Raw genomic sequence first — 68,563 nt, forward strand, 5'->3', positions numbered from 1 at the left:
TTTATGGTGAACACTAACTGTAATGTCTAACTCTGATGTTTGCCTGTTTAGTACATTATGTTTAGTACAGTACATGTTGTTGTTCTCCTTCCATTAAAGATTGATCAAGCATGAGGAAGCCAAAGTCATACACAAAATCCACTGTGATGTGGACACGGTCCTGTAAACACAGGGATTTTAGATGTTGCCTTCAAGTGTCACTTTTTGAATAAGACATATTCTACACATTACGAACAATAGTGGCAGATGTATAGATGTAAAAAAATAAATAAAAAGTTTTATAAAAGCAAAAAATAGATCTACATCAATCAGCTATTTTTTTTAAATAGAAGCTGCTATTGCATATCAAGTCACCTAAAATGGGTCTTCGCTCTACACTTCACTAATTAATAATTTCACATGAGGGCACTGTTGTCATACTTGTGAGCACTAAAATTAAAATTCAGTTGTACAACTGACTAGGTTTCCCCTTCCCAGAGAAAACAAAGTACATCGCTTTAAAAAATAATGTATTCAACTTTTAATATAACTAAAATAACAGATATGATTTCATCTAAGGAAAACACACTAACTTTTATTGTTTAGCAGAACTTTATTGTTGCCTGTGGGGGTTGTTGGTGTCCTCCAGGTGTGGATGGACCCTTTGGCTTCACCATGGATGCCTCATGAGCCCCAACTTCACAAACAAAACCATGGCAAGGCTCATGGAGAATAATTGCAAAGAGGAGAGGACAGGAAAACAATGACTTGAAGCCAAGCAACATTATCTATTCAGCAACCAATTGCTATAGAATAGATAGCTCTCAAACTAAGAATACTCTATGGCCTAATGGTGAGCTACTGTAGAAAAAGCATTACTATGCTTTAAAAAGTGCAGTTATTTTTAGCAATAGTCCTTGGGTCTGAGAGAGGTTAAAGTTCTCCAGAAGACCTTGAGGGAGCAGTGTAACTCATAGGGAGATTCTCAATTGGGAAAAAGTCTTCCTCCTTTCCTCCGTGACCCGGAAACCGATAAGTGGCTAAGGACAGTTGAAATTCGTTAGTAAGCGAACAGAGGAGTTTGCTCCCATCGTCAATTACTTTGTTTGGCAAAGGATACTGAAGTGCATCGTCTGCAAAGTGTTTTGAAATCTGCCACTCCCCCTTTGAATCAGCTGTATACTCAGAAGAGAAAAGCATGCACAGATTTTAAAATGATACATTACTAATCTTTTTACCTAAATGTATTTTTACCACTTTACACATGTATTTTAAGATTCCTTCTCTGTTAACGTCATCTGTATGATGACGAGCTAGAGGAGAAAGAGTCACTTCGTACCAGCACTTTTTTTCCCACACGGTTCCTCTCCTCAACTTCTATCCTCAATTACTTTTGACATTTTTCAGAGGTCAAATCAAAATCAAATCAAATTTTATTTGTCACATTCGCCGAATACAAGTGTAAACTTCACCATGAAATGCTTACTTACATGCCCTTAACCAACAGTGCAGTTCAAGAAGAGTTAAGAAAATATTTACAAAGTAGACTAAAATAAAAAGTAATAATAAAAAGTAACACAATAAGAATAGCAATAACGAGGCTATATACAGGGGGCACCGGTACCTAGTCATTGTGCGGGGGTACAGGTTAGTTGAGGTAATTTGTACATGTAGGTGGGGGTGAAGTGACTATGCATAGATAATAAACAGCGAGTAGCAGCAGTGTCCAAAAGGGAGGGGGGGGTCAATGTAAATTGTCCGGTGGCGATTTTATTAATTGTTCAGCAGTCTTATGGCTTGGGGGTAGAAGCTTTTGAGGAGTCTTCTGGTCCTAGACTTGGCGCTCCAGTACCGCTTGCCACGCAGTAGCAGAGGAAACAGGTGATTGGAGTCTGACAATTTTATGGGCTTTCCTCTGACACCGCCTAGTATACAGGTCCTGGATGGCAGGGAGCTTGGCCCCAGTGATGACTGGGCCGTTCTCACAATCCTCTGTAGAGCCTTACAGTCAGATGCCGAGCAGTTGCCATACCAGGCGGTGATGCAACCGGTCAGGATGCTCTCGATGGTGCAGATGCAGAACCCTTTGAGGATCTGGGGACCCATGACAAATCTTTGTGATCTCCTGAGAGGGATACAGTTTTGTCGTGCCCTCTTCACGACTGTCTTGGTGTGTTTGGACCATGATAGTTTGTTGGTGATGTAGACACCAAGGAACATGAAACTCTTGACCCGCTCCACTACAGCCCCGTCGATGTTAATGGGGGCCTTTTCCTGTAGTCCATGATCAGCTCCTTTGTCTTGCTCACATTGAGGGAGAGGTTGTTGTCATGCACCACACTGCCAGTTCTCTGACCTCCTCCCTATAGGCCGTCTCATCGTTGTCGGTGATCAGGCCTACCACTGCTGTGTCCTCAGCAAACTTAATGATGGCATTGGAGTCGTGTTTGGCCACGCAGTCGTGGATGAACAGGGAATACAGGAGGGGACTCCTGTAAGTCCACACTCCTGAGGGGCCCCAGTGTTAAGGATCGGCGTGGCAGACGTGTTGTTGCCTACTCTTACCACCTGGGGGCGGCCAGTCAGGAAGTCCAGGATCCAGTTGCAGAGGGAGGCGTTTCGTCCCAGAGTCCTAAGCTTAGTGATGAGCTTCGTGGGCACTATGGTGTTGAACGCTGAGCTGTAGTTAATGAACAGCCTTCTCACATAGATGTTCCTTTAGTCCAGGTGGGAAAGGGCAGTGTGGAGTACGATTGAGATTGCATCATTTGTGGATCTGTTGGGGCGGTATGCGAATTGGAGTGGGTCTAGGGTGTCAGGGAGGATGCTGTTGATGTGAGTCATGACCAGCCACTCAAAGCACTTCATGGCTACCGACGTGAGTGCCACGGGGCGGAAATCATTTAGGCAGGTTACCTTCGCTTCCTTGGGCACAGGGACTATGGTGGTCTGCTTGAAACATGTAGGTATTACAGACTCGGTCAGGGAGAGGTTGAAAATGTCAGTGAAGACACGTGACAGTTGGTCCACGCATGCTTTGAGTACAGTTGTGGCCAAAAGTTTTGAGAATGACAAATATTAATTTCCACAAAGTTTGCTGCTTCAGTGTCTTTAGATATTTTTGTCAGATGTTACTATGGAATACTGAAGTATAATTACAAGCATTTCATAAGTGTCAAAGGCTTTTATTGACAATTACATGAAGTTGATGCAAAGAGTCAATATTTGCAGTGTTGACCCTTCTTTTTCAAGACCTCTGCAATTCGCCCTGGCATGCTGTCAATTAACATCTGGGTCACATCCTGACTGATGGCAGCCCATTCTTGCATAATCAATGCTTGGAGTTTGTCAGAATTTGTGGGTTTTTGTTTGTCCACCCGCCTCTTGAGGATTGACCACAAGTTCTCAATGGGATTAAGGTCTGGCGAGATTCCTGGCCATGGACCCAAAATATCAATGTTTTGTTCCCCGAGCCACTTAGTTATCACTTTTGCCTTATGGCAAGGTGCTCCATCATGCTGGAAAAGGCATTGTTCGTCACTAAACTTTTTCTGGATGAAAACCTGCTGATGAAAAGCAGAAAGTTTCCCTGGAACCTTGTCAATATTATAATTGCAAAACAACATGAAGTTAAGGCCACCAAAAGTAGAGAAGACATGATGAGGAATACAATTCCAGATAGAAGTGGGTCTTCTTAGGAATTGTTTTATCCAATTGATCTTAAAATTATTATTTAAAGTAGTAAAGTCCAGAAAATTCAGTCCACCATTCTCATAAGTGTTCATTACAACAGTTTTCCTAATGTAATGGGTACGGTTTCTCCAAAGAAAGTTGAAAAGCATCTGGTCTATCTCCTTGCTTATTTTACGGTCAAGATATAAAGATAGAGCACCATATGTTAGTCTAGAGATACCTTCAGCCTTGGTTATTAGGACTCTACCTTTTAAAGATAAGTCCCTCTGTAGCCATTGATTTAGTTTCTTCTGGGTTTTTTTAATAAGAGGGTTAAAATTTAGTAAGCCTCTAGACTTCTGATCCTTTGTAATGGTTATGCCTAAATATGTAAGTTCTTCTTTTACTGGAATACCATAATATGAAGGTGTCACACAATCTGACAGGCATGAGTTCACATTTATTAATGTTAAGATAGACCAGACGCTTTGGAAAAGGATTGTATCACATTGATCGATATGGGAATTTGGTTAGCGTCTTTCAGAAAAAGTGTAGTATCGTCAGCCAGCTGGCTTATAATAATTTCTTTACCAGCTATGGAAATACCTTGTACAGGACTATTATTTAAAGAATTTGCAAGAAGTTGGGTGATTAATAAAAACAGGTACGGAGAGATAGGACAACCTTGCCTAATTCCTCTCTTTAACTCAAATCTAGGTGAGGTGCCATATTTCAATTTGATAGAGCTGTTACCATTTGCATAGAGAGTCTTAATAGCCTTACAGAAAAAATCCCCAAAGCCAAGTCTCTCAAGGGAGTGGAAGAGAAACTGATGCTCTACTGTGTCAAATGCTTTATAAAAATCTAAAAATAATATGAAGCTATCCTCAGTTATTAGGTCTGAGTAGTCAAGTACGTCTAATACTAGTCTGACATTGTTAGAAATATGTCTGTTCCTCATGAAGCCAGACTGTGTTTCATCAATGATTGCATCCAGGACTTCTTAAATTATTTTTGCAAGTAGTAAGGCTAATATCTTATAGTCATTATTAAGAAGACAAAATGGACGCCAGTTATCGATGAGCAGCACTTATTTTTTAGGTTTAGGTATCAGTGTTATTAACCCCTGACTCATTGTAGGAGGGAGAACTTTGTTTTTAATACTCTCTAAAAAGACTTCAAATAGGAAGGGAGCTACTTGTTCAGAAAATAATTTGTAAAATTCTGATGTAATTCCATCAACACCTGGTGATTTATTGTTCTTTAGATGTTTGATAGACTCTATAATCTCTTCAACTTTGATGGGTTCATCACACTGTTTAGATTTTATATACCTGATAGAGTGAACATTATTCAGTGAGTTAAAAAACATATCTGTGGATTCCTGACAGTATGTAGAGCAATACAATTTTCTGTAAAAATTGCTACAGTATTTAGCGATTAATTTTTGGTCATCTGTAATAACAGCATCAATGTTTAGCTTATGGATAGTGTTATTTTTAGAGTGAAATTTCTCAAGTCTAAAGAAATAGGATGAATTCATGTCACGGCGACCTTGCGAGCTAAACTCATGCATAGAAAACGTCATCGGCTCTAACGGTCGTCTCGCACCGAAATGCGCATGTGCAGGCCGTCAAAATCAAATGCACTCCTTAGTTTTTTGACGAAAATGAAAACGTGTCAGTTTGTCACTTTCACGAGGTTGGAGTAATAACATGTTCAACTACTTAAGTCATGGCCTCGAATCTACGTTGTGCCTTTATATTTCATTTATCTCATTAACTTTTTAAACCACAAACCACGGCCTGGTCGGTTGTCTGTTTCGCAAGCGATCCCGGAAGTCTCGCGATGTTGCGCCTCTGGGTTTAGTAACTCTGTTCTGTGGTGAATCTCCGTTTTGCGTCCTTTCTGAAGACACTAAAGACAGAATTTCCAACAGCAGATAGACACCACACAGATTGAACTATTTTAGAGAGAACTTGGACTAGAAAAGATGTGTGCCTTTGATACCAAAACGTGAGTTAAACGTATTTTAAAAACATTGCCATTATACAATAGTTACAATGCAATAAATCAGTAAAACTTATTTTCAGAGCGTTGCAAGTTGCAACCTTTTTATTCATTCTCCAGAGCATGTAGCATCTGTAGAAAATCAATTAATAAAAAGTGGCACATATATATTTCCTGACAGTGAATTGATATTGTTATTTTAATAAAAACCTTGATGATACTGTGCAGAGTGGAATGGACATAGGACGCAATGTATTGCTGCAATCTAAATGTAAGACTGCATCATTTTCAGGTGAACTATGTATACAATACAATAAAAGATTTCAATACAAATAGACATTTCCCATATCCAATAATCTCGTACAGGATTTAATTTAAACGGGCTCAGTGGTGTGGCGCCTCTCCTTATCACAAAGCTTCCTTAGATTTCTCTTCAGTCTTGGTGATTTCAGAGATTCTTATGCATCCATCCCTGTAGTTGTCCTAAGGAGTGTCCAGAGATGCCATCCAGGCAGGTGTTTCTATGGCCCTCCCTCCATTGGTTTTCAGTCAGTCACTCTTTGAGCCTATTATGCAGTACAAAGTCATGGAGACAACCATCGCCAATATCTAGGAAAACAGGAACAGTAAATAAATGCTGTGGTTATGCTAAACTTTTAAACAAAGCCCACTGTATGAAACTGAACACAACATCACATTATTTTTGTTGAATTTGCATCAAAATGTACATTTGTGCTATTTCAAAACAAAAGAGAATGTGACTTGAAATAGACAGAGCGAGGGAAGGAGTCAACAGTACCTCAAGGGCAGCGATCCCCAATGCCACTGCCACAATGACAATAGTGTTTTTATCAATCAGTTGCATAAGCTTTGGGAAGCAGCCGATGATTGTCTGTGGGGACACACAAATGTAATACAGTTATTTAGACAGGTGAGGCCACTGGGTGTCCAACTGTAAAGTGTGTTACATTCTCAAACGGGCCTTCCATTGATGAGTTTGAGTATGGATGGAGTGTGATTAACTTGTTGAGGTGATGAGTTCAGAGCTCATACCAGATTTGGACCCGCACTGACTACAGTGTTAACTCAAAATGATACAACGACTAGGTTCCAGTTTAACAAGGTTTACTTCACCGTATATCGTCACCATTACACTCAGGCCAGTTCCATCAACAGTTATACTACTGTGCAGGCGTACTAATAACAGTGATATCACCGTAATAACAGAAATATAGGGATACTTAAAACATGAACTTAACATACAGCACTTGTATCATCACAAGAGCTGAAATCAGCACTGTGGCAGCACTGTTGAGGATAGAGATGGGTGTATTTTTCAAATGGAGAGTCAGTGAAGTCTGTATAGTTGTAGAATCCACAGCACTTTAGCTAGAGTGGACACAGAGACAGATCTCATTAGAACAGTTCTGTTGAAAAACTAAATAAGATGTCTAATACACAAGCAAACATAAATGACGTAATGTTATTTGAGACATTATTTGCAGGCCTAACATCTTATTTCCAAGGTATGAAAACAGGCCGGCAGGATATTGTAAAGTACCGTATCCATAGTAGCATTCCAGAGAGCGGTGACGTCTGAATTTTCTCCATAGTCCTTCCTAATGTTCTGAACCACTTTGGTTCCCAGTTTCTCAATCAACTGACCTGCCTGAAAGACATAACACAAATCACACACTCTTAGAAAAAAGGGTTCCAAAAGGGTTCTTCGGCTGTCCCCATAGGATAACTATTTTTGTTCCAGGTAGAACCCAAAAGGGTTCTATGTTGAACCCTCTGTGGAAAAGGTTTTCATGAAACCCAAAAGAGTTCTAACTTGAACCAAAAGGGGTTCTTCAAAGGGTTCTCCTACAGGGACAGCCAAAGAACCCTTTTAGATTCTAGATAGCACCTTCTTTTCTAAGAGTGTAGTCTTTTCATCAAATTCTCCACAGACAGTCTGTAACCCCCTTTAGCAATATGAGGAGAGCGAATTAACCTAATGTACGCTTACCAAGGGTTTAAACACCAGGATAACCACTGCTCCAGCCACCTCTGCAATGAACACCACCAACACAATCACAAAGAACTAGAAAAAGAGGAAAAGGAGACAATAAGAAAGAGAGATTGAGTGGTTGAACTGAGAAAACGGATTACAGTGCATTTACACACATTTCATTTATACTGAACAAAAATATAAAACACAACATGTAAAGTTTTGGTCCTGAAATAAAAAAGATCCCAGAAATGTTCCATATGTACAAAAGCTTATTTCTCTCAAATTTTGTGCAGAAATTTGTTTACATCCCTGTTAGTAAGCATTTCTCCTTTGCCAAGATAATCCATCCACCTGACAGGTGTGGCATATCAAGAAGCTGATTAAACAGCATGATCATTACACAGGTGCACCTTGTGCTGTGGACAATAAAAAGCCACTCTAAAATGTGCAGTTGTCACACAACACAATGCCACAGATGTCTCAAGTTGAGGGAACATGCAATTGGCATGTTGACTGCAGGAATGTCCACCAGAGCTGTTGCCAGAGAATGTAATGTTCATTTCTCTACCATAAGGCGCCTCCAACGTTGTTTTACAGGATTTGGGAGCAGGTCCAAACGGCCTCACAACCGCAGACCACGTGTAACCACACCAGCCCAGGATCTTCACATCTGGCTTCTTCACCTGCGGGATTGTCTAAGACCAGCCACCCAGACAGCTGATGAAACTGTGGGTTTGCACAACCAAAGAATTTCTGCACAAACTGTCAGAAACTGTCTCAGGGAAGCTCGTCTGCATGCTCGTCGTCCTCACCAGGGTCTTGACCCGACTGCAGTTTGGCATCATAACCAACTTCAGTGGGCAAATGCTCCTCTTTAATGCCCACTGGCATGCTGGAGAAGTATGCTCTTCATGGTTGAATCCCGGTTTCAACTGTACCGGGCAGATGGCGTCATGTGGGCAAGCGATTTGCTGATGTCAACGTTGTGAACAGAGTGCCCCACGGTTGCAGTGGGGTTATGGTATGGGCCGGCATAGCTACGGACAACAAACACAATTGCGTTTTATCGATGGAAATTTGAATGCACAGAGATACCGTAACGAGATCCTGAGGCCCATTGTTGTGCCATTCATCTGCCGCCATCACCTAATGTTTTAGCATAATAATGCACAGCCCCATGTCGCAAGGATCTGTACAAAAATCCTGGAAGCTGAAAATGTCCCAGTTCTTCCATGGTCTGCATACTCACCAGACATGTCAACCATTAAGCACGTTTGGGATGCTCTGGATAGGCATGTACGACAGCTTGATCCAGTTCTCGCCACTATCCAGCAACTTTGCACAGCCATTTAAGAGGAGTGGGACATCATTCCACAGCCTGATCAACTCTATGCGAAGGAAGGGCCTCCCGAGTGGCGCAGCAGTCTAAGGCACTGCATCGCAGTGCTAGAGGCTTCACTACAGATCCGGGTTCGTGTCCCGGGCTGTGTCGCAGCCAGCCGCGACTGGGAGACCAATGAAACGGTGCACAATTGACCCAGCGTCGCCCGGGTTAGGGGAGGGTTTGGCTGGCTAGGATGTCCTTGTCCCATCGTGCTCTAGCAACTTCTTGTGGTGGCCGGGTGCATGCACGCTGACTTCAGTCGACAGCTGTAAAGTGTTTCCTCCGACACATTGGTGCGGCTGGCCTCCGGGTTAAGCGAGACGGGTCGTGTTTTGGAGGACACGTGGCTCTCGACCTTTGCCTCTCCCGAATCCGTACACTAATTGCATATCACAGGAATTGGATATCACAAAATTGGGGAGAAAAAAATTATATGCGAAGTAGTTGTCGCCCTGCATAAGGCAAATGGTGGACATACCAGATACTGACTGGTTTTCTGATCCACGCCTTTTTTTTTAGGTATCCAACAGATGCATATCTGTATTCCCAGTCATGTGAAATCCATATATTAGGGCCTAACGAATTGATTTCAATTGACTGATTTCCTTATATGAAATTGTTGCATTTACCAGGGTAGCTACCTACTCTACTGTAGAAAGTTCTGAAAGGAGAAATGAGTAGCTTGATAATCAAGCTTGTTGACTGAGTCATTGTCAATCACATTGGTGATAACATAGCACATATAACAAATAGCTCATGTTTTAGGTAACCTACCATGAGCAGCATACACCTGCTCTCCTTCATGGCGCCACAGCAGCCCAGGAAACCTACGATCAGCAGCACGGCCCCCACAGCAATCAACAGGTAGCCCACATTTAGGATCTGGTTCATCTCCGCCGGAGCGTCTTTTATACCCTTGAGGAACCCCAGGATCGAGCCGCTGTCCACCTTCACCCAGATCCCCACGCCCAGGATGGCAGCGCCTGCCAACTGGGGGAAGAGAGCATAGCATTGTTGGGTGGTTTCCATTAAGTCAATGAAGACCACATCAACTGCGTCCCTTTGTGTCTTACCTAACATGCACATATAGTGCCTTCTGAAAGTATTCATGCCCCTTGACTTATTCCACATTTGGTTTTGTTACAGCCTGAATTCTAAATGGATTAAATTGATTTTTCCCCTCACCCATCTACATACAGAAATCCCATTTACTGTACGTAAGTATTCACACACTTGAGTCAATGCTTTGGCTGGGCCACATTAGGACTTATATTATATAAGAATATTCTATTCTTCATATTCAACGCAGCGTTGCTTTGGGTGTATGCTTGGGGTCATGGTCCTGTTGGAACGTAAATCATCACCCCAGTCTAAGGTCGTTTGCACATCTGAAGCAGGTTCTCATTAAGGATTTGCCTGTATTAGGCTCCATTCATTGTTCCATCTATCCTTACCAGTCTCCCAGTCCCTGCCGCTGAAAAGCATCCTCATAGCATAATGCTGCCACCACCATGCTTCACGGTAGAGATGGTGTTAGATGGGTGATGAGCTGTGCCTGGCTTTCTCCAGACATAGCGCTTTGCATTCAGGCCAAATAAATACATTATTGTCTCATCAGACCACAGAATCTTTTAATGATCTCAGAGTTTTTCACTCCAGGTGTGCTGTCATGTGCCTTTTTCTCAGGAGTGGCTTCTGTTCGGCCACTCTCCCATAAAGCCCAGATTGGTGAAGTGCTGTAGAGACTTATCCCTCTGGCAGGTTGTCAGCCAAGGAACACTGTAGTTCTGTCAGAGTGGTCATTGGGTTCTTGGTCACCTCCCTGACCAAGGTCCTTGCCCGGTTGTTCATTTTGGTTGGACGGCCAGCTCTAGGCAGAGTCTGAGTAGTCCCATACTGTGCACTTGGAAACTTTCACCAGTCTTGAAATTGTTTTATACCCTTCCCCAGATAGATGCATCATCACAAGTCTATCTCGGAGAGTTCCTTGGACTTCATGGTAAGGTTTATGCTCTGACATATACTGTTAACTGTGGGACCTTACATAGACAACTGTGTTTCTTCCTACAGTCATTTTTCAAAGTTTTGAGAATGACACAAATATTAAGTTTCACAAAGTTTGCTGCTTCAGGGTCTTAAGATATTTTTTGTCAGATGTTACTATGGAATACTGAAGTATAATTACAAGCATTTCATAAGTGTCAAAGTATTTTATTGACAATTACATGAAGTTAATGCAAAGAGTCAATATTTGCAGTGTTGACCCTTCTTTTTCAAGACCTCTGCAATCCGCCCTGGCATGCTGTCAATTAACTTCTGGGCCACATCCTGACTGATGGCAGCCCATTCTTGCATAATCAATGCTTGGAGTTTGTCAGAATTTGTGGATTTTTGTTTGTCCACCCGCCTCTTGAGGATTGACCACAAGTTCTCAATGGGATTAAGGTCTGGGGAGTTTCCTGGCTCCATCATGCTGGAAAAGGCATTGTTCGTCACCAAACTGTTCCTGGATGGTTGGGAGAAGTTGCTCTCGGAGGATGTGTTGGTACAATTCTTTATTCATGGCTGTGTTCTTAGGCAAAATTGTGAGTGAGCCCACTCCCTTGGCTGAGAAGCAACCCCACACATGAATGTTCTCAGGATGCTTTACTGTTGGCATGACACAGGACTGATGGTAGCACTCACCTTGTCTTCTCCGGGCAAGCTTTTTTCCGGATGCCCCAAACAATCGGAAAGGGGATTCATCAGAGAAAATGACTTTACCCCAGTTTCCAGCAGTCCAATCCCTGTACCTTTTGCAGAATATCAGTCCGTCCCTGATGTTTTTCCTGGAGAGAAGTTGCTTCTTTGCTGCCCTTCTTGACACCAGGCCATCCTCCAAAAGTCTTTGCCTCACTGTGCGTTCAAATGCACTCACACCTGCCTGCTGCCATTCCTGAGCAAGCTCTATACTGGTGGTGCCCCGATCCCGCAGCTGAATCAACTTTAGGAGATGGTCCTGGCGCTTGCTGGACTTTCTTGGGCGCCCTGAAGCCTTCTTCACAACAATGGAACCACTCTCCTTGAAGTTCTTGATGATCCGATAAATGGTTGATTTAGGTGCAATCTTACTGACAGCAATATCCTTGCCTGTGAAGCCCTTTTTGTGCAAAGCAATGATGACGGCACGTGTTTCCTTGCAGGTAACCATGATTGACAGAGGAAGAACAATGATTCCAAGCACCACCCTCCTTTTGAAGCTTCCAGTCTGTTATTCGAACTCAATCAGCATGACAGAGTGATCTCCAGCCTTGTCCTCGTCAACACTCACACCTGTGTTAACGGGAGAATCGCTGACATGATTTCACATTGTGTTAGCTAATCCAAGTTCATAATTTTAAAAGGCTAATTGTTCATTAGAAAACCCTTTGGCAATTATGTTAGCACAGCTGAAAACTGTTGTTCTGATTAAAGGAGCAATACAACTGGCCTTCTTTAGACTATCCGGAGCATCAGCATATGTGGGTTCGAAAAAATGGCCAGAAACAAAGCACTTTCTTCTGTAAAGGGAGTAGTACACATCTTTGTACAAGTTTCTTGGCAATTTCTCGCACGGAATAGCCTTTATTTTTCAGAACAAGAATAAACGGACAACTTTCAGACGAAAGTGCTTTGTTTCTGGCCATTTTGAGCCTGTAATCAAACCCACAAATGCTGATGCTCCAGATACTCAACTAGTCTAAAGAAAGCCAGTTGATTGCTTCTTTAAAGCAGAACAGTTTTCAGCTCTGCAAAAGGGTTTTCTAATGATCAATTCGCCTTTTAAAATTATAAACTTGGATTAGCTAACACAACGTGCCATTGGAACACAGGAAGGATGGTTGCTGATAATGGGCCTCTGTACGCCTATATAGATATTCCATTAAAAATCTGCCGTTTCCAGCTACAATAGTCATTTACAACGTCTACACTGTATTTCTGATCAATTTGATGTTATTTTAAATGGACAAAGGTGTTTTTATGTCAATAACAAGGACATTTCTAAGTGATCCCAAACTTGTGAATGGTAGTGTACGTAAATTAGATATTTCTGTATTTCATTTTCACTAAATTGTCAAATTTCTAAAAGCATGTTGTCAGTTTGTTATTATGGGGTATTGTGTGTCGATGGGTGAGATTTTTTATTTGATTTAATCCATTTGGAATTCGGGCTGTAACAACAAAATGTGGAAAAAGTCAAGAGGTATGAATACGTTCTACAGTTCTCTTTTCATCATTTTTTTATGTCTACATAGGTATTTTCCAGTAAAATTAAATATTTATTTATTTATTTATTTAATAGCTCCGTCACATTCTCTGACATTCATGCTGCATTTACCTTGCAGCACATCACACTATTCTACTCTGTGCCTAATCTTATTTATCTGGTCCAAAATTACATGTCTGGGTCGTAAAAAGTAGTAAAACCACAACAAATGTCTGTCCTTTTGTTCCATGTTCTCAGAACTTTTTCACATTGCAAATTAGATTTGATTTTTCTGGGACACAGAATAAGGATAAGGAGTGGTAAGTGATGAGGATCGATAAGGAGTGATCTGATTGCCTTCAGATTCATTATTGTGAAGCATAACTGAACTCTGTTGCTATTATCATCAATAATTTACTCAAAAAGATGAAAACATCTCCAACTTACAAAGATGATGCCATTAAAGACAAACATCAAGACTTTCAGAAATCCGAAGCAACCCATTCTTGATGAATTATTCTACCTGGAAGAAAAGAAGAGTAAAAGGGTGAGAAAGGGAACATTATTATGAATAATCATCTATGGTAATGATTATAATGTTTAGTTATTCTATGAGACTTCTGAATCATTAAGATGAGATCAGAGGTCAAAAGTCTGAACTAAATCTACTGCCTATGTCTTTAGCCTACTGTCTAGAGTAGGAAGCATAATGACCAAAGGTTCTCTTTAATTCATTTGGGAAGTACTATCTTAACATAACGGCTAAATGATGGACTTCTTATGTTATTTATCAATGACATTTTGGAAATTGTATGTTGAGGGTTTTGGTCAATCTTATTTTGCAAACTTACACCAGGAACCTTTCTACACCTCCTGAAAAAAACATTTGAGTCATATTGAATGATATTGGAAGGTGACAGTTATGGTTTTGTGGATACAATCAGTCACTAAGGAAGCAAATATATATTCTGTCAAACAACAAAGACAAAGCATTTATTTGCTACTTTAGCACAGATTTGTTCCGTGCCATTTGCATTGAGTTGTTATGTCTGGCTAATTAGGTGACAGATTATCAGTTCTTCACAATCCCTGATGCTGTTTGCTGTCTCTTGACTTGTTAGCAGGAAACCAGCCCTTTGTCATCTACAGTAAGAGTGGGGGAAAACACCAGCCACTTAATTTATCCTCCCTATCACCATTTCGTCCTTGAACAGTCAAGAGCGCCCTTGCTTTTTTAAATTTTACTACTGTCATATGACATTTACTGTACAGTCCACTTTCCCAACACCAACAAGAGTTAAGTGAGCCTTTGCTTTAGATTTAAGGAAAGTCCAAAGGCAACGACTAGGCAGCATGTCCCACTGTATTTTCATTTAAATGGGCCCCTAAACAAATGAATTGGCCCCTAAACAGAATATTTTTTTTACAAGAGGCAGGCCAGTCCCAAAGCCTAATTGTCAGAAAGAGTATACACAGTAATTCACTTGATGTCTGAAAGCCCTCTTCCACCTGGGGCCACTAAATGTTCAATGCAAAAGACATCTAATTACAAGAAAACTATCAAAATGTTCAGCATGGTCTGCTATTCAGAAGAGAACAGTGTCCATCACCTGTCCAGGCTGTACAAGGAAATTGTTAGGAACTTTATCTTCCTCGCCCTCAGTGTCAATCAGGGGCCTATTAAAACACAGGAGCCCATTACACACACACACACACACACACACACACACACACACACACACACACACACACACACACACACACACACACACACACACAGCAGGTTAATGTCCTGTCCCGTTTTGCTAGTTAAACCATCTGTGGATCATCTCATCCTGCTCTGTTTTATGACCCCATGTGGTGCCCTTTATCACTATGTGTGTTTAGGACTGTCTGTCCCTAGTGTGTCTGACTGCATATGACCCCATACGATGGCAACAGTGATTGAGTGACTAAACGACAGCTAGTTTGTACTGTACTCTTAATAACAGCAATAACAGAACAGTAGCACCAGTAGTGTGACAGTGAACTATGTCAAGGAGTTTCTGATTGACATGTATGTCATTTTCTTTCTGATTTTCTGATTAAAGTATCCATAATAGTGTGTTTATCTTATACAGTCCCAGATAGAGTACTTAGAAAGTGAAATGGCATCGGCATACAGTACAAGTACTGAGAGACGGATGCTAAACGTCAGGATGTTTATCACTGTGTCAATGTTTAGCCATGAGCATCAGGTTAGTCATATGAAGGGGCCATAGTAACATATCCTGAATTGGTTTTCCCTATTTCATTCATGGAGTTTTTCCTGCAAGTGGCCACTCATCCTCTGCCTTCACAAAGCCATAGGCAACAGCGGAGTCCATAGTTAGCCTAGTGATGTAAAACAACCAGTCACATGCAAATGACTAACAAAACATCCCAGCCAGGAGCCATCAACACACAGTACAAAGACACCAACAGAAATGTTGAGGACTGCCATTTTGAGCTAGACAGTGAATTACAACCTCAGGGCACTGTATTGTAATGAGTCGACACATAATATTGGTCCTTTCATGTTTTGAAAAATAAATTGACACTGTTATTTACCCTTATTTAAAGGCAAATGCAACACGAATGTGAGTATAATATACAGTAGCTTAAGACTTTACATGCTTTGAAAATGAAAATGCAATAAACACAAAGCAGCTAAATAACCCACAATCCCAATGTAAAGAACATAATTTAGACAAGAGTAACCTAAAAACGAAATCAATCGATACAATGATCAGGTGAATTTCAGGAAAGTATTCTCTAATCTGCTGAATAATATGACACAGTGAGTGGCATAGCTTTGTTGATTTCATGTTAGGAGTAATGTGGTATTCAGTCATGAAGAGCGGGATAATGAATTAATCCACAAGGAAGCCAGTGACCTGGTGACAAACATTTCCTGGAATGATGATCAAGATAGCAAACCCCTGTTGACGAACATGCCAATTAACGACTAGAGGAAAGAAAGGAAAGACATAATATTTATCAAAGCTTTATCTTAGTCAGCTGTCATCCCGTGTAACAGTTGACCTAATATGGTTCAATGACAATTCCTAACATGTAGTCTACTCCAAAATGGGAATGTTTGAAATGTATGAAGGATTACATTGTTGAAGGTGGGTTTCCTCATGAGCCCTAGGGTAGTGCTTTGAGTTATGGGATTTTGGGCTTAATGGTAATACATGAAAATATTCCATTCCACAAGGACAAATCTAAATAATTGTCAGAAAGAATATACACAGTAATTCACTCACAGAGACAACCCTTTGTCAGACTCTCTGTCTGAGCTGAGCGTGCTAAAACTCTAAACACTGGACAAATCTAAAAGGATGTCATGAGCTATGTTTCCATCCAATTGGTGACAGATTTTCATTCAAATATCCTAAAATGTGTTTAAAAACTATGCACATTTTCCCAGCAGAGATGTGAATCCATCAAATTGGCTTGCTGCAGATAAAAGGCTATGCGTGCAACGTAGTGCACATAAACATATACGTTGCAGTTAAATCGGTTTCCATCCCATGTTCAATTCTACTGGTGGTTATCTCACTAAAAAGTGCCTTGGGCTACATAAAGTACCACAGCATGAAACAAGTGTTTCTAAAAATCCCCTATGGGGAAAAATGAATGGTGGAAAAGTGATTGGAACCATTTTCCTAGCTTTTATGGGTATTATGACGCCTCCATTGTGGAGCTCTATAGTAAATGTGTCCACTCTGGTATTGGCACGTGCTAAAGCGTACGCATGAGATTATTATGGACAAAAGAGCGAGATTTAAAATGTAAAAAAATGTAACGGCAGCAAAGCATCGATTATCATGTCACCATAATAAGACCCTCGATATTTGTTGGGAAGGCGCATCAAGCTCAACACCTTTCACTATCACCACCCTGTTAAATTCATAATTGATTTAATCTGTAACCTAATACAGTTCATGCTTTCCCGACAAATCGTAGTGGGGGGACTACAAGTCATCGCGTGACTCCCAAATTTCCTTCGATATGATGGTTATTATATCAATATTTGCGCATAAAAGCGTTTCCACCTACATTAATCGCATAATTTATTTTACCGACACAAAAAGGTCTCATCTTGTCTAGTGTATTTTGTTTTGTCAACATTTTGAAAGTTTACCGAAACATTTTATGTTGCCATTTGGCCTGTTAATTTTTTTTATCCGACATCTACTTAACTCGCCTAAAACAGTTGGATTGAAACCTGGTTATAGAGAGGAATAATTACAGTCTTGAGTCAAGGTCTCCGGAGAGGAACAAATAATTAATTTTTGTCAGTGCACCTGACTACAGGAGAATATAAAACGCTACATAAAATTACTACTCTATGGAGCATTTTCAACAACCAGATGAGTCAACCCTTGTTATTCTCATTTACAATAGTATACCCTACAGTGGAGTGGTACAACAGGTTTCGATGAGACTGGGCCTTACCTTCACTGGGGTGATGGAGAGCGAATGTGGCTAATTTACCTGTGTCCTCGGAGAGTGACCTGTACTGCGTTTTTCTCTCTTCTACACACAAACTCTCTCGTTCTCTTCCAGTGCTTCTCGGTGGCTGCAGGTTGGTTATAAACAGTGAGGGAGGGGATGTGCTGAGGCAAACAGGTGGGAGTGAGGCAGGTTTCAGAGGCAAGGAGCTCACTTCCCTGTGGAGTAGAAGGCCCACCCGAGGGAGTGTCACAGCAATGTTACAGCTACATACAGTGCCTTGCGAAAGTATTCGGCCCCCTTGAACTTTGCGACCTTTTGCCACATTTCATGCTTCAAACATAAAGATATAAAACTGTATTTTTTTGTGAAGAATCAACAACAAGTGGGACACAATCATGAAGTGGAACGACATTTATTGGATATTTCAAACTTTTTTAACAAATCAAAAACTGAAAAATTGGGCGTGCAAAATTATTCAGCCCCCTTAAGTTAATACTTTGTAGCGCCACCTTTAGCTGCGATTACAGCTGTAAGTCGCTTGGGGTATGTCTCTATCAGTTTTGCACATCGAGAGACTGATTTTTTTCCCATTCCTCCTTGCAAAACAGCTCGAGCTCAGTGAGGTTGGATGGAGAGCATTTGTGAACAGCAGTTTTCAGTTCTTTCCACAGATTCTCGATTGGATTCAGGTCTGGACTTTGACTTGGCCATTCTAACACCTGGATATGTTTATTTTTGAACCATTCCATTGTAGATTTTGCTTTATGTTTTGGATCATTGTTTTGTCGGAAGACAAATCTCCGTCCCAGTCTCAGGTCTTTTGCAGACTCCCATCAGGTTTTCTTCCAGAATGGTCCTGTATTTGGCTCCATCCATCTACCCATCAATTTTAACCATCTTTCCTGTCCCTGCTGAAGAAAAGCAGGCCCAAACCATGATGCTGCCACCACCATGTTTGACAGTGGGGATGGTGTGTTCAGCTGTGTTGCTTTTACGCCAAACATAACGTTTTGCATTGTTGCCAAAAAGTTCAATTTTGGTTTCATCTGACCAGAGCACCTTCTTCCACATGTTTGGTGTGTCTCCCAGGTGGCTTGTGGCAAACTTTAAACAACACTTTTTTATGGATATCTTTAAGAAATGGCTTTCTTCTTGCCACTCTTCCATAAAGGCCAGATTTGTGCAATATACGACTGATTGTTGTCCTATGGACAGAGTCTCCCACCTCAGCTGTAGATCTCTGCAGTTCATCCAGAGTGATCATGGGCCTCTTGGCTGCATCTCTGATCAGTCTTCTCCTCGTATGAGCTGAAAGTTTAGAGGGACGGCCAGGTCTTGGTAGATTTGCAGTGGTCTGATACTCCTTCCATTTCAATATTATCGCTTGCACAGTGCTCCTTGGGATGTTTAAAGCTTGGGAAATCTTTTTGTATCCAAATCCGGCTTTAAACTTCTTCACAACAGTATCTCGGACCTGCCTGGTGTGTTCCTTGTTCTTCATGATGCTCTCTGCGCTTTTAACGGACCTCTGAGACTATCACAGTGCAGGTGCATTTATACGGAGACTTGATTACACACAGGTGGATTGTATTTATCATCATTAGTCATTTAGGTCAACATTGGATCATTCAGAGATCCTCACTGAACTTCTGGAGAGAGTTTGCTGCACTGAAAGTAAAGGGGCTGAATCATTTTGCACGCCCAATTTTTCAGTTTTTGATTTGTTAAAATAGTTTGAAATATCCAATAAATGTCGTTCCACTTCATGATTGTGTCCCACTTGTTGTTGATTCTTCACAAAAAAATACAGTTTTATATCTTTATGTTTGAAGCCTGAAATGTGGCAAAAGGTCGCAAAGTTCAAGGGGGCCGAATACTTTCGCAAGGCACTGTAAACACAGGCGTAAGCACATTCTTCTATCACAATTTTTACCTGTGGCATCACTGTATATTAAAGTGGGCTTTTGGAGACGTGAATGTTATGGAAGCAGAGAAAGAATATATCTATGGATTTGGATGTTAGATTTAATTAACATACTTCAGTTCCATTGAAGTCATTGTTTTGCAGACAGAGGATAATTCCTCAGTCGGAATGTTTCTCTTGCTTAGAAATTTGCTCAGACTTTGACCTAAATCTTCCCATGACAGCCTCTAATGAAAAGTAGACTTCCACAATCATGCAGGAATCTGAGTTGAGTTTTAAAAATACCCAAGAGTGACAGTGATGGAGGAATTTGGAGGAGGTAAATTGGAATAAACGTATAATAACAAGATTCATTTAGATTTTTCATTTCACCGCCTTCGATGATAATCCTACCAGTTGAAACAATGCCTGTTGAATTAAATCTAACATTTATTAGCAAGTGCATCGGTGATGTCGTACCCACAGCGTCAATTAAAACATTCCCAAACCAGAAACTGTGGATTGATGGCAGCATTCGTGCGAAACTGAAAGCTCGAACCACTGCTTTTAATCAGGGCAAGGTGACCGGAAACATGACCAAATACAAACAGTGTAGCTATTCCCTCCGCAAGGCAAACAAACAAGCTAAGCCTCAGTATATAGACAAAGTAGAGTCGCAATTCAACGGCTCAGACTCAAGAGGTATGTGGCAGGGTGTAACGCACTTCTATGAGTAGTGGGTGCGGAGTCAGGCGCAGGGAACAGAGGGTAAAGAACAATTGTTTTTTATTCCAGCGCAGGAAAACGGTCACGCCAAAACACCAGGCGCATAACAAAGACCGGCCAAAAAACAGGACCCAACCAGTCTGGAGAAAAACAAGAATATCGCACAAACACGAACAGAGGAAATAAGCCCGCACAAAAGCAGGCGGACATCACCGGCTTGTCTTCTTACAGAAGGCGATAGCCAAATCGGCATACTCTCAGGGAATGCGCACAGTGGAAACCTGGTCTGGACTCTCCACCGACGTGGCACCGATGGAAACTCCTATACACCTCCCTGAACACTCCTCTGACCACCCCTGGAGAGCCCCATGTTTCCATGAAATCCTGGGATTGTGACTAGCCAGCCAGAGAATCCCCAGCACCACTGGAAATGCAGGTGAATCGATAAGGAAGAGACTAAACTGCTCCCTATGATCCCCCTGCGTTAACATGTCCAGTGGAACCGTGGCCTCCCTGACCAGCCCTGACCCTAACGGTCGACTATCTAAGGAGTGCACGAGGAAGGGTAGATCTATCAGCACCAGCGGATCCCCAGCTTACGGGCGAGTCTGCGATCCTTAAAGTTCCCAGCTGTGCCTGAATCGACTAGCGCCTTATGCTGGAGAGAGGGAGAAAAATAAATGAATACAAACATGTGACCAACAGGGAGCTCTGGGTGAGTTTGGTGCTGACTCACCTGGGGTGACCGAGAAGTGTTCTGCCTGCCCTGTCGACTCCCAGACGAGCTCCTCCAGCACCGGTCGGAAGTGTGTCCTCTCTGACCACAGCTGGCGCAGGAGGAGCCTCCTCCGGTACCCCTCGATACGATTGCCGTTTGATGGAGGATGCGCTCCTCCATAGATGGAAGGAGGGTGGCCGCTGTCCTGCTGTCTCCATGGTGGTGCGGGCTTCTGTAACGCACTTCTATGAGTAGTGGGTGCGGAGTCAGGCGCAGGGAACAGAGGGTAAAGGACAATTGCTTTTTATTCCGGCGCAGGAAAACGGCCACGCCAAAACACCAGGTGCATAACAAAGACCGGCCGAAAAACAGGACCCAACCAGTCCGGAGAAAAACACGAAAATCGCACAATCACAAACACGAACAGAGGAAATAAGCCCGCACAAAAGCAGGCGGACATCACCGGCTTAAATAGCCCAACTAAAACCTAAACAAGAAACAGGTGTAACCAATATGACAAAACCTACAGAAAAGGGAAAAGGGATCGGCGACTGCCGAGCGCCGCCCGAACAGGAAGAGGAGCCACCTTCGGTGGGAGTCGTGACACAGGGTCTACTGTCCATCATGGATTACAAAAAGAAAACCAGCCCCGTCGCTGACCAGGATGTCTTGCTCCCAGACAGACTAAACAACTTCTTTGCTCGCTTTGAGGACAGTACAGTGCCACTGACACAGCCCGCTACCAAAACCTGCGGACTCTCCTTCACTGCAGCCAACGTGAGTAAAACATTAAACGTGTTAACCCTCGCAAGGCTGCAGGCCCAGACGGCATCCCCAGCCACGTTCCCAGAGAATGCGCAGACCAGCTGGCTGGTGTGTTTACAGACATATTCAATCAATCCTTATCCCAGTCTGCTGTTCCCACATGCTTCAAGATGGCCACCAATGTTCCTGTTCCCAAGAAAGCTAAGGTAACTGAGCTAAATGACTACCGCCCCGTAGCACTCACTTCCGTCATCATGAAGTGCTTTGAGAGACTAGTCAAGGACCATATCACCTCCACCCTACCTGGCACCCTAGACCCACTCCAATTTGCTTACCGCCTCAATAGGTCCACAAACGATGCAATCGCAACCACACTGCACACTGCCCTAACCCATCTGGACAAGTGGAATACCTATGTGAGAATGCTGTTCATCGACTACAGCTCAGCATTTAACACCATAGTACCCTCCAAACTCGTCATCAAGCTCGAGACCCTGGGTCTTGACCCCGCCCTGTGCAACTGGGTACTGGACTTCCTGACGGGCCGCCCCCAGGTGGTGAGGGTAGGTAACAACATCTCCACCCCGCTGATCCTCAACACTGGGGCCCCACAAGGGTGCATTCTGAGCCCTCTCCTGTACTCCCTGTTCACCCACGACTGCGTGGCCATGCACGCCTCCAACTCAGTCATCAAGTTTGCAGACAAACTACAGTGGTAGGCTTGATTACCAACAACGACGAGACGGCCTACAGGGGGGAGGTGAGGCCCCTCAGAGTGTGGTGTCAGGAAAATAACCTCACACTCAAGGTCAACAAAACAAAGGAGATGATTGTGGACTTCAGGAAACAGCAGAGGGAGCACCCCCCCCTACCCACATCGATGGGACAGTAGTGGAGAGGGTAGTAAGTTTTCAGTTCCTCGGCGTACACATCACGGACAAACTGAATTGGTCCACCCACACAGACAGTGTGGTGAAGAAGGCGCAGCAGCACTACATTACCCATCTCGTATGTACATACTGTACTCTACACCATCTACTGCATCTTGCCATCTTGATGTAATACATGTATCACTAGCCACTTTAAACAATGCCACTTTTATTTGTTTACATACCCTACATTACTCATCTCATGTATATACTGTACTCGATACCATCTACTGCATCTTGCCTATGCCGTTCTGTACCATCACTCATTCATATATTTTTATGTACATATACTTCATTCCTTTACACTTGTGTGTATAAGGTAGTTGTGAAATTGTTAGGTTAGATTACTCGTTGGTTATTACCGCATTGTCGGAACTAGAAGCACAAGGATTTCGCTACACTCGCATTAACATCTGCTAACCATGTGTATGTGACAAATAAAATTTGATTTGATCTAAGGATCCCTCCCTCTTGAAACAGAACCTTACGGAGTCGCAAGCTTCTGTGAATTGACCATTTCACGGCCTATCTACTTTTCAACATTAACCTTAAGTAACTGTCCATTGAAAATCTAACTTTTAGAAGTTAATATTCTGTTAACTCATACCCAAATAACATTGACTCATCCTATGCTTAAATAAAACCTAACTCAAACAGACCGTTTCAAAAATGCTTGTATTTCCTCAGAGCGTGATGTCATTCCAACACAGAAAAGCTGCTTTTGAAAATACTTAAAATAAATTGGAAGTAAAACTATTTCACTTATATTGTAATTAATTACCCTATAGGACATATTTAATAGAAATATGGAAACACTGGACAGTTACTTTAATACAGTATTGTGGTGAGTATATGATTTTAGCTCAAGTCTAATGATCAGGTTAGAGCATTAGCATTCAAGTACCTTGACTTACTCATTGAAATTATTTAGAACATTTGTCATACCAGCCATTGGTGACATACCTAATGTGTCTTATATTCATCCCACCATCCACTGAAAATATGTTTGCCAGTTCCTTGTGTGTCAGTGACAACACTCACATTATGCATTTCCTTGCCACATCAGACAATCCCAAACTCCAATACAATACTCCTTTTTTTTATTTTACATTTGTCTCAAACAAATGTCTCTTCCATAAATATGTAGTCTATTTTGGTCATATTCACATATTTTACATTGATCATTTCAGTAATACAGAAAACAGGAAAAGGACTATAAATTAGCGATTCTGCTTTGGATCTTTAGAAAAAAAGGTTTTCAAAAACGACATTTGCCATTTTAGTACACAATACAACACCACTCTGTTCATAGACACACAGTTCAACAGACAGACCTGAACGATGATGCAAGACTTTCACACAAAAAGACTACTCCTTGGTCAGGTCAATGACAAAAATGACCAATTCTCTATTTCAATGTAGGCAGCCCACTTGTGTGACAACACAACTCTTCTTTCTGAATCCATTGACATGTCCTTTACATCCATATGCACATTGTTACAATTACTACTCAAGATGCAATTATAATTTCCCCATGAATATGTAAGTTTTGGCATTTTACCAGTAGGCATCAGTTCGTGTACTGACGTGAGAACACAAGAATTAACAAAAAAAAACATTTTTTCCCAACAAGTACATTACAACTGTGGATGACAAGGGTATAAAAATGAATAAAAAAAGAGAGAATCTATGGATATGTTAATAATATGGTATAGAGACAGTATGGTTTAGAGGCGTACAGCACATTATGTAAACAACTGTGCTGAAATGTACAATATCAACAGCTAGGCTGCCTCTGTGAGCTCTAAAAAGGCTGTGTCCAGCACAGCTTTGAGAGCAGGTTCTAAAGTCCATTATAGTGAGAGAGTCTAAGCAATGTTCATTCAAAAGAGCTGCTCTTTCCCCAAAAGGGCATACCCGTCTCTACGGGCACTCTTCTTCTCTGTGTCGACAGATTCAGTCCCTTTCTGGTCTGACCCTGACCAGTTGATATTTAGTGCACATTCCAGCAGCACTGCGCCTTATGTTGCCTGTTTGTCTGGGTGGCTCTTTAACTTGTGGAACTTAACACTGTCAAGCTTTTCAAACCTCTTGCCACAGTGTTCGCAGGTGAAGTTGTAGTGGGCCTCGGGGGTGTGTTTCTTCATGTGCCAGTTGAGAGATGCTCGCTGGCGACACTGGTACCCACAGATCTCACACCTGCAGAAGAGGTAGAGGGGTGGAGGAGGGAGACGAGATAAAGGGGGAAAATGTAAGATGATTCTAATCTGCAGAAATTGTTTTTAGGAGTGAAATGTAGTCATTTCTGTTTGTGAGACAAAATTGCATATATTGTACAAAACCAAAATATAAAATGTGTAGAGAAAATGAAATACACCGTCTGGGAGTAATAACTTGAGTGGTCAAAGTGTTTCACTCACTGAAGGGGCGTCTCCCCTGTGTGCGTGCGCCGGTGAACCTCCAAGTGATTCTTCCTTTTGAACGATTTCCCACATGTTTCACAGATGAAGTCTCGGACTCCTGCACAAAGTTTGACGAAAAATTCTAATCAAATCAAATTTTATTTGTCACATGCGCCGAATACAACTGGTGTAGTAGACCTTACCGTGAAATACTTACTTACAGGCCCTTAACCAACAATGCAGTTCAATAAATTGCGTTAAGAAAATATTGACTAAATAAACAATAACGAGGCTATATAAAGGGGGTACCAGTACCGAGTCAATGTGTGGGGGTACGGCATCTGCGACAAACTTAGTTAAAAATGAAGGGACAAGCCCAAGTTAGTTGGGCTTGGGCACGGCCCGGAGGTGCAGAACTCAGATACTTGTAATATTGAGTCCCCAGGACAGCTCACAACTCATATAGCCTCTCTGCTGATTGGGGCTCTCATCAATTAGATTTTATTTGGAAGTGGTTCAGAATCCCCATTAGACATTATTACTTAAATCAGTCAGTGTATTTAACAGCCATTGTATTTGGTCATTCTAAATGGCCATTCTACAGACCAGTGTAAAGTTGGGTGATTTTACAACCAGGTCAGCAATCATTTCACGGGCAGCACGGTTAGATAAGAAGCATCACCCAGTAAAGTTCCATACGGTCAAAACCATTAGCTTTAGAGATGGGTTGACATTCAAAGCTGCATTATATAGTACATATCATAGCAGGATAAATATGAATACATTATTACTAGCTCATGCGCCACTGTACAGTATATCAGTATAGCCCAGATTTAGAGTTGTTTGTGCCCACCTGAGTGGATGATCATGTGGCGATGCAGGTGGTTGGACAGATAGAACTTCTTGCCACAGCCTGGGTGGGGGCACACCTTGGTCCTCCCCTTCCTGTGAACCAGATTCACATGGTTCTGCAGGGAACATACAAAGAACAAAACGTACATATTATGAATCACAGCATGAAATGGTAGTTACAGCAACATGTGTGCATTTTTATTATCTTTATTCGTAACTTGATGGCACGACAAGGTCAAGGTGTTCCAACTCAAGGCAAAAGCTGAAGAGTAGAGTGCCTAAAAGGGCCTATTTACCTGAAAGCTGCTGATGGCTACATAGACTTGACTACAGCCTTCATACGGACAGTGGAACATCTTGAGCATTCCGTCTGCCTCGATGACAGGACCTCGTCTGCTCCTTCTACATCTGAAATAGAAAAGGGAGTGATGCCCGTGGTTCGTCTACAGAAGTGCTCTGAGGAAGTCAAGATGGGAATGAAAATGGCATGTCCATCTAAGTTTGTCTCTACAAATATGATCCCCATAATTCTCCATGCTGGCCACTCACCTGCTTAGGCCCCTCTGTAGCTCCCTTTCACAGGTGGGCTCCAAGCCATGAGACTCAACACTGGGCTGGAGCAGCTCCTTGTCACTGAGGCCTGAGAGAAAAATATCTCAAACCATTGGAATAGCAAGCTATTCATCATTGATTTTTGTCAATGTCAGTATCCATTAAATCAGCATATACAACATTTACAGCATATTCTAATGCATTAACCCTAACCCTAAAATACTCTGTGCCAGCAGCCTTTTTTCTACTGTATTATTGACTTGTTAATTGTTTACTCCATGTGTAACTCTGTGTTGTCTGTTCACACTGCTATGCTTTATCTTGGCCAGGTCGCAGTTGCAAATGAGAACTTGTTCTCAACTAGCCTACCTGGTTAAATAAAGGTGAAATAAATAAAAATAAATAAAAAAGTACCTGTGATGGATTCTTCCTCTGTCGTCCTAAAGTCTGCCACTGATTGGCACATTTGGTTGTAAGCCACACCCTCTATGACAGTGCAGGTGACCTCCTCCACGTCTCCACCCCCCATGTTGAGCTGGATACCCTCGGATGCCAAAGCCTCATAGCTGGGGCCAGTGATGATGATCAGCTACAAACGACAGGGAGAGGGACATAGGATAGGCTACATGTTAATATTACTATATAAAGGCAGTGCTTTCAGGGACAACAACTACTTGATTGTGATAAAATTCCAAGACAAATGACTAATGAGTATTTTTCTTAACCTGAGAACCATCCAGAGTTCCTCGCTGGTCCGGTATCTCACAGGTGGTCCCCACAGTCTGTAGTGTCTGAGATTCAAACAGCTCCCCTTGCCCAGGCACCTGCATAGAGGCTGGGACTGGATGGAGGTTGGTCTGAGTGTCTACACCAACTGTGTCACCCATTGTCTGTGTGGTGTCCTGCTCATTGGCTTTGTCCAGTCTGTCAGTTAAGGATGCGGTCACTACAACACACTCATAGCCATCTTGTGATGTACCCACTCCATCTCTTCTCAGGTCCTCCGCCTCCTCCTCTGGGTTGATGTCCTCCCCTACAGCATTGTAACCGGTCTCCTCCTCGTCAGACTCCTGGGCTTGCTGTCTGCCTGCCTCCATCACCACCTCCATCTCCATCTCCCAGACAGACTGATTCTCAGAGAGATGCTCCCTTAGTGGAGTGTCTTTGGATGGGGCCTCCGTCCCTTGGAGCTGGCTGAGAGCCGTGGCCTGCTCCACCTGATCCATAGTCACCGGGGCTCTGGCCACTTCCAAATCCCCTCCTGCATCTAGGAAAGAGAAGGTTACAGAATACGGATGCATTTAAATACAGGTTACCCTGTTTATGTCAAATCAGTGGTTCCCATACAATTACATGTGACCCAGAGCAATTAAAAGCCAAATTAGTATCTGAATGTACTGTATCTCTTACCAGTGAGCTGTCTGTGGGCATCGGTCTCTCTCCTCCTCCTCCTGGTCATGATTCCTCTGGTATCCTCTGTCCTTGTGTCACTATCAACTTCCTCCTCCGTCTCTGTCTCCATCTCGGGCTCACTGGCCCCTCTTGGTGGTGAGGAGAGGTGCTGCACAAATGAATGGTCAGCATCACACTGCCAGATAGCAGAGGTGCAGAATCCAGGTTGGGGTTCCAGAGCTCTGAGCTGCGGTTCATGTGGGCAAGTCTGGGAGTGATCCTGGTACCAGGTCACCATGCTACAAAGGCTAGACACTCTTTCATTTTTCCCTGTAAGAAAATAAGTATCAACAGTGACATAAATGTAATCAATCAATCCCTCATGTAGGGATACTTTTCTTCATGGTTAAGTGGATACAATGCGTTGTTCTTTCTTACCTCTTTTCAGTTTTGTACATACTTCTGGGGCTGTCTTCCTAGCGACCAGGAATATAAATATGACGTTATTGCATGAGGATACTGTGTTAACGTTAAGCACTATTGAGTTGATAGCCGAGCTAGCTAACCCAATTGATTGAAGGAGGTGGCCTGGGGAAGGGACTCACATTTAACAGAGGACGAGAGAGGGGATAAGCTAGCTAAACAATAGTAGTTACTATCTAGTTTGCTATTCTGATTTTATGTATTATTAGTAAACATACCCTCGGTATTTTTGCTGGTATCTCTCCCCGTACGTGGAGTTGAGCAGGATTAGGTACTCGGCAAGTCCAGCGTCACTCAAACTCGTTCGCCGGCGAAGCTCACTCCAAACCTTGTGAGATTCTCCAAGATAAACTCGCCTAACATCATACTTCTTGCGGGACTCGAGGCGTCTTTGTGCTCGGTCAGAATCCGTGAGCCTGGGACGGCCTCTACAACGCCTCAAAATTGATTTTATTTGATCCCCAGCTTCTTCAGCGTCCAGGGGACCCTCTTCTCCTCCATAGTCATCCGCCATCTTGACAACAGCTGTCTGTTGTTGTCATTCCTAGCGGAAGTTGTCTTACAGGAAGTGACACCACTTGGCGGGAAACGAATATGTTCTTTGCAGATCACGCATTGAGCAGAACGTTTTATCAACGATAAACCAAGTTCATACATGTAGATAGCCATAGAAAGATATGGCCGATATTTTGACGCATGTCTTTAGGACATTTATCCAACATAATGGAAAAAAGAAGGATTTCAAAATCATCGCACCATCAAAATGCAGTACCTTGGTGGTCGGAGACTGTAGCGTCAACCGTTCGTTGCTGCTACTTGCGGCGGTGACGGCTGCCTCTGAATTGGGGCTCAAAGTCTCATTTTTCACTCAGGTTCAAATTCAGAGCCTTCCAGGATCATTGCACGAATCCATGTCCAACCTGAGCCCCGACAATTTGAAGGTAATTAGCTATTTACATACTACTAGGCCTTAATAACAACTACCCAACTAGCTCCCAGCATCTGTGTTATTTGGCACTACCTTGATAAACATGACATAACACACAGCACCACACTCCCTATTGAAATCATTGGTCAGCCCACTGACCTAACAATGTCTTATGACATCAAGCACTTTTATTTTGTGCCATGTTCAATTGGAAGATGTAGCAAGTTAATTATACATTTGTATGTCCTTTATGTTTGTGAGGTAGGCCCAATGATGGAGGCTTATCTCTTCTCACTATTCTGCCTCCTAAGCAGATAAGAGAGCTTGCTCTAAGCACCCCCAATCAGTCACAAGGATGTGCATCACTTATCAGCACAAAACATGTCTGATGGGCCCACTGCCAAGTCCTCCCTAAAAATCAGAGGGAGAAAATGTTTTCCTGAAAAGTCCTAAACAAATTGTTCTGATTATTGGCATGAATTTATTGCAGAAAATCACGTTTTCATACCCCAGGTCCTTGGAAGATTTGCTTCAGGACGTGGCCTCTTTGCATGAATCAGCCTCTGGATCTGCTGCCCCTCCGTCGTTGATCATCGTGGATGGACTGGAGGGCTACATGCGCGGGCCTGGAGTGAGTGGTGGCCTTCAGCAGGCGGAGCAGTCCTCTGCTGCACACATCTCTGCTCTGCTGTATGACACGGCTGCATTTCTCTCACAGACCTTGGAAGAGAGAGCCGCTAGTCTGGCCCCCTGTCGGGTCATAGCCTCGTTCCAGTCCGAGTGGGAAGGGCATGCTGGTGGGGACTCCTCAGACCCTGTCCTCTCAGTGTTAGACCGCTACTTTCAGGTTAGGTGTACCTTGGACCAGGACTGGAACTCTGCCCCTGCTGTAGCAGAACCACAGGACACGTGGCATGTTTACCTCTCTGGTGCTGGGATCACAGAAGCCCCTATTGCTGAGGATGAGGAGGACTCAAGTCTGGCTCGAGAATGGCGACTGGTCATTTGCCCCAATCGCTCAATGGAGTTTACAATGGTTTGAAATCTATTAAATGACTTACTAGTGGACAAAGAAGAAATAAGACATGCAAAAAAACTATATACTTATATTAAACAATTGCATTCCCAAAGACAGATGCAAGGGGGACAGTTTTTTTTCCCCCAATGCACAAAATGGTTTTCACTAGTGTATACAAAAGGTTTTCAGCAAGGTTTTTGTGTGAATTAAACCACTGACCGAATTGTACTGTTCCTGACTGCTCTGGCACAATATAATTTGAGTCAGTTCTCCTCCCTTGCCCTGTTGTCTTCTCTCCTACACAATGTGACTTCACATTCAACCATTCAATTCTAATTTACATTACTTTTCTGTCTAACTGTTTTGCTTGTGGCGCTTTTTAAAATCATTTGTAGAGGGAAGATTAGGCTGATGTTATAGACGGGACAGCAGAGAACATCACGAAAACGATGTGCACTCTTCAATGGGGCAGAAGGCTGTGTGTTGTCATTCTGGATGGCCAGATAGCTAACAACAATGGCCAAGTGGCTCGTTTCAGCTAGTTTTATCTTGTTCTTGATACCATGTCTTGTTTTGACTGATGTCACGTCTACGCTAATATGGCAAACAGTTGCTAGCTAGCTAACCACCAACTGTAACTATGTATTTGAGACAAGTGCTCATTGTACAACCTTTGTTTTCAATAAACATTGGACATGAAATATAGTGTACATGTTGTCAACAATCTAAGCCAACCCCGTCGATTTTGCCACATAGTTGTGCACCCGTTGGTTTTATTGCTAAACAACCAACCCATCTATAGATATTAGCTATCAGGGGCAATTAGAATGTCTCCCCACGTTTTTCTCAACTAAAGGACAACAAGAACATCAGTTTACAAGCATTTCAATACACCCGCAATAACATTGCTAAATATGTGTATGTGACCAATAACATTTGATTTGCTTTAATGCCATACATTTTTAAATCATATTGGAAGCGCATCAGAATTGATTAACATTTGTTATATTTCAGGCATATTGACATTTTTGTTGACCATAAAGAGATACTGAGTTACAGAAATGATTGTCAGAAGTTCCGTATAGGTAATCATCACAGTATTATCATAACATGTAATGAAAAAGTCAGGAAACATTCACCAGTTTGTTTAGAAATGAACACTGAAAATAACTGAAAACTAAAGGGTTTAAAGATAGACAAATTAGGAACTAGTTAATATTCTAAATGTTAGTAAACACAAAATAAACATGTTTGATTGGAGCCTTTTCTAAACAAATGTTCACTTTGGTTGTTTTTAAAAGATTTTCCCTTATTTACTAGCCTATGTTCTATAACTGTGTTCTGTGAGGGGATTGTGTTCCTTATCTTCTCTGGACAGATCAGAACCTCATCTCATTATGGTAAGATCTAGGTCAGTCATATAAGGAAAGTTGTGAACTTCACTTGTTATAACGTCCAATGCCCTTTTCCCCAATGCCCAGGCTACTCAACTACTGTCCACATTCTAAGGAACGGGACAATACCACTATCTTGGCAAAGAAACAAAACATGAAACAGATTTAACTTCTTTAGGAAAACAGCCCTAATGTTGAAAGCAAATCATCTTGCTGTCATCCAGAGTCACATTTATTTATTTCCCAAGCTATTGCGCACAATATTATTTTTACATACAGCAGGTTTTTAAAGGACCGAAGAGTTTCATCTGCTTTGTGTTTCCATTTTGCCATGAAAAAAATATTGCGATACTCTACCACCCTCAATCTCAATTCTGGACCTCAAAGCCAGTTCACTCCAGGTGTGTGTAATTAATTATCAGGTAGAACAGAGAACCAGCAGGCTCCGGACCTCGTAGGGTCAGAGTTGAGTATGCTTGCCCTACCACATTGAATTGTCATATCCACATGTGTCGATGTAAACAACTCTTTTTCACCAATGGAACAACTTAAAATGTGACAACGTTTTTTCAATCTACTCGTACATTTAGCCAAATCACAATTTTTGTTTGTTGGGTGGGAGGAATTACCTACATTTTCAACAAACGGGTGTTTATTTAAACCCCAAAAAATGTCATTTGAATTATTTACAGTTTCAACAATTATGGCCTCTCAAAATGTATGATAATATGTAAGATTCAATGAGGTGACAATTAGATATACAAATATACAAACATTCATACACTGGAACCATCATGACTTTTACAACCTTTGTTGATCTATGCATTGCAAGCAAGAGGTGTACAATAGCATCATACTGAAATGTGACACATTGCCTAAACACATTCCTGCACATCCTACAGTACCTCTTCATTCTCGCAGGAGCTTCATGTTAAGACCATGGTTACATCTTAGTGATACTCTTGTACAATACACAATAGACAAACACAATATAAGTGTCAACATTATCTAGTTATTCCAATAAAAATATAGAAAATAACCTTATAAATTGACCTACAAGATCCAATGATCTTAGAATATACACATTACATGTGTTGTATAATATCAACTTTAGAGTGTTTCAGTTGGTCATGTATTTCTCAAACAGCTGCCTTCCGATTGAAGGGATATTGTGAGAATGAGCTTGTGACATCCAAAGGATTATGAAATCCTTATCAGGGATACCTTTGACTTTTCCTCACCAAAGCCTTTGAGCTTAAATGTTGCTTTGTCTGTTATCTCATAGTTATGAGAGTAGCCTACACCCTGGCTTTTTACATTCCACTGACAAGAAGATGGAGTCCATGTAGAAGCCTTGGCCAAACATCCCAACAGTTTTTCAGCTTCAATGGACCTTTAAGCCTCAGTTCATAGCCTGTTACATAGCTTAGCCTTGATTCAGAATGCAAAGGGGATGGGCGTACCTATGGGTCTTCTGTGTGCAGGGATCTCGTTCTTGTACTCATTGGTATAGATAACTCCCTTCCCAATGTCATCGATCTTACTCGAGCTCATCGGACTGTAATCCATGGAGACGCCTGAGTCGGCCACTGCCATGTAGGTGTACCCGGGGCCCTTGGGCGGCCAGGTGTGGTTTGGGTACTCAAAACTGGACTGGGACGAGAGGCGGCCCAATCCTGAGCTCTGTTGGAAGGAGCCCAAGTCTGATCGAGATTCAGAGGATGTCCTTCCAGAGGCAAAGAGAACCTGCAGGGGCAAGGTTTCTTCCAATATGTCGTCCAGAAGCTCCTCCCCACTGTGGTTCTGAGCATTGAGGGTGACATAGGCATCATGGGACTCCAGTAGAGAAGACTGGGTCCAGGGTGCAGGGTGCTGATGAATAGCCCGGAGCTGGTCCATCGGCCAGTGCTCCTGGGGGGTTTCTCTCCACCCCTCCAATGCAGAATCCACCCTCTTTAGCTTCTCGTCTTCATCCTCCTCACCAAGTGCCTCTGAGGCCTTGGGTGGCAAAGCGGAGCTGGGTAAGGCGGGACCAAGGCTAACCTCTGAGAGCACCTCTAGTGGCGCAGGGAATTCCTCAGAGTAGAAGTAGGCTGGCCTCAACCATAAGCCTCCAGTGCTGTGGCCCAACCACTCCTATTGACAAACCAAATGAGAGAGGTTCAGGAGTCTGCACTAATATTGAGTCAAGATGAACAGACTACGATACACACAAAATATATAGATAAACACTGCACAGGGTACTTCATACCGAGTTTCATATTCCAAGGATGCAAAGACTAATACTGGATTTATTTGTCTCACCTGGAAGTCACCGCCATAAACCTTAAAGAGGCCTTGGAACTTGCTTTCAGGGGTGGGAATGATTGGCCAGATCTTCTTCAACAGGAACCTGGGGACAATATTGTACAGCCTTATTCCATAAATACACCACTGAGGATGTCTCTACAAAGGAGATCACTAAAGAGTGTAGTTACAGTGGTAGACTAAAAACTTTGGAAAGTTGTTGTTTATCGTAACTGACCTGCGATGAGACATGAGCACAAGGAGAGACAGCAGGGTGAGGACGAGAGAGATGATGAGACTCAAGGACACGATGAGAGGGTCCAAGTCTGCAAATAAGATAACACATCAACAAGGTTACACCAGGGATGAAATCCAAGGGAGGTATCCCTCACAAATAGAACAAAGATGTTGAGCTCACGAGACATGCACATTATTTTTGTGAATGTTGCTGCAGGAGAAAGAAGCTTACCACCAGGCATTGTTTCCATCAGTACCGGATCAGTCCAGGCGCTCCAGTAGCCGCTGTAGCTGATGCCGTCCAGTTTGACACGAATGCGCACCTTGTACTTAGTGCCTGACTGCAGACCACGCAAGATGAGCTCAGAGCTGGCTTGCACCTCCTCCACCTGAAGACGAGATGATAATGCATTGTCATTAACACATCTCTGCCGAAGGCCAAGAAAGGAACGGCACCATTATTCACAAGAACTTCAAACGTTTCTCTTGTCTGGTAAAAAACTTCTACCTCTGATATGAGTGTGTGTTGTTCATACCTTTCCAATGTGGCTCCCTGCCATGGCGTAGCTGACCTCGTACATCATGCTGTCACCCATGTACTTGAGAGAGGGAGGCAGCCAGCTGGCCTTCAGCTGCCCCTGCGTCCCTGTACTCGTCAATGTCAGATTGGCAGGCGGGTCTAACAGGACTGACACACAGACATGAGAAGAAAATGTCATTCCTAAATCCTGAGAAAAAACTAATGGAATAGTTCCCAAAAGTTACCCACAACCAAAACTCTATAACTCACAGACAAGTTCAATGAAGAGACTGCGGTTGTGGATCAGCAGGTCGTCCCGAAACACCCGGATGTCAAGGGGCACAAATAATTGAGTCTGGGACAACCTGCAAAAATACAGCCTCTTGCCGCCTGCTGCTGGTAGGGCAGTTATGGAACACTCACTGCTGTTCTCATTCCTGCAGAGGAGGAGAGACATTTGGATTGTTTACACTTTGTATAAAGTTTCTAGGCTAAATGGAAAATTGAGGTGACCATTCTTCAAAACACATCTTCATAGCAGGTAGCAACCTTCTACCAAGACAAGGTGAGAGAATATGGTACACGAAGCAGCAATTATTAATGGAGTGCTTTGCTTGATCATGACTTACTGGTATGTGTATATGAATGAGTATTGGTCAGCAGAGCCAGTCCTTTCCTCATCCTCCTCCCAGAAGCAGGTGAGGTCTGACATCCCTTCAGCAAAGCACTTTGGATTCTCTGGCTCAGCGTGGAGCAGCAGAGCCACTGTGTGGACAAGGGAGGGAAGTCGTAGTCCACAATGAAAATGTGTGTTGGAGCATTATTGGTATTGACAATTTAGTAAACACAGGTGAAGACTTAAAGTCTCCAAACAGCTCCAGAGGAATGACTATTGCTGATTAGTGATTATTCTAACTATTTTTAACAGCTATTAAATTCACCAAATTGTGCGAGGAAACACAAACCTTTGACAATTGATAACCTGTCTCTATCTTAACCCAAATCTAAAACACCAAACATATTATGTTGAAATACAAAATATAACATGATTGAAAATAAGCGTTGTAATTGTAAACACTTGTGTTACAGAAGGTGACGAAAACAAGTAGGCTATTTGGGAAAATGTGTCCTACCTTTAGTTTCCAAAGCTTGTGCACCATGCACGATGGACGTTTTCTGAGCGCAAAACAATACACAAAATACCAACAGCTTATTCAGGTTATCATTTGTCATCTTTTTGTCTCCTCTGAGAACAAAGCGGCCTACGCGTTCTGTTGTACTGCATAACTGGTAGGCGACCAGCTCCAAACGTCTGTTTTCTCCATCTCGCTTCGTGACAGTCTGTCTCCGAGATACTATGGATAGTGCAACACAGTTGTGTGTGCATCATAGGAGATAAGGTGAGCAAGTGACAAGCCAAGCTGTTTACTTTTTACTCAAACCCAACTGTAGAGGTGGAGCATACAAAAACATTTCACTCATGTCTGTGGGCGGGACTAGAGTAAGGTTACAACATGCTTCCAACGGGACAATATGTCCCACCAAACCACAGGGAACCTTGGAGAAAGCTGGGGGCCACAACACAACTCTAAGTGACAACTGCATTTAGTTGTAGTGGGCTATTTTTTCGCCATGCATAATTGAGGTTCCTTATTGTGAGGAACAAAGGAGGCACGTGTCAGACATACACAGGTAATAGGGTAGGCCTAATAACTGAAAACCCACATGGAGCCAGTGAACTCACAACTCAGTGTAAACGGTCTCTTATCTCTGACCTACACCCATGTTTTTGAGCTCGACCTGCGTTATCTGTATTGCAAGGGGTAGTGTCCCGTGATAAGCATGGGGGCGTTTAGGCTCATCCCAACCCTACATCATTTGAATGTAATTTAGCCTGGCCTACATCACTTGACTTTAGTGGGCTCAGGCTGAGGATTTCTCATTTGGCACTAAGGAAGATCACTGATAGGCACCAGTATATGATGGAAGACTACACTATGATGCAAAAATATAAAAAGGTTACAAAACATTGCAAGAAGATTAACTGCAAAGGACACAAAGGCTGTGGTTAACTGGTAGGTGACAGGAAAGGGCACCAGGAAACCTCTTATTGTTGAGGAGGACCACAGCAGTGTGGTTTTCTGTGTCGTTAGATTAAAAAAACACCACAACCCCCCCCCCCCCCCCCCTTATCCAAATGGGAAGGGAGGTAGGACGTAAGGCCATAAATTATTAATGAAATCACCATGAAGACTAACCTAACCACATAGAGCATGGGTCTCAAGCCTTTGTCAGCTTGACTGCATAGATGTTGTGCTTTCACAACTTCTAATCATCTAAACGATTTTAGCATCAGGATTGCACAATAAAACGACAACTCAAGATTTTATATTTTGTAATGAAGTCTTTATTTTCATAAACACATGCAATGTATATGCCTTTTCTAATAAGATTGTCCATCAAACAAAGAGCCTTAAATAGGAACAAAACAAATATACATTGACACAACAGTATAGTTCCCCCTTAATAGTATAACAAACCTCCTATATAACTATGGAATGCCAGACTACACAAAAAACTAACCAATTCCACAGAAAGAAACTTACAACTTCAGATGAACATAATTATCAAAAGATATGTTATGGGTCCTTTTAATCAACTGACATTGAAGTATTTAGATAAACTGGGTATCAGTGCATCAGCATGTGATTTAGAGAAGTTCTCCTCAGGACTTTCAGTAAAACCTCACCACTTTCAATCCAGTTACCTTCAGCAGCAGAAAGAAAAACACTATTTAAATACACTGACAAACACCACCCAGGAGAAAGCTTTACAACTTGGGCATAATGCAGATGTAATGTGGGTATAGTGTTTTTACACAGCTATAAAAGGTTAACAGTTAAGTCTCCAGTCAAATGTTTCACACCACAACGAGACCACTTGCTCGTGGTAGGAGATGAACAGGGGAGACCACTTGTTTGTGGTAGGAGAGGAACAGTGGAGACCACTTGCTTGTGGTAGGAGATGAACAGAGGAGATCACTTGATACAAATCAGCCAGCTAATATCAAACAACGAGTCAGTATCAGCTGTGCTTCCAGGTGGATAGGTGTGATAAGCAATTGGAGAGAGTAGGCGCCCATGAATACTTTTGGCGGGCTTTGACCCAACCCCTCAGCTTTAGCAGTGCTTTGGCGTAAAAACACAAGGCTGCTATCACGCCGAGACCGTGCCTGTCCCTAACTGATGGCCAGTGAACAGTGTGGGGCTAGTGATAGGGAAATGGCAGTGTCTGTGAGTAACAGAGGACCAGTGAACAGTGTGGGGCTAGTGATAGGGAAATGGCAGCGTCTGTGAGTAACTGATGGCCGGAGAACAGTGTGGGGCTAGTGATAGGGAAATGGCAGTGTCTGTGAGTAACAGAGGGCCGGAGAACAGTGTGGGGCTAGTGATAGGGAAATGGCAGTGTCTGTGAGTAACAGAGGGCCGGAGAACAGTGTGGGGCTAGTGATAGGGAAATGGCAGTGTCTGTGAGTAACAGAGGACCAGTGAACAGTGTGGGGCTAGTGATAGGGAAATGGCAGTGTCTGTGAGTAACAGAGGACCAGTGAACAGTGTGGGGCTAGTGATAGGGAAATGGCAGTGTCTGTGAGTAACTGATGGCCGGAGAACAGTGTGGGGCTAGTGATAGGGAAATGGCAGTGTCTATGAGTAACAGAGGGCCGGAGAACAGTGTGGGGCTAGTGATAGGGAAATGGCAGTGTCTGTGAGTAACAGAGGGCCGGAGAACAGGGATATGCATGTCTCTCCAGTCCAGTTGGAGAGATGAATATTTTTTCTACTGAAGCCATCCAAGCAGTACAATGGAATGTACTGTACATGCTTTAGGTGCACCATTTGTCTTTCTGTTCAAGCATATGATTTGGAAAATGAATTAACATGGGTGTCATGCTTGGCCAATCACCACGCTTTAATTAGGCTACTTCATAGACAGTAATTTAGATGTAAGAACAGTACAGTAACATCATGCAAGTAATGCAGGCAGTTTACACTGGCACATCCAGATTACAGGACACTGTTGAAGCCTTGTGCAATCAGGTTGGAAATTGTAAGAACAATGAGTAGGAAGGGGAGGCACAGAGGGGTGAGTGAGGACATGCCAGAGCAGATCACATGACGCGTGTCAGTGTCACTAGTGTTATACGACTTCCTCCCAGACAAATATCCTGGAGCACAACATTGCTCTAACATTGTTTGGAACAATCTCATACTTTTTCACCTTCTCTTTCTCATAAGCAGTAGTGGTTAAGAAAGTCTCAAGAATAGTAGTGCACAATTATTCTGAGGAAATGGCAAAATAGCATATTCAGTGTCACAGAGTAAAGCATGGAGGTCAGGGAATGAGGAAGCAAAAGGCCAAAGCAGCAGAATAACTCTGTTTTGTGATTGTCTGGATGATGTCATCTTCATTAATAACAGTTACATTTAGATTTTGATCAAGGATATGACAGATAACGTTTTTTTGTTGTATTTTTTTTATCAGGTTTTGGGGTACTGTTTTCTGTCCGGTTTTGGATTCGGAGAAGTTTAGTCCAATGAATACATTCAAAGCAGAGCATCTAGCCAGGGGGCATCCAAAACAAAAGCACCTTCTGCTCTGTTTGAGTCTTGAACTATTATATTTTCATTCATTAAACTCTGAACACAACAATGACCTAAAATAATGACTACTGGAAACTATTTCATTATGACAAATCTTCTTCAGATTGACACTTCTTTAAGCTGATTTGAACTAGCTTTGCTTTAAAAATAAAGCCATTAAAAAGGTTTCTCACAATAAATACAGTACTTACATTTTTTTTTGTGCCAGAAGAGCAGAGGGGATGCCATGTGGTAGAGGCTGTGGGGGGGCACAGTACACAAGAGAGATGGGGCCTTTTCCGGGAATACAGAAACTAGAACAGGGGATATGTGGGATAACACTGGATGGACCGAGGGGAGGGGACCGATGGTTATCTCAGCTAGCTGCTTTATGGTTTTCACTGTAGTGGCTGTGTTAGGGGGTGTGAGATTGGGGTGTAGTTTGTGAGGTGTACTCTCTATACTTCAGGCACAGTGACGGGGTTTAGTGTGGGGCTGTGAGGAGAAATGAGGTGGGATTTAGCAGCCACAGCCCCCATGGTTCTCTGGAGGCGAGTCCTGTAGACTGGTACTCCTGTGATTGGACAACATGTTGGCATCTCCGCCCATGCTCTCGTTCATCTTCTCACAGATGACGTCTACCAGCCGCTCAAACACCTGCTTCACGTTGATGTTGTCCTTGGCGCTGGCCTCGAAGAACTGGTACCCTGTCAGACAGAGATGGGGAAATTGAGTAGAGTAATTACTTACTGTGGAGAGATTTCAAGAAAAGCAGATGAGATATTTAGGCTTAAGGGTTTCGGTGTCCCCTGCTATATCGGTGTGTAAGTGTGTTCTCATGAGGTCAGTATGCTGTGGTAGTGTGACCTCTTTGTGTATAGTCTTTGCGAAGACTGCATGCTGTTGTGGATGGTACTCACCAAGATCTTTGGCCAGTCTCTGGCTATCCTCTGTGGGGACTAGCCTGTCATCCTCCAGTTCACACTTGTTTCCCACCAGGATCACCTGTGCGTTGTCCCAAGAGTATGTCTTAATCTGAGTTGCCCTGTATGACCGAGGTGAGAGTAGACGAATACACAGTCTGAGAAGGCAGCAGGGTCAATATGGAAATGATGGAACCTTCCACCTTTCACTCACCAGTCCTGAACTGCGTTGAAGGAGTCCTGGTTGGTAATGTCATACATGAGCAGGAAGCCCATGGCTCCTCTGTAGTAGGCTGTGGTGATGGTACGGTAGCGCTCCTGTCCCGCTGTGTCCTGTGGGGAACATGATGGATGGTCATTCTTTACAGGTTGGGTTTGGGAACATGTTAAATTGTGTGGTATTTTGTGAGACCAGAAGGGGGCAATATTGACTAAGACCAACAGACTTGAGACGCTAGAGGTGAATGTGTGTGTGTATTAGAGGTCGACCGACTATGATTTTTTTTATTTTATTTTTTACCCCTTTTTCTCCCCAATTTTCGTGGTGTCCAATTGTTGTAGTAGCTACTATCTTGTCTCATCGCTACAACTCCCGTACGGGCTCGGGAGAGAGAAGGTTGAAAGTCATGCGTCCTCCGATACACAACCCAACCAGCCGCACTGCTTCTTAACACAGCGCGCATCCAACCCGGAAGCCAGCCGCACCAATGTGTCGGAGGCTACACCGTGCACCTGGATTCCTTGGTTAGCGCGCACCGCGCCCGGCCCGCCACAGGAGTCGCTGGTGCGCGATGAGACAAGGACATCCCCACCGACCAAGCCCTCCCTAACCCAGACGACGCTAGGCCAATTGTGCGTCGCCCCACGGACCTCCCAGTCGCGGCCGGTTACGACAGAGCCTGGGCGCAAACCCAGGGACTCTGATGGCACTGCGCCACCCAGGAGGCCCCGACTATGATTTTTCAACGCCGATACCGATTATTGGAAGACCAAAAAAAGCCGATACCGATTTAATCGGTCGATTTTAATTTTCTTTTATTTGTAATAATGACAATTACAACAATACTGAATGAACACTTATTTTAACTTAATAACTTAATTAACTTAATTAACTTAACTTTTAACTTATAACACATCAATAAAATCAATTTCGCCTCAAATAAATAATGAAACATGTTCAATTTGGTTTAAATAATGCAAAAACAAAGTGTTTGTTGAAGAAAGTAAAAGTGCAATATGTGCCATGTAAGAAAGCTAACGTTTAAGTTCCTTGTTCAGAACATGAGAACATATGAAAGCTGGTGGTTCCTTTTAACACGAGTCTTCAATATTCCCAGGTAAGACGTTTTAGGTTGTAGTTATTATAGGAATTATAGGACTATTTCTCTCTATACTATTTCTCTCTTTGACTATTGGATGTTCTTATAGGCACTTTAGTATTGCCAGTGTAACAGTATAGCTTCCATCCCTCTCCTCGCCGCTACCTGGGCTCGAACCAGGAACACATCGACAACCGCCATCCTCGAAGCAGCGTTACCGATCGCTCCACAAAAGCCGTTCCCCTCTGCAAGGGGAACAACCACTCCAAGTCTCAGAGCGAGTGATGTTTGAAACGTTATTAGCGCGCACCCTGCTAACTAGCTAGCCATTTCACATCGGTTACACCAGCCTAATCTCGGGAGTTGATAGGCTTGAAGTCATAAACAGCGCAATGCTTGAAGCACAGCGAAGAGCTGCTGGCAAAACCCAGGAAAGTGCTGTTTGAATGAATGCTTACGAGCCTGCTGGTGCCTACCATCGCTCCATCAGACTGCTCTATCAAATCATAGACTTAATTATAACATAATAAACACACAGAAATACGAGCCTTTGGTCATTAATATGGTCGAATACGGAAACTATCATTTCGAAAACAAAACGTATATTATTTCAGTGAAATATGGAACCGTTCCATATTTTATCTGAAGGATGGCATCCCTTTTAGCTAAATATGCAGGTTTAAAAATATATACTTCTGTGTATTGATTTTAAGAAAGGCATTGATGTTTATGGTTAGGTACACGTTGGAGCAACGACAGTCCTTTTTCGCGAATGCGCACCGCATCGATTATATGCAACGCAGGACACGCTAGATAAACTAGTAATATCATCAACCATGTGTAGTTATAACTAGTGATTATGATTGATTGATTGATAGTTTTTTATGAGATAAGTTTAATGCTAGCTAGCAACTTACCTTGGCTTCTTACGGCATTCGCGCAACAGGCTCCTTGTGAGGCAGGTAGTTAGAGCGTTGGACTAGTTAACTGTAAGGTTGCAAGATAGAATCCCTGAGCAGACAAGGTAAAAATCTGTCGTTCTGCCCCTGAACAAGGCAGTTAACCCACCGTTCCTAGGCCGTCATTGAAAATAAAAATGTGTTCTTAACTGACCTGCCTACTTAAATAAAGGTATAAAAAAAACTTTTTTTTGCAAAATTGGCATCCAAAAATACCGATTGTTATGAAAACTTGAAATCGGCCATTCCGATTAATCGGTCGACCTCTAGTGTGTATACGCTTGTAAATATTCAGGTCTAGAAAAGACTACAATTCATGTTTTTTTGTTAACATACAAAATAGATATTTGACATAAATAAACATATTTCTGTGATAGTGCTTTGTCCTTTAAATTGTCCTATCAGCCGAAACCTTCCCACCCAAAGCCACTGTTAACTTCAGACTATTAGAAATTAAAGTGTCAGATACATGATTAAACAGAGTAACACCTACATTTGCCATGTCCATCAACATAACTTCTTGTCAAACAACAAACCCTGGCCCACTAACAAAAACCCAGTAAGAACAAAAAGAACACGGAGAGCGTCAGATGTCGATAACAGCTCTCTGGTGCCGCAGAGCTGTAGAGACCTGTTTATCGGAAACATCTTTCAATTAAGTAGAGGTTGAGTGTGATGTCAGAGTTGCTTCCCTGGAAAAGGTTAACATGAAAAAAAATAGTCAAGCAGGTGAGGAGATTAAATTGGCACGGCAACTATCCTTGGCCGTCGCTTGGTAACCTGGCCTGGGTCCCTCATTTGCATTGGAGGACTTTACATCACTGAATAGTGGGGGGGGGTTATGAATGTTTCATTAGGGCTAATAGTGTGCAGGGTAGTCAGCCCGAACGAACTGCCACCGATTTAGAGATTGCAAAAAATAGAGCTATTCTTAACTGAGAGCAGGTGCTGGGCTAGAGACACAAGTGCTCTATAAGTGTGTGAGTCGGTGTATCGGCAGCGGTGTACTTCTGTTAAATGACGTTACCCAGAAGGAGAGTCTGCGTCATCTCAGGGTCATTTTTGTTTAATTTATGAATGAAGGATACCAGATGCATATCTTACCTGATATGAGCAGACATGATCAAATATTTGGCAGGGTAATGTATCTTACAGTAGCACTAACCAAATACACTTTCCCCATGGCTCACACTGTCTCCATAACTATCTATACAACAAGTAAAGAAAATACTGTCCAAAAGCATATGCATGATGACAATGAGTGTAAAATGGTTGGGGGTCAGAGCCATTGATGTCACTAGGACCCTTCTCAGCATGCGTCACCTGGTCCTGCCGCCCACACAAAGCAGGGACACTCTAAGCCCTGGGCTTTGTGGTTCCGACACCAGGTGTGTCATTGTGTAGTTAACATATTGCCATGTGGTGTATCCTCCTAGAATAAACAGTATGGTTCAGGTTGAGAAAGTAGAACCATAATGGTACTATAGAAGGCTTCAAATTAAACTCATTTTTAAAACCATGATAAAAAAATCATTTCAAGCCCTTCTCATGCCACACATGTGGAGGAAAGCTTGCAGCAGTGTGGACAGGGCACCACCTGTATACTCTTTATAGAGAGGCGAGGCTCAAGAGGGTTTGAGTGAAAACAGGACACTGCGGATTAAACGCCCCTGGCCATTCCACATAGGGTTGTTCATTAACTGTATACTTGCTCTCGAAGCCAGGGCTCATTTATTGGACATGGTTGCTACTTCCACACCTCCAATGTATGAGGCAAACTGAGGAGGGTTTTATTCTTCTCTGATTTGAAACTCATCAGATGGCATTCAGTGATCCCAGGCACCACTGACAACATTAAGCCAAATCACGTGTCCTAGGTGGAAACAGGGTCAGTGCGTCAGTCAGCTTGGTTTTGGTGTGTACATTGGTGTGGACACGGTTGCTGCTGATTCATCTTGATTGAATACAATACCATATAGGGTGTTTGTCTTGTTTAAACAGCATTCAATGTACGGTGAAATAGTTTACCTTGAAACACTTTCAGACGTCAAGGTACTAGGCTACATTGTAACAAATTGTACACTTCTGGTAGCCCTGTAATTCTAGTATTTCCACAGAACATGATATTTTTTTCCAATCAGTTCTTTTGACCAATCAGTTCAGCTCTGAAAAAGATCTGATGTGGTTGGTCAAAAGACCAATAAGTGGAAAATGGATCAGAATTGGTCTGCCTGTCCAAACACAGCCTTAGTCTCGAGAGCATGTGGTACAAGCAGCAACAACACACTGCAGTAGCTTGAGATGAGAAACCAAGTTTTCTGCAAAACATACGAGAGAGACGGAGGGTAAAATCATTGGTGGAAAAATGACTAAATTGTCATACTTGAGTAAAGGTAAAAAATGACATGCTATAAATCTAATTCCTTATATTAAGCAAAGCCGATGGCGTGATTTACAGAAAGCCAGGGGTACACTCCAACACTCAGACATCTTTTAAAAATGCAGTATTTGTGTTTAGTGAGTTCACCAGAGGCATTATATTGATAGGTGTGTGAATTGGACCATATTGAGGTCTTTACTGAGCATTCGAAATGTAATGTATACTTTTGGGTGTCAAGGAAAGTGTATGGGAGTAAAAAGTACATATTTTCTTTGGAATAAAATGGATTAAAATTTGTCAAAAATGTATTGTAAAGTAAACTACCTCCAAACAATGACTTAAGTAGTACTTCAAAGTATTTTTACACCACTGTGTAAAATGCAAGGGCCTTGCAGATGAAAGTTTGTGATTGACCCACTATATAATTATCAGCCACCTGTCAGAAAAACTCAATTCAATAGTGAAGGATTTGGTCTATGGATTTATATTCTGGTTTAATACAGAGGACAACTTTCCTCTTGATGGGATGTGTATGAGAGTCCACTATGGTGGCAAAAATGTGGCACAAAGGTGGCAATCATGTTGTAGAGACCATAGCTGGCATGTGAGACAAAATGCATAAGGCTAACTCACCCATATCTGTAGCTTTATCCTTTTCTCATTGCGGAAGACGGTCTTGACCTTGAAGTCTATGCCCACGGTGGAGACAAAGGCTGGGGTGAAGGAGTCATCAGCATAGCGGAACAGGAAGCTGGTCTTCCCCACACTGCTGTTGCCAATGATCAGCAGCTTGAACATGTAGTCAAAGTTCTGGTCAGCCGCATCCTTCTGGGCAGGCTGCTGCTGAAGGCGAGAGTCATTCACTGACGCCATCTAGAAGGGAAGGCAGAGGTGTGAGAGGTGATACTACAGCTCAGGGTGAATTAAACAACAAATCATCAGGTTAGGGGCTCGTAAGTAAGCATTTCACTAAGGTCTACCTGTTGTAGTTGGCGCATGTGACTAATAACATTTGATATGAATCTTTGAATTTCATACCAATACAACTCAACAGTTGGTAGGTAAAATCAACAGGCCAGGCCCGGTCCCCTAAATTGTTATGATCCAGTATGTTGCGGGGAGTTTTCAAAACCTACTCATCATAGCTATTATGACTCAGTCACTTGCAGGCTGCAGCATCTGCCACTGGGTATCAAATTGCACACCATAAAGACCTTTTAGTGTCTGTCACTCGTTCCTAAAAGTGGGTGTAATGACTGCAAGGAATGGGTGTGAAAGGAGAGTCCATGGTCTCCCCCCTCATCCTCAGCTGAACAATCAGGGCTGCACACCACAGCTTCCTTCTGATGAGGACTGTCTCCTTGAAAACCGGTCAAGAACATAGCCGCCAGGCCCATCAGTGGGCCAGGCCAGCTAGCTCAGCATGGCCATCTTAAGAAGTAGTGATATTTAACATCAAAGGGGAATGTAGAGGACGGTCCACAGTAGAGGTCGACCGATTATGATTTTTCAACGCCAATACCGATTATTGGAGGACGAAAAAAAAGCTGATACCGATTATTGAAGGACCAAAAAAAGACGATACCGATTAAATCGACACATTTTTATTTATTTAATATATATATATATATATATATATAATATATATATATATATATATATATATATCTCATGTTCTGAGCAAGGAACTTACACGTTAGCTTTTTTTACATGGCACATATTGCACTTTTACTTTCTTCTCCAACACTTGGTTTTTACATTATTTAAACCAAATTGAACATGTTTCATTATTTATTTGAGACTAAATAGATTTTATTGATGTATTAAGTTAAAAAATTGTTAATTGTTCATTCAGTATTGTTGTAATTGTCATTATTACATATATATATATATATATATGTATGTAATAATGACAATTACAACAATACTGAATGAACAATTAACAATTTTTTAACTTAATACATCAATAAAATCTATTTAGTCTCAAATAAATAATGAAACATGTTCAATTTGGTTTAAATAATGTAAAAACCAAGTGTTGGAGAAGAAAGTAAAAGTGCAATATGTGCCATGTAAAAAAAGCTAACGTGTAAGTTCCTTGCTCAGAACATGAGAACATGTTAAAAGGAACCACCAGCTTTCATATGAGTCTTCAATATTCCCAGGTAAGAAGTTTTAGGCTGTAGTTATAATAGGACTATTTCTCTCTATACCATTTGTATTTCATATACCTTTGACTATTGGATGTTCTAATAGGTACTTTAGTATTGCCAGCTTAATCTCGGGAGTTGATAGGCTTGAAGTCATAAACAGCGCAACGCTTGAAGCACAGCGAAGAGCTGCTGGCAAACGCAGTAAAGTGCTGTTACATTGTTACATTGCACAACCTTCAATGTTATGTCATAATCACGTACAATTCTGGCAAATTAGTTTGCAACGAGCCAGGCGGCCCAAACTGTTGCATATACCCTGACTCTGCATGCAATGAACGCAAGAGAAGTGACACAATTTCTCTAGTTTAATATTGCCTGCTAACATGAATTTCTTTTAACTAAATATGCAGGTTTAAAAAAATATATATTTCTGTGTATTGATTTTTAAAAAGGCATTGATGTTTATGGTTCGGTACATTCGTGCAACGATTGTGCTTTTTTCGCAAATGCGCTTTTGTTAAATCTTCCCCCGTTTGGCGAAGTTGGCTGTATTTGTTAGAAAGAAATGGTCTTCACACAATTCGCAACGAGCCAAGCGGACCAAACTGCTGCATATACCCTGACTCTGTTGCACAGAACGCAAGAGAAGTGACACAATTTCCCTAGTTAAAAGAAATTCATGTTAGCAGGCAATATTAACTAAATATGCAGATTTAAAAATATATACTTGTGTATTGATTTTAAGAAAGGTGTTGATGTTTATGGTTAGGTACACATTGGTGCAACAACAGTGCTTTTTTTGCGAAAGCGCTTGTTAAATCACCCGTTTGATGAAGTAGGCTGTGATTCAATGATAAATTAACAGGCACCACATTGATTATATGCAAAGCAGGACAAGCTAGATAAACTAGTAATATCATTAACCATGTGTAGTTCACTAGTGATTATGTTAAGATTTATTGTTTTTTATAAGATACGTTTAATGCTAGCTAGCACCTTACCATGGCTCCTTGCTGCACTCGCATAACAGGTAGTCAGCCTGCCACGCAGTCTCCTCGTGGAGTAAATGTAATCGGCCATAACCGGTGTCCAAAAATGCAGATTACCAATTGTTATGAAAACTTGAAAATCGGCCCTAATTAAATTGGTCATTCCTATTAAATCGGTCGACCTCTAGTCCACAGACACTTGTGGGGCAAAGAAAATCTCTTGTTGAAGCTGTATCTCTATGATTCCATGTTTGTGCCCACCGAGATTATAGGGGTGTGCGAGTGAGTCCACTGCCCCTTACTTGTAACATGGGGGATGATCTGTGCAGTAAATGTATGATGTAAAGGCCAAAATGATTCTGTGCAAAAGGCAGGTCTGTACTATAATCCCCTATCACATGGCACCAATCAAACTTTCATCTGACCATTGCTTTGTGGGTCTAAAGTCATTGGATCATAGGTCCCACACTGTGTGTACAAAGAATATGCGGGAAACCCATTGGATCAAATGTTGTTTTCCTCTCAGAACATAAGCCTGCTAAATCCTGGTCACATCATGCACATTTACACTGTGGCTCAAGAAGTCTTGAGGCAAAATAATATTTTGGGAAACTGTTTTTCTACCCTAAATCTGTGACAACTGTTGTGCTGCTGAGGCAATGAGTAGCCTACACTATCCAATATCACTCAATTCAATATCCCATTGTACAATAATAATATTATATAATCCATCCCAATGCTGCAGTCATACTGTCCAAATTATTCTAAGATATTAGAGACCAAAGTTACTGGATGATGAAGTGTTGAGAAACACATGGCCAAAACTCTTTGTGGACAAGTAGCACTAGATCACTTTGACCAGGGGGTGATGAATTTAATACTGGCACGCCACCATCTGCCACAATAATCGGGTACATCTCTGACGGGACAGATTTTACATCACTGTCATCACAGAACAGGCCTCCACTTAGTAGAGTTGAAATGGGAGTCATTTTTTATGCACTGGAGAAGCATTCGTTCTGTAAAACAAATAAAAGAGGCCATTATGGTGAATAGGCCTATTGTGGTCTCTCAGCTGGCACTGTTTGCAGAGTAAGGTCCCTGGCTGTTATAGGAAATTAGCTCTTGATTGGTTGGCAGCTGTCTGTTCCCTATTAAAGAATGGTCGTAAACACAGGTGAAGGAAGTAGGTTAGTAAAATTGAGTGGTTTCAGTATACCTGGACAAGCTCAAATTAATAGCACAATAAGTAGGCCTATACTTGTCAACTCACTCTCTACCCATCATATTGAAAGTTGTCCAGTGTCCATTCTACATCTCTATACGCCCTTGATCATGACTCTCAGTTTCATTACATTACACATAAATCATTGGACAAAGGCATCTTCTGTATGGGGGAGTTTTGTTAAGAGCCCCGATGCTCAATCTGAACATTAACAAGCGTCTGTTTTGGAAGCATACAGGACCTTATCTTTCATATCAGTGAGAAATCATTTAAAAAGGTTGAATTGATACACCTTGATAGGGTTGGTGTCAGATATGGACGACTCATAATAATGGCTGGAAAGGAGTGAATGGCATCAAAACACATGAAACCTATGTGTTTGATGCATTTTAACCATTCCACTCCAGCCATTAGCACGAGCCTGTCCCCCCCCAATTAAGGTGCCACCAACCTCCTGTGGTTAGTGTTCCCACAAGGCCATATCTCCATGTTACAGAGCTTGTTTACTGAAGATAAGAGGCGACCACCTGTGCTAATTAGCTACGGAGCGTTTTCTGAACACCTGTATGTAAGCGTAACTCGGGAGGTGTAGTTTTGTCAGATGGAGGCACCCATAGCTGTATAGATCTGTGCGTTTTTTTCTATTTGAAGGATTCTTTCTCGCTAATGCAAAGGCCACAGCAAGCGACGATATGACGTTTCAAAACGTTGAAACAGCGTCGGGATTTAAATTCACATGAGTCGTGAATGGCTGAAAACTGTAGGGATAAGGCAAATGCCGCCTAGAGTTTGACAGCTATATCTCTATATGATATAGAACTGCCAAAGTAGACCCTATACAGAGAATGGGGGTGAAGAAAATTTGTCCTTTCGGTTCTTCAAATCGCACCAGGTGCTCGAGCCTCGAGGATTAATTGGCGATGTCTCGAAAACCTGTTGTCGCATTATAGTAACATGTAAAACTAAGTCCAGTGTACATTAAATTGAGTTAAGTAAACGAGAATATAATGCCCAGCAAATTATTTTCGTTTGGACATGAAGGAAGCTGGACAAAGGTGCAGAAAATATTGACCAAACTTTTTCCAACCACTTACCTACTAATCTATGGAAACGGAATTTCTTTGACTTTAATCTTCAATGTTATTTCCTTTCAAGTGAAGAGTGAAACTTCCCTAGGGTCTTCAACAACCTGAATTCTCTTTCCGCCCACCGCTTTCTGCCTCACCGTTTCTGAGCGTTTGTGGAATAGAACAGGCAGCTCCCGGATCTCGTTTGTGTACAAAGGAGCACCCTTCGAGAGCGCAGCAGTCAGTGTTGTGATCACCTCACACGACAGTATTCACAGCTATAATCTCTCTCACACACTTCCAGAGAGCAAATGTCCTGTACTTTATGATCCCTCACTCAGCTCTAGCCTGTTTCGAAATAAGAGCTTTCACAAATCAAGGCAGCATTTACAGTATGTTTGTGTTTGATTGATGTTTATGTGTATTAAATTGTTGAATAATATAGAGAATATTCTGAGCTGGGTCAGTCTTCTGATCTGAACTTCAGAGATGCTCTGCAGTCTGCCAACCTCATTTATTAAGTATAACTCAACATTTGATAATGCAGATCGTTAGAAATACACTAATGAGATCACTGGGCTTAGATCCTAAAATGTTGTCTAAGTTAATATTTTCATGCCGATATGGTAGGCCAACTTTGGAAAAGCTTAATAAATCAGTTAATAAATCAGAATTATTTCCATGAGTGAATTGGTGCACATCCTTGACACTTCCTGGTGGGGCCCACTTTATGTGCACTTTTTGTTTTTTTGCCCAAGCACTACACAGCTGGTTCAAATAATCAAAGCCACCAACATCCTGTGGTTAGTGATAGGGAAAAACAAAACATCCACCCAGGACCGAATTTTGGAAATCCTGTTTTAGACACTTGCTCACTACTTAGGAATTCCAGAAATCAGCAGTGTGTGAAATGTTTTTTCTACTACTGCACATGAAGGGTACTTTGTTTTCTAGTTCACACGGCCTTACTTCCAGCAACACCATACCACCAGTTTGTGGCTCATTGACCTGCTGTGGTATCTGGGTAATGTAACATGGGGAGTGAATGAGTTTGGTTGTGGTGTACCTGTATATCTGTAAATAATTTGGTCTCTTTTCCTTTTTTTGAAAAGTAAACAGTGTTAGTTCACTCCAAGAGAAACTCCAGAATTGGTGGCCTGGTTTACCTCTAATTACATAGGGAGAGATTTATCTTGAAATCTCACCTAATCAGAGAGTAGGTGAACTTGTGCTGCTGGAGTTAAAATAATGCAATTTCCTGGTGCCACTTAAGCCTGTCTGACAAGGCTCATCTCAAGAGCAAGTCTTTCCTTCTGAGCCAAGAGGAGTGGCCCAGACTGCTGAGAGACATACAGTATAGGCATGATAAGAATCTAAACAACATTTCCTATGACACTGTCACTCTCCCTGTACTTTCCATACCAAACGGTTTCATCTTGATGATCTACCACTGTAAGCTAACTATTCTGAGTCAATATCTCAACATTGTAGTTTGACATTAACACTAATAACGATACATACATGCATACAGCTAAAACAACCAGACTAATACATCACAACATGTAGGTTGTAGAAGCCTTTTCACTCACTCTGAAACACCATTAGTTTTGGGTTCTGTCCAGTTATCCATTAGTGATATTTTATCTTTATTAAGACATCATCCCTCTCCTCCCAGACTTGCCAGCAAAGCACTGGTCGGCCCATTTATTCAAAGCTGTTTAAAAGTTGTTTTTTACATGATGTCCGTCACAATAATGAAGTTAGAACCAGTCTGTTCAAGAGGTGGGCACCAACTGTGTGGTCTGGTCTTAATATGTTGCATGTTATTGACCCTGTATTGCACCTGATTTTCCAAAGAAAATGCTCAAACTGTAGGAGTGCATTTCCTGCTTCCATCAAGGGTAACAACTAAAACTGATTTTTTTTTCTTGTTTCAACATCAAAGATGATTTAACAATATTATTGATGTTATTGAATTCATTATTTGTAGGAATTTCCATAATTGTAATTTATTCACAGTACATAATTATGTGCAACAACCCTGCGCTAAATGTTATGTTGTTAAAAAATATCCACCTAATGATTGTACAAAGTTTTTTTTTCAGATATTACCCTCTAGTGGAAGTCACAAGCAATACAATTTCCCATTTAATAACAGTCCAGAATCTTGTGCTTTTCAACAACAACAAAAATGTATCTACAAGTTCTGTGTAAGTGTTAAACCTCCGTTTTGAAACATTATCAGGATCACTGCACATTATACTTCAGCTCTAACCCTTCAAGTATATCAATGTAAAATTAACAATAATTGTAGGGAAATCAAAAAGAGGATCACTAACATTAATTATTTTTCTAAATCATGTACATCTGAAAAATATAAATCGATCTTTATTACATTCATCCTTTCCCCGTTTTGACAAAGGAAAGACCAAAAATACTTTGAAATCTTTTGACATTGTGTGCTGTTTTCTATTGACAGGTGAAACAATTAGATTAAAAAGGCATATTAAAAAAATATATGGTTAAGCGTTATGTTCAGGGGCCGTATGCATCAAGCGTCTCACTAGGAGTGCTGAAATAAGATCAGGCCCATATGTAATATGCCTAAAGCTGTGTTTACACAAGCAGCCAATTCTGATATTTTTTTCCCACTAATTGGTCTTGACCAATCACATCAGATCTTTTCAGATTTTTTCCAGATCTGATTGTTCAGATGAGAAATCTATGGAATCTTATTTATTGTGATTTAAAGGCAAAAATCCTACATCAGCATTCCTACTCTGAGACACTTGATACATACATCCCCTGATTGAAAGTCAATATGAAAACCTGTCACCAAACACCACATATACACAATCTCTAAATGGTGTGCAAATTGAGAGCTGTGTACACTATGTTGGTGGTTGTGCAGATAAACCCAATCAGGTTGCATAGGATGGACAGGCCATGATAGTGGCCAAAGGTGCTCTTGTAGGCCTTATACTTGGGGTCCTGCTCCCTGAGTTTGGCGTAGGCTTCCCTCTGGCTCCCTATCCCTATTTGGTTCCCCAGGCCATGCTCCTGCTCCACCTCCCGCAGCTTGAACATGACCTCTGTGGCAGACGGACCAAACCACTGTGCGTTTAGACCTGCCATGATGACTGCCACAAAGTACAGAGCCATCTATAGGGGAAGAACAATTTTTATTCAGAATTTCAGCATTGCTTGCTGTTTGGGGTTTTAGGCTGGGTTTCTGTCCAGCACTTTGAGATATCAGCTGATGTAAGAAGGGCTATATAAATAAATGTTATTTGGACATAGGTGACGTCTATAATGTAGATACAACCATTATCTAAATCAGAAATAATCTTTACATGTCGATTGTGCAAGCTGTAATGCTTCACCGGTACAGATTGAATCCTGCCCTAAATTACAAAATAGAATGTGATATGACCTGCAGGCTTTCGTGCCAATCCAGCAGCTCTCTGGGGTGGTAGACTGCATACACAGCAAGGCTGACAAAGTTGCTGCCCAGTAGGCAATAGAAATATACAGGGAACAGCTTGCTTTGCACCAGCCCAAAGGTGTGCAGTGTTACCTGCTTCACCAGTGCAACACCTGTGGGTGGGAAAAGGGATAATGTAAGTGAGAGAAATGGGGAGACAAATACTGTGCCTCAAATTCTTAATCTTGGCTTCTTTTGATATGCCACTGAGTGTTAGCAAAACCCTACAATCTAACAGATTTCTTCTGCTCATCCCCTATCGATCCCAATATCATCACCTGCTATAAAGGAGACCCACAACTGCATTCCCCATGCGAAGGACAGCACCAGCAGGTGCAGCACTTTCACCAAATCTGTAGGCTCCCCTTCTGTGACCATGGTATTAATCTGGGGGACAAAAAGAGAAAAAGTACCAGATAAATGTTAGCAAGCAAGCCAGATAAATTAAAGTTCCATTACAGCATTGGGGACATAAAACCAAAAAAAAACATCCCCACTCAAATTCAACAAAGACCAGCATAATTTGAGGACTGGAAAGTGGTCCGTCTACACGTGCAAACTTGATTAGCATGCAAGTGATGGTGGCTTCGAGAGATAAGAGTTCTGACCTGTTTACTAAGACTAATACTCCAAAGTTGGATAGCTAGCTATCTAGCAAACAGAAATGCTATACTGTTAATTGAGGATTAAATACTTAATTCAATATCATATTTGGGGAATTGGAAACCATAAGTGGAATGGCATTTGTCAGATAAACTAGAAATCTCGCTAGCACAACTCATCTAACGTTAGCTAGCTAACATAGTAATTCGTAGCTAGGTGAGTTACACAACTGCGCGCCTGTAGTGTTGCAGTGCATTCCAAAGAGAGGAAAGTGGCTTTTCACTTGTTTGTCTTATTTTTTCCTTTAAAAACTCAACTGAAAAATAACTACCTGGATGTGGTATGTTGACTGAAGGGAAACAGTCTTCGCAACTCCCGTTGATCGAACACCAGAACAACACTTCCTCTCTCAGACGTCAATTTCCATTAACCACGCCCTCAAGCAATATCTACAAATCACATGATTACAGAATGAATATTATGTTAAATTATAACCCACAAACCAATCATCAATGAGATAGAACGTATCCTCGCCTTGTCATTGTGACACTGTTTTTATCCACCCACTTACAATTTACTTAGCTCAGGTCAGTTGACATGGACGACAAGAGGGCCTTGGTGAGCAGAAAACACATGTGGCACTCAATGTCATACAGTACCAAAATAGTTTGTTAGAATGATTTTTAATACAATGCCGATTGTTGTTTCAGTGTGAACCACCGCCCCTTCCTGCTGAAGGTGTGTAAGTGTTATTGTGTCAGTGTGATCATCAGAAACTAACATAACTTGACAATACCTGGTGTAATACTGCATGGTCATTGTTCACTGACTTTCTTGAGTTGTCTTCTAGTAGCAGTAGGTGAATCTCAGGAGTCTCTCCGAGATGTTGTGGAAAGAATTAGGTCAGAGGTTGAAACACAAGCCAAGGTGACTAACTGCTTCCTGTCAAATGTAGTATTTTTCCCATATTCACCATTGTCTACTGTTTTCTTTGGTGGCTTGTTTTGGTTACTGTTTTATTCAGGGGATATTGTTTCAACTAATATTTGCTGTTTTGTAGACTATTGATTCCCTGTGCAAAACTTTATTCATGCACGAGGCAGAGAGAACCCAGAATCTCAATACCATAGCAGTCCTTCAATGTAAGTGAGGACACAACACAATCACGCCCGAACCACACCTGACCCTTGATTCCATGATTATTATTATTACTGTTTACTTGAGTTGAACCCTCTGTCATAAGGGCTAAATAGCACTGTCATAACAATGACTTAAAGATGACATAAACTGTCCTCCTGTCCTTGTTCCTCCAGCCGAGGTGCACCATTTGGCTGCACATGTTTCCGCTCAGCACCTTGAGGAGCGTTTTGAGGGCCTACGCTGTGAGGTATCCACTGAGCTCCACTACTTGCGCAATCTCCTGTCCCACTCTCTCTGCTCCTGTCCTACTCTCCAAGCCTCCTGCTCCAGCACTCACCCCTCAGACATCCAGAGGCAGGCTGCCATCAACCACATCTCTCAGGAACTCTACCACAGGTAGATACTTTGGTGAACTACACTTGCATGATGATAAGTAGAATTTAGCTCAGTGGGCTAATGCAGTAATAACATGTAATTCTCTCTCCATTTTTTTATGTGTATGTTGTCTGTTTCTTCAGTCGAAAAGTCCTGTGGGAGCAGATTGCTGAGCTAAGGGAGGAAATCCACAACATTCATGGCCTGCTTAGCAAGTTTGATTTTATGTTTTTCAGAACAAGACCCTCTTCCATGATGTTGTTCTAATGGAAGGTTTTTTAAAACCTTACTCAAGTTTCCTTTCCTTTTTTAGAAAAACTAAGAGATGAAACTATGCGCAGATTGACAGAGAAATACTGCAAAGATATGGTATTTCAGAGCTCACATTTCTCTCCCCCAAATCACTTTGACCTGAATGATTTCACTCAAATTATACAAACTTTACAATTGAAACAATCTTCTGAACTGTACTTGGGCTATAATGATTTGGACTGCTGAAGCTTATCTAATGTAATGTGACATGTTCTGGAAAATGTTTCTATCTGTCTCCATTTTCAGTGTATGGAGAGGATGATTGACAGCTATAAGATGAAGGACGACGCTCTCAAACTGCAGAGGCCTCAGGACATGCTCAGGTCAAATGCAAGGTGAAAGCTCTGGGGTGAGGTTAGAGTAGATGGCAAGCAATCTGACAGACTGCTATTACTAAAGGAATTATGATGATGCATCCCTATAACAAGTGTTCTCCCCTAGGTCAGATGTTTCTGAGTTACAGAATAAGCTTCAGACTATAACAATATCGAAAGGCAAGGCTCCCAATAAAACAGGTAATATATCTGGTAATTAACTTGCTGTTGATCTACAAAATATGCAGCATTTGCATTGAAATACAAAGTGTATTTTTCTGTTTGCTGAGATCAGTTTTTATTGATAGATCGGTTTTTTTGCTATGTGCATGGTCTCTTGCATCGCATACTAGGCCGAACTGAACGAATAGGACAGAGGGTTATGCCAGCCAATTCAGATTCAGATGAAGGGCAAAGTGGAATATGTGCTAAAGGAATGACACCAAAGATCAAAGTGGAAATCGATGTGTCTGCCAGGTAAATGAAAGCACACTAATATCCTGCTTTGCTGTTTCTCATCTATTACTGACAACAGTAATTCATGTTATCATCTTATTAATAAGCACACTTAATTTTATGTATATGTTATAAGGGTAACCACATTAGAAGTGAATTCTTCATTTTGTCTCTGTTGCAGAAGGAAATAAAGTTCATAGCTGGAATCCTCTACCTACCTTTTGCCCTACCTTGTCTCACACTGTCTTCTTTATGACAGCCAAATAAAATCAAATGTGGTCTACACTGACAATTATTTTCTGTTTGAGCTTTGTGCATTCAACACATTTCTTTATCAATAATTCACATAAAAGGCTTTTATTTTTTAATCAATAATTATCTACGGTACACTATTAAACACAGGAGGTTGGTGGCACCTTCATTGGGGAGGACGGGCTCATAGTAATGGCTGGAACAGAATAAATTAAATGGTAATCAAACTCATCAATACATTATTTCCATGTGTTTGATACCATTCAATGTATTCAATTCCAGACATTATTATGAGTCGTCCTCCCCTCAGCAGCCTCCTGTGGTAGACTACATAATCAGTGTATATATTTTGGTATTGTATCAAATAGGTTTATAAATTCTGAGAGGCGGGTTGATAATTTGTTTGACCAATGACAACCCTAAAAAACGCCTTAATCTTCCAATCAGATGAAAGAGTTCAGAATAATTTCCGGATACAATTTCTATTTGTTAGCGTCATTACTTGGGTCATTTATCTGGTAAGAAAATGCTTAATCCAGCGTGCTTTATTATATGGCTAACATGCAAACAACAAAATTATACACCCAGCACGATTTTAAATGACATGTGTGATTCTCCTATTTTGTTTAAATTGTGCATAGCTAGCATATTACAAAGCCAGTGTTAGTTAGCTAGCTAACACAAGCTAACTTTTGTTTTCCTCGCGCTCTAACGTTACTAGCTAATACTATCTAGCTGCCTCTTCAGAAATCATCCCAAAATAAACGGTTCATGCAATTAACAATATTGTTGGAAATGGATTTGTAGAATTTGCTGGACGTTTTGTGTAAAAGGAAGTATGGTTGAGCTCCTATATTATAGCTGCAAGCTAAAAAAAAAAAAAAAAAGCCCATGCGCGATGGCGGAGAACTAGCTACTACTACACGTTTGTGTAGTGTGAACATGGCTCCAACAAGAGAATAGCATTAATCATCGACATCTGACTTTTTTAAATTAGCGAAAATATAATTAGAATGTATGTGGAAAATACGGTCCAAAAAATGTGTTTGTTTACACGAGTCAAGTATTAGCTCGCACATGCGTACTAGCAGATGGTCTATAGCGGCAGAATATTTATGCATTTATAACATCTCGTAAATTTGCAAATATGGGCATAGGACTGGGGAAAATACATTGACGCACCTCCAACTCGTAATTACTAATGGGAAACTTGTCTGTGATCCCTGTGCTCCAATTTTCTGGACTGCCCATATGATGAACTCTGTCTCTGACATCAACTACTAAGGCCAATACCTCGATAACAGCAATTTCAGCAGTTAAATTCAACAACAAAACATGATTTATAAAATTCTTATTTTAACAGTAATATGTCTATGAGTATGAAAGCAGTACCTTTTCGTTCATGGTTGACACAGTTTGTTTGCCATTAACCAGCAATCGGCATTCTCAACGAGTTCAAAGCACATGAACTCACATCTCGTTGTTCCTAGTTTACAAGTAGTGTTTTCCGAGATTACGAGTTGAACGCAGCATATGACTTTTTGCCCAAAATCATAAATATCAGCACCATGCAGTAGATATAATATATGCTAGCTAACACGATTGACATAATTATTTATTGAATTTGACCGCCAACAGAACTTGTTTAGTAAACTCCGAAAAATGTAGCTATTGTATTTTACAGATTTATACATCGAGAATGGGACGCCGAAAATCAAAGAGGAAGCCACCTCCCAAAAAGAAACTGACGGGTAACTTGGATACCCAATTCACCTGTCCCTTTTGTAACCACGAGAAGTCCTGTGATGTCAAAATGTAAGTTCACTTGGTTGTGTTGGAACAGTATATGGTCTGGCTGTAAAATATGATCACTGATTACATGTTGATACATATCCTAACACCCTATTCAAATGCACATTTTCTTTTCTCTTTTCAGGGAACGCACTCGAAACACAGGAATAATATCGTGCACCGTCTGCTTGGAAGAATTCCAGACTCCCATTACTTGTATCCTTTCAATTCTTTGATTGGATCACTATATTCACTTATCTATACACCATATTGCTCACAGAATGGCTTGTGCATTTGTTTAAAAAAATACAAATAAATGCTATGTCTTTACAACTGCAACTCCCAAATGAACTTCTCCTTGACATTTGTCTCCAGATCTTTCAGAACCAGTGGATGTTTATAGTGATTGGATAGATGCTTGCGAAGCAGCCAATCAGTAGCAGTGGTACCCCTGACTCTATTCCTGTTTGACCTCACCCCTCATTCCCTATGATGGGTCACATATCTCTGGCTGGGCCAGGGCTTTGTCAAGTAGTGAATGTGGAGAACAAACGAAGACAGATAACACATCTGTGAAAACTTCAGTGTCTACACACGAATGGATTTGATATGAAGAAAGATACACTTCCTGTTTTCCCTCTCTGTGGCAGGGTGGGATGTGGGTAGGGCAATGAAATGTCCCAATGGTCCTGATCTTTGAGAATCCCACTAAGTTTCAAACCACCTCATCATTTGTTATGTTTTACAGGCAAGCCTGTTGGTGGATATGTCTTTAGACTTTCCCAAGCTGCCATGTCCCCCTTTACTGGAGCAAGTAGATTTCATTTGTAAAAAGAAAAAAAAGAGGTGATCCTGTAGTTTTTATTTTGTCATGATTTTTATTTCAATTTGTTTTTTTTGTACGGGAATGACTTGATCAATAAACACATCAATGTAATTCACACCTAACTGCATCTGTCACATACCGCTGAAATGGTTCAAATATCTAGAACAAATATGAACGAAAATTCATCTGATATGGCCTGGTGGCAAGTTTTTCACTCACGACCCAAATTAAATAATTGTAATTTTGATGTGATTTATTGTATTGCAGCTAATTTCGTTGTAAGTGAAAGCCAAATAAATACAATATTTTAAGAATACTGAACAATTAATTGTCTGAACAACATTGACACATGTTTTAGACCAGAGGGTAATATTGCCAATTGTATTTTGGCTAGGCACTGTTGGCTCTCATTCTAAACTAAAAACATTTTATTAATACACAACCGACTTCTTATATAGCAATTAGACATGTGAATAGGTTAGGTGCTTTAATAAAGACACCTCTTGTGGTACATATGACTTTTATCTTAAGTCTGTGGAATGTAGTCTGTTTTTTTCTCCAAATGTTAAAGGGATTTCAAAACACTAGATGGCACACTAATGTAGGGGGGAAAATGCAACATGGCCTTCAGATTATTACGGGCTCAGCATCAAACGATGTTCCCTTTAATTAAAGTATTAAGCCTTCAAAAGTTTGACAAATCATCACTATAAATTCCAGAGGTCAGAACCTCAGGAGGGACTCAATATTTTATGTAGATTTATCTCCAATACCTCCTATTTAAAAAAACATTACAATACTGCCCAGTAACTGATATCAAGACCTTTCAAATTTAACTTAAATGGATTGTAAACCCAACTTTAAAAATTACATTGTTTTCCTTACTGTAAGCAGTCTGTGGACAAGGCATAACCAATCCATGCTTTGTACATGAGCATGCAAGGCATAGAGATGTGTTCTGTGGAACGTTCCAGGTGCAAGACATGATCTTGAACAAACCTCTTAGCAAGCAAACAAGCCTGCTTTTCAAAGGTTTGGTCAAGCATGCACAGTTTAATGTTTAAACCATTAGCAGCTGTGCTAGGCTACATTATCCCAAGCATAAATATGTTGCAAACTTATGTTATTCATTTGCGACTGCTGGTACAAGGTGATTAATGAATCCACAGAATGACAGTCACATCTTGCAGTGCTCAAAATCACATTACATTCAAGATCTGTGGTGGGTACCCCATATCATGTAGTAGTTAGTGATACAGGGTCTGCTGTATTGAGCTATGACTAAGTGGACAATAATTAGACCGTTATCTCGTGTATAACAGCGTGCAGATGTTATGGATCTCTCAACGACCTGGCTTGTCTGCCTTCTAGTCATAAGTAATTCTATCCATGTACATATTCAACAAGGTGATGCAAAGTGCAAATAGCGCAGCAATATATTAAAGCTGTGTGACATGGAAACTATAGAGGGATTATAACTTGTCTCATGCAAACTGGCCTATGTGACATCCACATTAACATAGCTGGCACAATGGCTAAAATTGATTCTGCATTGTTTATCACTAATGAAGTGTGAATACTGCTTATAATACAAAAAATATTAAAATCTATTGGCTTTTCACGATGCCTTTAGGGGCTTACATTAATTCAAGTATCAGGTTTGAGAACCCTACTACTGATCTTCTAATGATTTAAAGAATACTAGATAAAAAAATCCATCTGTGGTATAAAATGGCTGGTTGGCAGTCCTGTGAGCTAGAGCAGGGTGTCAGCGCAGTGCAGACGTGCATACACAGGCAAAGTCATAAGGAATACATCTGATCAAAGTTTTTAGTCCATGTCCCTGTGTCCTGGAAGACTCCGTCTGATTCTGTGGGCCCCGAGGGATTGAATCCCAGAGCGGACTCCTGTTCCTCAGGGGTTAAAGGTTAACAGCAACATGTCGGTCACTTCTTTCCATTCAAGGAACTTTTTCCTATATTCTCAATGTTTAAGCTGGATGGGGGATCTACAACTGAAAATATACATTTTTATAAACTATAAAAATAAAAAAAATAAAAAAATGACATTACAATAAGATTGATTAAGGAATGGGTCTCTTGACATTATTAGTATCTCTTAGTATTTATTTTCACCGTATTTGAATAGAAAAATCTCCATTGCAAAGGGAGAGAGGGGTGTGGGCCACTACATTAAAGTGATTTAAAATAACAAGGTCAAAGAGATTGAACCAGGCATGAATCCCCTCAAAGGACAAAAATGATTTGAATGGTTGATCACAACAAAAAAAAACAGCAAGGGACGAGAATAATGGAAACAGTAAATAACAGTTTGGGTGGTCTTGCTGGTGGAGAGGGGTTCTTGAGAGGAGGGGACTGGGGTTATTCTGTTCTCTTTAGTCATAGTACATAGTACCGTCAAACTCAGCCCTCTCTCCGTTGTTGACGAATTCATCAGGGTTGGAGCAGTACTTGTTGTCGTAGACCTGCCGAGGGAGGCCGTATGTGGTCATGCCCTGCTGGGACGCCATCTTGTTGGTGCCCATCTGCAGTGAAACGGTGGAGGTGTCGCATTCCTCCAAGCCCAGACTCTTGTCATAGATGTGTCTCCTGGTGCCAGGGGCCGTCATGCCAGACTGAGAGAGGAAGAAAAGCAGGGGAGGATTAAATATAGGCTACAAAGTGTAATATTTTATATCATATTAATTGCTTTCATGATAGGCAGAGAGGGAAAACTCCCAAGATGTGCAGAATGTTAGTCAATTCTATCTCTACCAGAGAATATCTATTTGTGAAATCAAATGGCGCCCCACCTGGTTGGCACCCTTATTGGTGCCCATCTGGAGGCTGATGGTGGACTGGTCCAGAGGGTTCTCCATTCCCCCCCTCGGGTCATACAGGTGACGCCGCGTGCCATAAGATGTCATGCCCTTCTGGCTGGCAAGTTTGTTGGTACCCATCTGGACAGACAGGCAAAGGTGGCGCACTGGTTATGCCTGAACTATAATACCATTAAACCAATCCTATCGGCCAAACTAAAAACAAATGAAGGTATGTTATAACATGCTGCTACTACTACTTATATTACACCTGTAATAACAGTGATATCTTAGTGTATAAGGTGTATATGATACAAAGACTGTTCTGACCTGCAGGCCGATGACATTGCGCCCTTCCTTCAGCATGTCTGGGGCGAAACGGCGCTGGTGTGCTGTTGCATACTTCACTCCCATGTCATGCTTGGAGTGGAAACCTTTGGACTGGGCCTGGTGAAAGAGGGGAAGGTTAGAAAGACAGATGATGGATCCTCACGTGAAGTAGAAGTAGGTTTCTTACAAGCCACTGACAATACTTTCTACATACAGTACTGTACAATGTACTGAGATTCCTCTATGGGTTTCCACTCACAATTCCAGCCAGGGTGATGAGCGTGCTCTGGACCTGGGTGTAGTTGGTATTCTCAAACAGGTCGTTGGCCTCAAACAAATCGTATGGCTTCATACCATAAACTGTGATAGCTCGGACAAAATTGCCAATGTTTTCCAGCTGGGCAATGAAAAGGAAAAATAATTAGCCAAGAGAAAATGGTCCACTGAGGTAAAAGCAAGAGTACAAACAAAGAGTTACTGAGTTATTTGTTATTTTGATATTTTGATATTGTCATGTTTCTTTAAATAGTCATTGTATTTGAGACTCAGGACTTCAGAATGGTCAGCTGTGTGGGGTTTTCTTCAAAGCCCTACTCACCAGTTGGATAATATTTTTCTCTTTTATTCTTGACAAATGGACCACCACATGTGAGTGCATTGATTCTTAGTAACATTGTATGTCATGGATGATTCTTGAAAGTGCCTCAACAAACACTTAAAAGTGCTGTTTTCTTTTTGAGTCTCATATAAAGAGATCTGAAGACGCATGCTGAGATGTGCCCCATTAAACAACGTAGCTGCAGCTTGGAATGTAAATAAATAAACACTATGCCAAGCAAAAGACTATCTATCTGGTTACATATTTCAGCGAGTTCAGTGGATGAAAGGTATGGAGTGGAAAAAACTACTGACTCTTGGCATGCTTATTGCTGCTCAATACTAAGCAAAGTATCTATAATAACTATAGCCTACTGCACGTCATGATGGGCATGATGTTATATAATAATACAAAAAAATGTATTCTGTCTCAGAACAAGCTTACCTGATGCCAGTTTTGAGGGGAAGTGTTAATCTTTCTCACAGATCCTGGCTGAAGTGTGTTGATAAGTCTACACACAAGGAAAGAGAAAGCACAGAACAGTCAAAATACTGTTCTGACTTTGAGTGGCCCAGTCATCATTAACAGTGGGGAAATGAATGAGACTGAATGATATTGGAAGCCACAGAAAGTAATATGGTGATATGACACACAATATGCTCTCTGCCATTCTGCATGACATTCTGCACGGCCACAGTACTGAGGAGAGTAATCGTTCACTCACTCGCACAAGATGACCCCATCCTTTAGGTTCTCCATGAAAGGATCAGCGATCTTCTTGCCTGTTACGTCCTGGATCCACAGCCTCAGCTCCTCCTCCTTCTGGGGGTCATACTTCTGGGCCAACTGAAGAGGCAGAGGTCAAATGTTATACAGTGCATTCGGAAAGTTTTCAGACCCCTTCCCTTTTTCCACATTTTGTTACATTTCAACCTTATTCTAAAATGGATTAAGTTATTATTTTTCCGCCACACACAATACCCCATAACGACACAGCGAAAACAACGCAGTGAAGGGGTCTGATTACTTTCCCAATGCACTGTAAATGTGTTGCATTTGACTGCATCCTAACATCTGCAGACACTCAGGTCTTGTAACTGTCAGTTCTGCATGATGAATGATCTTGTGACAGGTGCTTGGCTACCTGAAAAATAAAAATGATCTTACAACAAACTAACTATAGTAAACGAGTCATAGAACTATGATATTTATCAGAGCTATTATCCCCCCTTCTCCCTTTTCCTTTCTCATCTTGTAACAGAGGGATAACATTCCTCTCCACTTTCCTTTGAAAGCCTACCCATTGTAATAAAACCTAACGATGAAGATTAGAGTTAAAAAACAACAGGAAGAAATGTTAAAATGGCCATGGGACATTCCTGCATGGAGAAACACTGATTCTCCGCTTCCATGTATTTCCCTATTGGCCCAAACGCATCCCCCTAATACCAGAAATTCTATGGTGGGTCTGTAGCCCCCTTCTCACTCTGCACTTTCTCCTTTTCTGAATGTTCTGCTCACTCACAGTCTGGGAGAGGGCTTGTGAGACCAGGAGCCAACACAAACAGGTATTTCAAAGCAGCAGGGTTTGCGTAGCTTCCAGTCCATCACACCAAACTTGGGAGAAACAGCTCTCCCTATTACTCCTCCCTGTGCTCCCTCTCTCCCTCTGGGTTTTCCGGAATCTGTCCTTTTACAGTGAGGCGATCTACTCAGGCAAACCACATCTGGTAATGAGATGCCAAGACCTGCAGACAGCACTTGCATCCAGCCAAGGTATTTTGGTCAGAGTTTCATTTAACTGTGTCAGGAGGTCAGGAATGTAATCAGAACTGGTTCATTTATTTAAAAATGAGTCTTTGATGCCAAGATTGGCACCTATCCATTGATTCTATCAGTGTTTTTCATGTATTAACTCAGCGGAGAGAATATAAATTAAATCAGTGTAGGCCATGGCATAAGGAATAAAATGGTTTAAGTTGATACAAACAGGGGTGAAAGTAAGACAGAACGGTCCGGTATGGAGTACCGGCAAAATAAAGAGTGGGTGTACGTCATGCCGGTAAAACATGAACCTATCACAATTATTAAAACAGATTTCAAGAAAACTGTAGGCTATCACACTATTTTTCATACCGCATGTCATTCGCATGAAAAATGAGCGAATAGACTTGCAGTGTGGTTCAACAATAACACTGACATTTTGATAAGGCAGAGATGAGCGGCCGAGACCGAGATGCGCGCGGACAGCAGTGTACGCATCAATTCAGGTTACAATACTTGTGTAGGCCCAATGAAGGACAATCACCGAATGTCATTCAGAACACTTTGGTGTTTTGTAAGTGATGTCTCTTTGCATTTATCAAAAGGCACTGCTGTATGGATGTTGGAATTATTTTAGCGTGGATTGGCCTAATAGTTGGAATAGTAGTTGGAATAGTAACTGAGGTCTGGACACTGACTGTAGGTCTCACATGTCGCCTATTATAATTTTAACTCCTGCAGAATATAGTGTTCCTCACAGTAAAATTATTATCAAAATGTTAATTTTGTCTCGGGATCAGGAGTGGAGAAATACGATTGATTTATTTCAGCATCTTGAGAGAATGAGATTGAGGCTTTTAGGGACCTGTTGTGTAGCCTTAAAGTGCAATTTCATCAGCTACATAAAAGCTGACAGTATTGAATTTTCAGCCACATTAAATATGCTTCCAATACGAAATGAAATACTATCAGAAACATGTTGGATCGTTTTCACAGATTTTCATTTCCTTTAAACCGGTCAAACAGATGTCATTTGGAAATCTCCCTGGTTCCTAAACGTCCTCGGTCCGGGAGAGAAGCAGAAATGAAAGAGAAACTTTAACTATGTCACCTATACTGAACAAAGATTTAAACGCAACATGCAACAATATCAAAGATTTGACTGGGTTACAGTTCATAGAAAGAAATCAGTCAATTTAAATAAATTAATTCACATGACTAGGTAGGGGCGCCGGAGTACGGGCCTGGGATGGCATAGGTCCATCAACTCGGGAGCCAGGTCCACCCACTGGTGAGTCAAGCCCAGCTAATCAGAATGAGTTTTTCCCCACAAAAGGGCTTTATTACAGACAGACATACTCCTCAGCACCCCCACTCCCCCTCCTCAGGCGATCATGCAGGTGAAGAAGGCGGATGTGGAGGTCCTGGCTGGCATGGTTACAAGTGGTCTGCGGTTGTGAGGCCAGTTGGACTTACTGCCAAATTCTCTAAAACAACGTTGTAGGCCAGTATAATGATCATGTGGTTTAATCAGCTTCTTGATCTGCCACACCTGGCAAAGGGGAAATGCTCACTAACAGGGATGTCAACTAAATAAGCTTTTATTGCATATGGAACATTTCAGGGATCCTTTATTTCAGCTCATGAAACATGGGACCAACACTTTACATGTTGCATTTATGTTTTTGTTCTGTATAGATTGTAGATGATGCATTGATCATTCTATCGATTTATGCCATCATTAGCAAGGCTTTATCTAGTATTCTAGATGATCATCAAGTAATAACAGAAGAGGAGCTGTAAGGATCTAATTATAGACAAGTTGACTAACAAATGTTACGTAATAAAAAGCAGAAAAATATCTAAATATAGCTTTAAAACTATTCCCGCACCTTCTGTTGTTCAGAAGTACCTGAGTAACTTGCACAGGTAGCCTACATTACCCTTTGAAGTAATTGATTGACAATCAGATGAAAAGACATGACAGGTCATGTTTATGCCACATTAAAAGGTAGGCTAATACATTTTAAAAGTTAAAGGACACATCTTTACTATTAGGCCTGTAGAGATCCTATTAAATTAATAGGGATTCTAAATGTAATTCTATGATTAGGCCCATATAGATTTTCTTTAAGTGTGTACACACATTGGAGGTCCCTGTACCGGGAATACATTACATTTCCTTTCACCCCTGGATACAAACATGTTGAAGGTTGACATTCCAGTGAATCCACAAGGCCCTGTTCTGTCTGCCTCTCCTCTGCCTCAACAGTGTTTTGTCATTCCCCACTGGAGTGTAAATTGTTTACAGAGAGACACTTGCTCAGGTTGTAAGACAGAGCTCAGGGACACCTTAAAAGGAGATTTAGGTTGCTGACGTACCTGTCTGTCAGACTCTGGAGCATATCCGCTGTCATCGGATGTCATGCCACTGGCATATATATATATATATATATATATATACAGTGGGTCAAAAAAGTATTTAGTCAGCCACCAATTGTGCAAGTTCTCCCACTTAAAAAGATGAGAGAGGCCTGTAATTTTCATCATAGGTACACTTCAACTATGAAAGACAAAATGAAGAAAGAAAATCCAGAAAATCACATTGTAGGATTTTTAATGAATTTATTTGCAAATTATGGTGTAAAATAAGTATTTGGTCACCTACAAACAAGCAATATTTCTGTTGTTATCAGTATAAAAGACACCTGTCCACAATCTCAAACAGTCACACTCCAAACTCCACTATGGCCAAGACCAAAGAGCTGTCAAAGGACACCAGAAACGAAATTGTAGACCTGCACCAAGCTGGGAAGAAGGAATCTGCAATAGGTAAGCAGCTTGGTTTGAAGAAATCAACTGTGGGAGCAATTATTAGGAAATGGAAGACATACAAGACCACTGATAATCTCCCTCGATCTGGGGCTCCACGCAATATCTCACCCCGTGGGGTCAAAATGATCACAAGAATGGTGAGCAAAAATCCCAGAAC

The 68,563-nt window shown here is 41.6% G+C and overlaps 9 protein-coding genes across 14 annotated transcripts in view; 3 read left to right on the forward strand and 6 right to left on the reverse strand.

The window, feature by feature from the left end:
* Window positions 1-5,734: 5,734 nt before the first annotated feature.
* tspan35 (tetraspanin 35) lies at window positions 5,735-17,962 on the reverse strand. Of its 2 annotated transcripts, none has more exons than XM_021559460.2 (8): window positions 17,788-17,962; window positions 13,714-13,789; window positions 9,816-10,031; window positions 7,673-7,747; window positions 7,223-7,330; window positions 6,925-7,050; window positions 6,461-6,553; window positions 5,735-6,270 (listed from the first exon to the last, which is right to left on the reverse strand). In XM_021559460.2, the coding sequence occupies exons 2-8, from the start codon at window positions 13,768-13,770 to the stop codon at window positions 6,211-6,213; spliced, it is 735 nt and encodes a 244-aa protein (XP_021415135.2). In that variant the 5' UTR covers window positions 13,771-13,789; window positions 17,788-17,962; the 3' UTR covers window positions 5,735-6,210. The 2 variants fall into 2 exon arrangements, with proteins under 2 accessions (XP_021415135.2, XP_021415134.2); XM_021559459.2 differs by having other exon boundaries at window positions 17,749-17,961.
* Window positions 17,963-23,872: 5,910 nt separating this feature from the next.
* Window positions 23,873-29,005, reverse strand: LOC110486478 (zinc finger protein 653). 2 transcript variants are annotated; one of them, XM_021558108.2, is made up of 10 exons: window positions 28,689-29,005; window positions 28,426-28,463; window positions 28,006-28,317; window positions 27,321-27,862; window positions 27,010-27,184; window positions 26,593-26,683; window positions 26,340-26,451; window positions 26,045-26,159; window positions 25,210-25,309; window positions 23,873-24,988 (listed from the first exon to the last, which is right to left on the reverse strand). In XM_021558108.2, exons 1-10 carry the CDS (start codon window positions 28,982-28,984, stop codon window positions 24,811-24,813), a joined length of 1,959 nt encoding a protein of 652 aa, XP_021413783.2. In that variant the 5' UTR covers window positions 28,985-29,005; the 3' UTR covers window positions 23,873-24,810. The 2 variants fall into 2 exon arrangements, with proteins under 2 accessions (XP_021413783.2, XP_021413782.2); XM_021558107.2 differs by having other exon boundaries at window positions 26,593-26,698.
* A 54-nt stretch (window positions 29,006-29,059) lies between these two features.
* swsap1 (SWIM-type zinc finger 7 associated protein 1) lies at window positions 29,060-32,357 on the forward strand. Its single transcript, XM_021558110.2, has 2 exons — window positions 29,060-29,411; window positions 29,889-32,357. Exons 1-2 carry the CDS (start codon window positions 29,148-29,150, stop codon window positions 30,438-30,440), a joined length of 816 nt encoding a protein of 271 aa, XP_021413785.2. The 5' UTR covers window positions 29,060-29,147; the 3' UTR covers window positions 30,441-32,357.
* On the reverse strand, window positions 31,336-36,297 carry epor (erythropoietin receptor). Its single transcript, XM_021558109.2, has 8 exons — window positions 35,987-36,297; window positions 35,483-35,618; window positions 35,124-35,290; window positions 34,870-35,021; window positions 34,566-34,722; window positions 34,335-34,422; window positions 34,115-34,202; window positions 31,336-33,946 (listed from the first exon to the last, which is right to left on the reverse strand). Exons 1-8 carry the CDS (start codon window positions 36,084-36,086, stop codon window positions 33,248-33,250), a joined length of 1,587 nt encoding a protein of 528 aa, XP_021413784.2. The 5' UTR covers window positions 36,087-36,297; the 3' UTR covers window positions 31,336-33,247.
* A 940-nt stretch (window positions 36,298-37,237) lies between these two features.
* On the reverse strand, window positions 37,238-50,795 carry rab3db (RAB3D, member RAS oncogene family, b). The gene is made up of 5 exons (XM_021558113.2): window positions 50,536-50,795; window positions 45,708-45,947; window positions 40,631-40,749; window positions 40,414-40,538; window positions 37,238-40,200 (listed from the first exon to the last, which is right to left on the reverse strand). The coding sequence occupies exons 2-5, from the start codon at window positions 45,945-45,947 to the stop codon at window positions 40,013-40,015; spliced, it is 672 nt and encodes a 223-aa protein (XP_021413788.1). The 5' UTR covers window positions 50,536-50,795; the 3' UTR covers window positions 37,238-40,012.
* Window positions 50,796-52,182: 1,387 nt separating this feature from the next.
* On the reverse strand, window positions 52,183-55,080 carry LOC110486485 (transmembrane protein 205). Its single transcript, XM_021558115.2, has 4 exons — window positions 54,927-55,080; window positions 54,271-54,379; window positions 53,942-54,105; window positions 52,183-53,670 (listed from the first exon to the last, which is right to left on the reverse strand). Exons 2-4 carry the CDS (start codon window positions 54,368-54,370, stop codon window positions 53,368-53,370), a joined length of 567 nt encoding a protein of 188 aa, XP_021413790.1. The 5' UTR covers window positions 54,371-54,379; window positions 54,927-55,080; the 3' UTR covers window positions 52,183-53,367.
* Window positions 55,081-55,125: 45 nt separating this feature from the next.
* LOC110486483 lies at window positions 55,126-57,484 on the forward strand. Of its 3 annotated transcripts, none has more exons than XM_036941197.1 (11): window positions 55,134-55,213; window positions 55,306-55,333; window positions 55,446-55,522; window positions 55,656-55,737; window positions 55,909-56,131; window positions 56,254-56,321; window positions 56,424-56,479; window positions 56,669-56,757; window positions 56,864-56,937; window positions 57,090-57,213; window positions 57,377-57,484. In XM_036941197.1, exons 1-11 carry the CDS (start codon window positions 55,193-55,195, stop codon window positions 57,381-57,383), a joined length of 849 nt encoding a protein of 282 aa, XP_036797092.1. In that variant the 5' UTR covers window positions 55,134-55,192; the 3' UTR covers window positions 57,384-57,484. The 3 variants fall into 3 exon arrangements, 2 of the variants coding, with proteins under 2 accessions (XP_036797092.1, XP_021413787.1); XM_021558112.2 differs by having other exon boundaries at window positions 55,135-55,213; window positions 57,374-57,483; XR_005035559.1 differs by lacking the exon at window positions 57,377-57,484 and having other exon boundaries at window positions 55,126-55,213; window positions 56,869-56,937; window positions 57,090-57,169.
* A 386-nt stretch (window positions 57,485-57,870) lies between these two features.
* On the forward strand, window positions 57,871-60,375 carry elof1 (ELF1 homolog, elongation factor 1). Of its 2 annotated transcripts, none has more exons than XM_036941199.1 (4): window positions 57,871-57,962; window positions 59,129-59,259; window positions 59,381-59,451; window positions 59,611-60,375. In XM_036941199.1, the coding sequence occupies exons 2-4, from the start codon at window positions 59,144-59,146 to the stop codon at window positions 59,673-59,675; spliced, it is 252 nt and encodes an 83-aa protein (XP_036797094.1). In that variant the 5' UTR covers window positions 57,871-57,962; window positions 59,129-59,143; the 3' UTR covers window positions 59,676-60,375. The 2 variants fall into 2 exon arrangements, with proteins under 2 accessions (XP_036797094.1, XP_021413791.2); XM_021558116.2 differs by having other exon boundaries at window positions 57,887-57,962; window positions 59,113-59,259.
* A 204-nt stretch (window positions 60,376-60,579) lies between these two features.
* LOC110486482 (calponin-1) overlaps window positions 60,580-68,563 on the reverse strand; it is a 14,405-nt gene continuing 6,421 nt past the window's right edge. Inside the window, exons 2-7 of the mRNA XM_021558111.2 lie at window positions 64,532-64,653; window positions 64,252-64,318; window positions 63,469-63,606; window positions 63,210-63,326; window positions 62,874-63,020; window positions 60,580-62,696 (exon numbers count right to left, since the gene is read on the reverse strand). Of these exons, the coding sequence (XP_021413786.1) occupies window positions 62,457-62,696; window positions 62,874-63,020; window positions 63,210-63,326; window positions 63,469-63,606; window positions 64,252-64,318; window positions 64,532-64,653 (831 nt within the window). The 3' untranslated portion in view covers window positions 60,580-62,456. The remainder of the gene's footprint in view (window positions 62,697-62,873; window positions 63,021-63,209; window positions 63,327-63,468; window positions 63,607-64,251; window positions 64,319-64,531; window positions 64,654-68,563) is intronic.

This window comes from Oncorhynchus mykiss, chromosome 13 (genome assembly GCF_013265735.2).
Source record: "Oncorhynchus mykiss isolate Arlee chromosome 13, USDA_OmykA_1.1, whole genome shotgun sequence".
Taxonomy (NCBI): domain Eukaryota; kingdom Metazoa; phylum Chordata; class Actinopteri; order Salmoniformes; family Salmonidae; genus Oncorhynchus; species Oncorhynchus mykiss.

Coding starts and splice junctions, on each gene's coding strand:
- tspan35 (XM_021559460.2), bottom strand. CDS start 13,770: ATGGGTTGCTTCGGATTTCTGAAAGTCTTGATGTTTGTCTTTAATGGC. Junction 7,331..7,672: donor TCCTGGTGTTTAAACCCTTG/GTAAGCGTACAT, acceptor TATGTCTTTCAG/GCAGGTCAGTTGATTGAGAA. Junction 7,051..7,222: donor GGAATGCTACTATGGATACG/GTACTTTACAAT, acceptor TGTCCACTCTAG/CTAAAGTGCTGTGGATTCTA.
- LOC110486478 (XM_021558107.2), bottom strand. CDS start 28,984: ATGGCGGATGACTATGGAGGAGAAGAGGGTCCCCTGGACGCTGAAGAA. Junction 26,160..26,339: donor TAGCCATCAGCAGCTTTCAG/GTAAATAGGCCC, acceptor TGTTCCCTGCAG/AACCATGTGAATCTGGTTCA. Junction 24,989..25,209: donor ACAGGGGAGACGCCCCTTCA/GTGAGTGAAACA, acceptor CCTCTTCTGCAG/GTGTGAGATCTGTGGGTACC.
- swsap1 (XM_021558110.2), top strand. CDS start 29,148: ATGGCCGATATTTTGACGCATGTCTTTAGGACATTTATCCAACATAAT. Junction 29,412..29,888: donor TGAGCCCCGACAATTTGAAG/GTAATTAGCTAT, acceptor AATTTATTGCAG/AAAATCACGTTTTCATACCC.
- epor (XM_021558109.2), bottom strand. CDS start 36,086: ATGACAAATGATAACCTGAATAAGCTGTTGGTATTTTGTGTATTGTTT. Junction 35,619..35,986: donor ACAAGCTTTGGAAACTAAAG/GTAGGACACATT, acceptor TTGTCCACACAG/TGGCTCTGCTGCTCCACGCT. Junction 33,947..34,114: donor TTTATGGCGGTGACTTCCAG/GTGAGACAAATA, acceptor GTTTGTCAATAG/GAGTGGTTGGGCCACAGCAC.
- rab3db (XM_021558113.2), bottom strand. CDS start 45,947: ATGGCGTCAGTGAATGACTCTCGCCTTCAGCAGCAGCCTGCCCAGAAG. Junction 40,539..40,630: donor TTCAACGCAGTTCAGGACTG/GTGAGTGAAAGG, acceptor TCGGTCATACAG/GGCAACTCAGATTAAGACAT. Junction 40,201..40,413: donor GAGACTGGCCAAAGATCTTG/GTGAGTACCATC, acceptor TCTGTCTGACAG/GGTACCAGTTCTTCGAGGCC.
- LOC110486485 (XM_021558115.2), bottom strand. CDS start 54,370: ATGGTCACAGAAGGGGAGCCTACAGATTTGGTGAAAGTGCTGCACCTG. Junction 54,106..54,270: donor GTGGGTCTCCTTTATAGCAG/GTGATGATATTG, acceptor TCCCACCCACAG/GTGTTGCACTGGTGAAGCAG. Junction 53,671..53,941: donor ATTGGCACGAAAGCCTGCAG/GTCATATCACAT, acceptor CTTCCCCTATAG/ATGGCTCTGTACTTTGTGGC.
- LOC110486483 (XM_021558112.2), top strand. CDS start 55,193: ATGGACGACAAGAGGGCCTTG. Junction 55,523..55,655: donor AGGTTGAAACACAAGCCAAG/GTGACTAACTGC, acceptor GCTGTTTTGTAG/ACTATTGATTCCCTGTGCAA. Junction 56,758..56,863: donor ATGCTCAGGTCAAATGCAAG/GTGAAAGCTCTG, acceptor GTTCTCCCCTAG/GTCAGATGTTTCTGAGTTAC.
- elof1 (XM_021558116.2), top strand. CDS start 57,892: ATGAAAGAGTTCAGAATAATTTCCGGATACAATTTCTATTTGTTAGCG. Junction 59,260..59,380: donor AAGTCCTGTGATGTCAAAAT/GTAAGTTCACTT, acceptor TTCTCTTTTCAG/GGAACGCACTCGAAACACAG. Junction 59,452..59,610: donor ATTCCAGACTCCCATTACTT/GTATCCTTTCAA, acceptor ATTTGTCTCCAG/ATCTTTCAGAACCAGTGGAT.